The sequence below is a fragment of the Salvia splendens genome, chromosome 7 (assembly GCF_004379255.2).
Source record: "Salvia splendens isolate huo1 chromosome 7, SspV2, whole genome shotgun sequence".
Classification (NCBI taxonomy): domain Eukaryota; kingdom Viridiplantae; phylum Streptophyta; class Magnoliopsida; order Lamiales; family Lamiaceae; genus Salvia; species Salvia splendens.
The window spans coordinates 32666414-32738145 of NC_056038.1; the positions used below are offsets into that span (position 1 = coordinate 32666414).

The 71732-nt window shown below is 38.2% G+C and overlaps 4 protein-coding genes, 2 long non-coding RNA genes, 2 other non-coding genes and 2 pseudogenes across 12 annotated transcripts; 5 read left to right on the plus strand and 5 right to left on the minus strand.

Annotated features, from left to right (window-relative positions):
• Positions 1-2011: 2011 nt before the first annotated feature.
• On the minus strand, positions 2012-7466 carry LOC121810753 (annotated as a pseudogene).
• A 3454-nt stretch (positions 7467-10920) lies between these two features.
• Positions 10921-11027, minus strand: LOC121742815. The gene has a single exon (XR_006038151.1). It is a non-coding gene; the product is annotated as a small nucleolar RNA R71 (small nucleolar RNA).
• A 3296-nt stretch (positions 11028-14323) lies between these two features.
• Positions 14324-15042, plus strand: LOC121810754. Its single transcript, XM_042211494.1, has 2 exons — positions 14324-14417; positions 14534-15042. The coding sequence occupies exons 1-2, from the start codon at positions 14324-14326 to the stop codon at positions 15040-15042; spliced, it is 603 nt and encodes a 200-aa protein (XP_042067428.1).
• Positions 15043-21723: 6681 nt separating this feature from the next.
• On the minus strand, positions 21724-22934 carry LOC121740773 (chaperonin-like RBCX protein 1, chloroplastic). 4 transcript variants are annotated; one of them, XM_042133392.1, is made up of 6 exons: positions 22623-22934; positions 22441-22535; positions 22245-22362; positions 22161-22177; positions 22013-22075; positions 21724-21939 (listed from the first exon to the last, which is right to left on the minus strand). In XM_042133392.1, exons 1-6 carry the CDS (start codon positions 22795-22797, stop codon positions 21868-21870), a joined length of 540 nt encoding a protein of 179 aa, XP_041989326.1. In that variant the 5' UTR covers positions 22798-22934; the 3' UTR covers positions 21724-21867. The 4 variants fall into 4 exon arrangements, with proteins under 4 accessions (XP_041989326.1, XP_041989330.1, XP_041989325.1 ...); XM_042133396.1 differs by having other exon boundaries at positions 22612-22929; XM_042133391.1 differs by having other exon boundaries at positions 22441-22933.
• Positions 22935-29383: 6449 nt separating this feature from the next.
• On the plus strand, positions 29384-38204 carry LOC121740753 (annotated as a pseudogene).
• An 869-nt stretch (positions 38205-39073) lies between these two features.
• Positions 39074-43066, plus strand: LOC121740764 (glycosyltransferase BC10-like). 2 transcript variants are annotated; one of them, XM_042133386.1, is made up of 11 exons: positions 39074-39264; positions 39347-39679; positions 39886-40002; positions 40291-40391; positions 41275-41346; positions 41472-41553; positions 41859-41936; positions 42013-42054; positions 42332-42391; positions 42531-42677; positions 42750-43066. In XM_042133386.1, exons 2-11 carry the CDS (start codon positions 39413-39415, stop codon positions 42795-42797), a joined length of 1014 nt encoding a protein of 337 aa, XP_041989320.1. In that variant the 5' UTR covers positions 39074-39264; positions 39347-39412; the 3' UTR covers positions 42798-43066. The 2 variants fall into 2 exon arrangements, with proteins under 2 accessions (XP_041989320.1, XP_041989318.1); XM_042133384.1 differs by having other exon boundaries at positions 39074-39258.
• A 13530-nt stretch (positions 43067-56596) lies between these two features.
• On the minus strand, positions 56597-57421 carry LOC121810755 (uncharacterized protein K02A2.6-like). The gene has a single exon (XM_042211495.1). It carries the CDS (start codon positions 57419-57421, stop codon positions 56597-56599), a length of 825 nt encoding a protein of 274 aa, XP_042067429.1.
• A 4087-nt stretch (positions 57422-61508) lies between these two features.
• Positions 61509-61615, plus strand: LOC121742804. Its single transcript, XR_006038140.1, has one exon. It is a non-coding gene; the product is annotated as a small nucleolar RNA R71 (small nucleolar RNA).
• Positions 61616-63178: 1563 nt separating this feature from the next.
• Positions 63179-64824, minus strand: LOC121740780. The gene is made up of 3 exons (XR_006037667.1): positions 64611-64824; positions 64137-64225; positions 63179-63487 (listed from the first exon to the last, which is right to left on the minus strand). It is a non-coding gene; the product is annotated as an uncharacterized LOC121740780 (long non-coding RNA).
• Positions 64825-65570: 746 nt separating this feature from the next.
• Positions 65571-66653, plus strand: LOC121740781. The gene is made up of 3 exons (XR_006037668.1): positions 65571-65762; positions 65847-65903; positions 66374-66653. It is a non-coding gene; the product is annotated as an uncharacterized LOC121740781 (long non-coding RNA).
• The last annotated feature ends 5079 nt before the right edge of the window (positions 66654-71732 follow it).

A 71732-nucleotide genomic window follows, 5' to 3' on the forward strand; every position in this document is an offset into this window, starting at 1 on the left:
TACTCGGCCTTGGACCCTGGACTCGTATTTTCTACTGGTAATTCACACAATAATGACCACACCAGAATTATGCGCTTCGACATTTTTTGATCTCTGACTGATGACTTGAGGCGGGGTTGAAGTTACCTTACTTTTTTGTGGCACCTTCCATACTGATCAGAGAGAAACAGAATTGGCACTGGAGGACATGTGCCAACCTTCATTGACAATAACTACACTTTCTTGAACACAGGTAACACACAAATAGTGAAGAATGTCGCAAGCAAACCAAGACTACCTGCAAACGGTGCCTGCCACCCAAGGGAGTGATAGTCAGTGTGAATCCACTCTGGTTCAACTTAGCTCCTGAAGCAACACAAATCTTGGAATTCAGACTTGCTGTAACAAATGCCCTCAACGACTTCAATTGTTCTGAGAGGGAGTCTGAGTCACATTATAAGGATGCCCTTGTCAGTCTTTGCACATTTTAGTCTAAGACAGAAATGAGCTTCTCCATCTTCATACAAGGTAAACAACGGCAAAAATCACAACTGAAGCAAAGTATGGAATTATAGTGACAAAGCCTCTGCTTTACATCAAATTTGCAACATCAACAGTTACAAGTGTTTCTTAGAATAGAAAATTACATCTAACAGGTCCAGCTAATAGCCTGTTCCTAACAACAGTATAACAGAAATCATCATTGATCTACTGAGGCAAAGTGTATTCAATTGGTCAAAAATCATCTTGAGCATATACATTTACAACTATAGGAGTTCTCATATCTGATGTCTAGCAAGTCAGGTCTAAGAAACCAAAAAAGGGAACTTTTTAAGTGTGGTGAAAAGTACATTAATGCAACCAAGGAACTATGTGAACAAGGATTTTTGATCGGAAAGTGAACTTAAAAGTCAAGATGGTTAACATACAGAAGTAAAATGGGTGGATGATGCTGGTATTCACAGAAAGCTTAATCATTATAGCACATACAATCCTTGCATCGTGGATATCTATATACGCTCCTTCCAACAGGCCGTGAAAATACTCTTTTGTTTTGTCTTACTGCCTTCCTCACTCTTGTCTCAAAAACCTCCCATTCTATGGTGTTGTTTTTTTACAAAGATGTCAGCAAGCCGCCGTTTGTTTGGCCGTATTGTTGCCATTTTTGCCTCCGCCATAATAGATTCGGTAGCCAGCTACTAAAGAAAAAATTGACTTCCTGAGTCAGTCATAGCAAATACATCAGCAGCAGTGCATGCTATGAAGTCAAGTGCCGCCAACTGCAAAAAATATAACTCGTAATGTACACTGTTCAATCTAGCCTAACTTAAAACTGGATGGAATAACTGGAATATTTACTTCTGCACTTGAAACAGCACAAACCTTCATGTGAAAACAAAAGCAAAACATATAGTACATGCAAAAGATATGTTGATTCGCTTTGTAAATAGAGCATGATTACCCGAGAAGAGAATCCCTAAATGGATCGATTTCAGTTGAAGAAAGCAATTTTCTTTGGTAACTAAATTAGGAAACAAGGTAGTCAAGGCTGACAGTCTTGAGTTCCCCCCATAAATATGTGCACCAGCTAGGTATATATGGGTTCGCCGGTTGAAACCAAGACCAGCAAGCATAAGCACTGTCTCCTCTGGCATCAATGGACATAATCCTTCAGATTTTAGTTCTGTTGGGGAGGGAAACCTGCACAAGATTCATTTACTAAGAAAATTTGTGATTTGCAATGATGGTCAAATCTTCCGATACAGCAACTATTCCATGAATCAGAAAACAGACTCATGTCTATGACCATAAAATCAGATCCTAGAATAGTCAGGAAAGATCCATGTTTGAGGCAGGGAGAAGGATACAGTTCTATCTGCGACGGGATATAGAAGAACAAACCAAATATTGTATGATTAAACTCAGAGAGCAATTAGGAAAAATGTAACTTTTCATATAAAAGTTTTATTCTTATCATCAAATAATGATACTGTGTCAAAGAATTACGCAGAGCCAAATAACAATTTCCCCTTTATCCCGTAAAACCACGATTGCCTAAAGACAAACCCATCATTGCATTAAAAGAATCCAACCCTGGCCAGCACAAAATTAAATAATGATGCTTTGAAACTACAAGAATACTGCAGAAACTTACTTTCCCTTTTTTCCAGTTCCACCAATGCAGGGAAATGTATTCCTCGGTAAGCCTCCAATTCACGTTTTTCCTCTTCACCTCCACCAAATTCACATAAAGAATGAGCTACCATGTCAATTTCAAACCTCAGATGTAAGGCTAGATATCTTGATTTTTTAGCAGCAGCAGTTTTTTGCCCCTTTCACCGTTGTCTGTGCAAATGGACCTACAAGATAATGGTCCAAATGCCCCAAACCTGTATCATTTTGACGCATCCTCTGAAGAAGCAAAGCGCCAGCTTCTTGTATTTTAGGGACAAATCTTAGAGCATGAAAGTTGCATCTGCATCGAAGGCTCTAGATGAAGTTCTTTAATTAGGAAGCAAAGTGGGGAAATTTTTATATGAACATTCAAGAATGAGGTCTTTGAAGAACTTGAAGTAAAGACAATCATAACTGAACTGTTTAACAAACCAAAGCCTGAAGTTACCTGTAACTTATGAGGGACTGGATCAGATGCCAATCTGTTCCCAAATCCGACAAAATGAACTACTCTGTTGAGATGCAAAATGGGCAAATGTACTTCATGTAAAAACTTGGCTTAGCCTCTTTCGTAATATCTGAGTCAGTAACCTGATAGGAAAGTCCAGGAAACACCCTAACGATTAGCAGGTCTCATAGAAAATGCAGTGGAGTTGGGTATCCGTAGTAGATAGTATCAATCTCACCATGCTACCCATTGCCTCCAGATCTAATGACTGTAACTCCAATGGAAGTTCCTTGACAACCCGAATATCAGGCCTTCAAGTAGTCGATGAAATAATCCTCCTGGTAAATATCGCTGAACTGGCTACGAAATAACAGAGTTTGACCATAGTTTTCAATCAGAACATGTTAGATATTTCTTAATGTAGAACAGTAAATTATAGATATATTGCAGAGAAGTATATAGACATAGTAGAGAATAGTCGTAGGTGTAGGTGTAGGTGTAGGTGTAGGTGTTTTTCATAGTCAACATAGGCCACATATATATAGTACAAGAGACTAAGTTAGGCTATCTCACATCTCCGATGTGGGACAGAAATAGAATACATAATATACTTAACACTACTAATATTCTTAACACTCCCCCTCAAGCTGGAACGTCTATATCAATCATGTCCAGTTTGGTACAAAGTTCTCAAATGTTTTCCCTCAACAATTTAATGTAGACATCAACAACAATAGTAGTAGTAGTTGAAACTATAGCAGAAGTCACAACTATATGCAGTAGTAGCAGCCGTAGCAAAAGTAGAGCTGCAGGGCAGCGTATAAGTAGTTGTAGCAAAGTAGCAGCTATAAGGCAGTAGTAGCATCTGTAGCAGAAGTAGCAGATGCACGGGAGTAGCAACTGTAGAGCAGTGTAGCAACTGTAGAGCAGTAGTAGCAACTGTAGCAGAAGTAGCAGATGCAGGGTAGTAGTAGTAGTAACAGATGTAGCAGAGTAGCAACTGTAGAGCAGTAGTAGCAACTGTAGCAGAAGTGGCAGATGCAGGGTTGTAGTAACAGATGTAGCAGAGTAGCAACTGTAGGACAACAATAGCAACTGTAGCAGAAGTGGCAGATACAGGGTAGTAGTTACAGCTGTAGCAGAGTAGCAGCTGCAGGGCAGTAGTAGTAGACATGATAAAATATCATGGAGCAAACTCTAAACTAATCAGTCAGAGTTGCCGTAAACCTAATTTGGGCAGAGCGTCGGTTGGACAAAGTAAAGCAGCAGTAGCAGAAACCCTAATTTTGGCAGAGAAGAAGAGCAGCTGTGCAATAAAGCAGAGTAGTAGTAGAAACCCAAATTTGGGCAGAGTAGAGCAGCAACAACAGAGTAGTAGTAGAAACCCAAATTTGGGCAGAGTAGAGCAGCAACACCGTAAACCCCAGTTTGGGCAGAGTAGCGCGGTAGAGAAGAACAAAAAATAATTTGGGTAGAGTAGAGCAATGACGGAAGAGCAGAGTGGGGATAGTAGAGCGGGCAGCAGCAGAAACCCTAATTTCTTTAAACCCTAATTTTCTAGAGACGGATTCGAATCCGCTCTGATACCATGTAGAACAGTAAATTATAGATATATGCAGAGAAGTATATAGACATAGTAGAGAATAGTCGTAGGTGTAGGTGTAGGTGTAGGTGTAGGTGTTTTTCATTAGTCAACATAGGCCACATATATATAGTACAAGAGACTAAGCTAGGCTATCTCACATCTCCGATGTGGGACAGAATACATAATATACTTAACACTACTAATATTCTTAACACTTAAGATGGAAAAAGATATCGACAACCATAGAAATGAATATTAGATAGTTAAGATGCAAACTAGGTTAAAAATAATAACATGACAGAGGTTAAGTAATCATCAAGTTCACCCAATCATCCCAAGATCCCATCGATAACAGATAATCTTATTTTTGATAATCTTAATAAGTACCTTGCTAGAAATTTTATGCTTTCGTCTTTATATCCACTGGCAATATGTCTACTTTAAATAAAAAATAAACAATGCAAAACCTAGCTGGATATGTATTACTTGTAAAGTTGTAATCTGTTATTGGAATGGACTTCTCTACATGATGAGATGAAAGAATAAGGACATGTTACAGGAAACACACATTACATGCATTAAGAAGCTAGAAATCGTCAAAATTAAAATGTATTTCACCTAGCATCTCTCCAAACGCTGCTAAACATAAATCTCGGAAGAACAAGTGTTGCATTAAGCATTCTAGCAATAGCAACGGCATTGCATACCTGTTAGAAACACCCAAATAATCTAGTCATTGCCAAAATAAAATCAAATTCAGAATATTCTAAAAACTGAAGTTTCCTATCACGATATAAAAAATAGACATACAGCTACTCGCTGCTGATTTATTCCACCATTAGCTGTGACCATTATAAAACCACTTTGCACCCTCTGACATAAACATGACGACATTAGTCTTGGAAGCATAGTCAGCCTATACTTACGCACATCATCTGAGCATGCATAGGCACGAATATGCAAACACTAATTATAAAACACACTGAGCTTTCTCAGACACACACAAACACACATATATAGAGAGAGATGTCAGACCACTAGGTTCCCAATTGCGTGTTTGAGAACAAGGGATCCATGAAGAAGCGCGAGTGTAAGGTTCCATCCACAAGTCCTTAGGCTCCTTGGTCTCTCCCTGATGTGGAAGCATCAGTGGAAGAAAGAAAAAATGGACGGAATCCAAACAGAAAATCAATAGTTCCCTAGAAGATGACAAATAACAATTTTTTTACTTGAGAAAGTGAACAAACCTCAGCTAGTGCATGAGCAGCCTTAGCCAAAAGCCTTGCGTATATGGTTTTCTGAGGTTTCTCCCCTCTGCCAAGTTTTTGCAGTTCTTCCTGCATTAAGATAAAGAAGCATACACATTTAGCAGTTTGTTGTGGGACTTAGAAGATAGTAAGAGATAGTCAGTATGTACTCTTTTTCCACCTAATAATTGTCAGCCACTCTAATGAACATACTGATTTTCGCAGATTAAAATGCATCTAATATCATTGCATGGGAGAGCACAAGCATTAACATCCACGCTTAAATATTCAAATGATAAAAGTCTGGGAAATATCGAATCAACCCAGCCAGCAGAGGAGTAAAGCTGTTATTTTATGACTGATATATGCATCCTTTACATGAACCATACCCACTTTAAACTCTTCACCATATTTAGGTATAGACTGAAACCAAAACAATGATTGGTAGTAAACATACATCAAGGTCATTTTTTGTTAGACTAGTACAAATAAATTGATTAAATCCCTTAAACCAAAAGGAACCACGCAAAGTTAGAAAACGAACTCTTCCACTTGCCCTTTTCACTTCCCTGTCATACTTTTATACATAGCGTTAAGGAACCAATACATGTAAGTATGTAACCTCTTGATATAGCCAGCTGTGCAACCACAACATTTCTTTTTCAACAGAATTCCCAATGATAAATGCATCCTTTGCAGACCTGATACTGTTTTCATTTAAGTGACAGATAAATCTCCAGCATCTATTAAACTCTTCACTATTCACTAATCATAGCATATACTTATAATGAACAGCTAACATAATAAGTGTCCTAAATGACTACAGACATCCAACTTTAAAGAGTGTTAGTACATTATATCAATGTCATTTTCTTAGGTTCGTATTCAGCTACATCATAAGAAACTTTAACACGATGTGTATTTTGTCCAAAACAAACCACATTAACAATAAGATTTTGAACTCTTCTGCTTGCCCTTTTCAACTCCCCATGTCGTATCTCAGAACATACAGTTAAAGGAACCAAAACACGGAACCGCTGAAAGTTACGACTCACGAGCAAGCAACAGATTTATATTTCCACAAAAATTCCTAATGATAATCTTTTACAGACATGACTACTATTTCAATTTAAGTAACATGGAAAATCTCCAGTATAAGTCCAACTTTTAACTAATCTCGAGTATCCATCAAACTTTTTATTAATCATTTCATAATGTGCAACTAAAATAAGGAAATGTCTCAAACACCTGTGAACATCCAACTCTATGGATTGAAGGTGCCTAATTCAAACACACACAGAGGAAATAATAAATGAAGAAACAGACATGGGGAAAGATTATTAAGTCCTACCCGGATAAACACAGTGGTAGCGTTCGATTTCAAAGGCTTAAGCTTGATGTTCCCACGTACCCGACCCGGTTCTTGGATCCGTCTAAGCATCCAAAATTCATCAAGAAGAAGAGACCGACCAATATCCCCAATCCAATCGTCGTCCTATTCAAGTACCACGCCTTTCTCTTGGATACCTTGGTTTTCTTAAAATCGAAATAGCCGTTCGCCGAAGAAGATGGCGATCCCGACGAATCTCTGGGCGAAGATTGGCTCATCCTCGAGCTGATCGAATTTCGGTCGAAAATCCATTGGCCGAATCCGAAATCATTTCCTCTATCTTCGTCGCCGCCGTCAACTATGTTGATTTCGGTGGAATTGGAATAAGACATGATGTAGATCGAAATTCAGAAAATTGGTTGTGCGGGAGCTCGACAAACTAGAATGTAGACGTCCAACAGTTTTATGTCATTCTGATAAGAGCTCTACATCATCAACCGAGACACAGCCACGATCTATGGGTGACAAGGGGTCCAACAATAGAAAGCTTGCTGATACATTAACAGATGCTCATGCGACGGAGAAGGTTCGAGACCTCAGCCAAGGCGACTCGCGAGCTCGCCGCATCAGAAAAGTACCAGCTCGTTTCCAAGATTATGTTAGTCGTTAGTTATGTATTGTTGTCGTTGGTTATTTTATATAATGTAATAGTGTAGGAGTCGAGCATGTTATAAGCTCTATCTCGGGTTTTCTTTGTGGTTCTTTCCCGAGAGATAGGAGGTCGAACCGCCCTAGGGTCCTAGATATAAAAAGGGGAACTTGTCAACTATCCATAATGAATGAAAAGATATTTCCCAAATTTGCTTTCTCTTTATTTTCTTTCATAAGAACTGACGATCTGTCCGACGGAGAAGACCTCCGCGTGCAGCCTGAATTTGATCGCCGAGCTCCCACGCCGTCGATCCTTATCTCGATACGATCAATATCGTATCACATTCCATTCAATCAAACGCACATTGAAAATCAACCAGGATTTCAGATGCAGAGTGAAAGAATGGATGAATTTCTTAATTCTCTTCTCTTTGTCTTAGCTCCTAATTTCCACCTAAGTCTACGTCGAGTCCAGTAATTCTAAGATATTAATTTTATTCTTTATCTAATTGGTAATTTCAATTTTAAACTTTTTTATAGTGACATTTAATCATTTTTTTACACTATAGGCGGCATCCTAATCCTGCTCAATCGGAATTGCGGATTAAGGAATAAAGTCTCCCAACTGATGGCGGATTTGAACCGGTGACTTAATCTTCTAACTCTCTCTATATTTTTTTATGTAATGGATTGCTTGCTTAACTTTTCTCAACTAAAAGTTTTTTTTAACCGTGTGAATTATCAAACATTATTTATAATACTTCTCTCGTCGTTAAAAATTAGACTAGTTTATTAATTTGAATCTTCTCCCAAAATTAAATAGTATAAATATGGAAAGTTTTTAACCAATTAAATATCGCACCACTTTTAATATGCACCATATAATTCACTAACACTATTTTCACTACATTTTCCCTCTCTCTATTATTTAATTTTTTCCATTTCTTTCGTATTTAACCAATTATATATTAACATTTGTGTCATTTACAACTTTGGATAAAAAAAATTGCACGCATGTGGTTGAACTAGATCTTTGATTTGTTTAGGTTAAGAATTTCATTATTTTTATTTCCTTTGTATGGATAAATGGTACTACTAGTAGTATTTGTGATTTTAAATTGTGGCTAAACAAAACACTCACTTTTCAGAATTCTCAAACCTCTTATAAATGTGTAGCAACAATTGGATTCGTTAACCCTGTTTCAGCTATAGGAAAATGAAACAAAAATGTTCAGGAGAGTAAATGATGTGAATCAAATGATGTTAATTATACTCTAAGTTTTCTCCTTTTTTTATATTTAAATCATCTATCAATTGATCATTAAGGTTTGATTATTATATATTAGTTGATAGATGTACATATGGAGTGTCTACAATGAGCCAAAGCGGTGGGGTCTGATTCAAAGTGTTCTTTGCCTATCAAGATGATGTCCAAATTCTTGTATGTTACCACCGTTATCTTTTTCTTTGAAATAGCTTCGCGTGGGTACCTTGTACGCCTCAATCGGAGCTCGGATGAAGAAGTTATAACCATTTGATGAAGGCTGCGCGGAGAAGTGCAAAAACGCCCGGGGTTGGCATAAAAAACGCCCGAGTCGGGCGTTTTCAGCATGAAAAACGCCCAGGGCAGTGGAAACGCCCGGTTTGGGCCCATTTTGCCCAGTTGGGCGTTTTTCTCGAAAACTGTCGAATTTTAGGTTTCAAATTGGTTTCTAGAGTGGTTTTGGGAGGTATTCAGACATATTCAAATACGAGAAAAGGGAGAGGAAAAGAGAGAAGGAAGAAGAAAAGGAAGAAATTTAGGCCAACATTCCGACGATCAGTCTCCAAATCCTAATTCCACTCAACGAGGGCATGTTTCTTATGGTTTTTGTTGCAAATTCCACCATGTGTTTAGGCTAAACTCTCTATGTTGCTCCAAGTTGTAATCTAGGCTTTGTGGATGTTTCTACACCATTGAACTCATGTGTTTGTTACCAACAATGTGCTCAATGTTTATACACTATGTTTTTGGCTAGTAATGTAGTGTTGTTCTTTCCTTTGCTATTGTCTCTTTAACATAGTTTAGGAATGTTTGATTGTTGGTATGCTATTGAATTAGAATTGTTCAGAGGATAATTTGATAGTGGATTAAGTAGGTGTTTTATAGTAGATGTTTATTTCTCCAGCGCTTCCGCAGGAGTTTATAAACATTGAAGATTGGTTCATAGGTTATGTGTTCAGCTAATTGTGAACTACTCATTGTGTACATGTTCAGTGTATGTGATTAGGTTGATGTTTTAATCCCTTCATATGTTTCGTTGTTAAAGGTGTAGAACAATACAAGCCTAGTGAGCAATTTGGAGTGGCATATTTTCTCATTTGTATAGTCTTTCTTTTGTTAACTTGTTGCTTTATTTTGTCATTAACTTTCACAAATCAAAAATCAAATCTTTGTATGTTTTTATATGCTCTTAAGTGTAAACAATCTTTGCCTCCCTGTGGATCGACACTTGAAATACTACTACGACACTGTAATCTTGCAGTATTGTAGTATAATTAGAGTTAATTAATTAAACTTGATAATTTGTGTGAACTGGTTTAGATACTCTAAAATACGCATCAAGTTTTTGGCGACGTTGCCGGGGAGACAATAGGTTGTTTAATACATAGTAGTTTTATTTTGTTTGATCTTTCTTTTTATTTTGTTTAGGTACATACTTCGTGTTGTTGGGGGTGATAGTCATCTACCATGTCCGGACTTGAAGACGAAGTAGTGTATATTTTAGGTGATATTTTTCTAACCCTTAGTTTAGTAATTAGGTATTTTTAGTTTACACTCAAGCACACACTTTTTATAGGTCTTACCCCGATGTTGTCGAGAGGTCTCGCTTTCGATAGTAGTGTAACATACTTTGTGTTTGTGCTTGGTTTCTTTTCTGTTGTGCAGGTTTGTGTAATCTTAAAAAAAAAGAAAAAAAGAATAGTGAATGCACACTAGATCAAAGGGTACATCGCCGTTTAATCAGCTTACATATCATAGAAGAGTACCAAGAGGTCTTGAAGTAGAGAACTATCCGGGTTATCAAAGTCCAATCAGAGAGAACCCCATTTTTAGTTCATGTTCAGAAATTTTGAGTGAGACAGAATCAGAAGCAGAATCGATGGCTGGGAATGAGTACAATGATGCCCCACCACCTGTGGGAGGTTTGGAGATATCCTCAGATCGGGAGTTGACCACCCGGGGGAGTTTGCCTATGCGAATGACAATGTCAACATCCCACCTCACTATATTAGTTTGGTGAATGGAGGAAATCTTTTCCATGGCCGTGATGATGAAGATCCGATGAGCCATTTGAATGCCTTCTATGAATTGACTAATTCTGATTAAGAGGGCCTTATTTCCTTTCTCATTGAGAGAGAAAGCAAGAGAATGGTACGACTCACTACTGGCTACAACATAGCAACATTTGAGGAGTTGAAGTCGAAATTCCTTTTGGAATATAACTCTCCAATGAAAATCGAGAAGTTGAGAGAGTAGATCACTTCGTTCTGGCAAAAGTATGATGAGTCATTTGCCGAAGCTTGGAAGAGATTTACAGACTTGCTAAGGAAATGCCCAAGTCATGGTCTAGCTACGGGGCATGATCTTTTGAAATTCTACAAAGGACTCAATCATGAAGGAACAGGGCTGGTGACCGCAGGGTCAAGTGAGAACTTGGACGATTTGACCCATGATGAAGTGAGAGCGCTATTCCAAAGATTAGCGAACAATCAGAGGAATTGGAAATCCAAGGAAGGTGGCCGCGGGAGATACATTTGGTGCTACTAAAGAAGCAGAAAGATTGACAGCAATAGAGGCTCAGATGGCTGACTTTAGTACCCAAATTTCTTCAATGACGAATGCTATCAAATCCTTGCAATTGACTCCACAACCACAAGTTGCACCTGTGATGAAGTGTGGAGTGTGCCAAGTAGGACATTATACAGATCAATGTCCAAGTTTGCAAGGAGCTCATGTGGAAGATGTGAATTATATTGGGGATAATCGTCAAGGCTACAATCAAGGACCTCAATACAATCAGCAGAATTGGAGGCCTCAGAAAGGAAATTGGAATCAAGCCGGTTCTAGCAACATTGTAGGAAATCAATGGAGGAGCAATACCCAACCTCCGGGGTTTGAGAAGAAGCCATCCAGTGATGATCAAGTTGCGCAGATCTATTCCTTTATGACAAAGAATCAAAAGGAGAATGATCAGTTTAAGGAAAAAGTGAATGAGAAGTTTGGCCACATTGATGCTACAATGAAGAACTTAGAGAGAATGATAGGCCAAATTGCATCAGCTGCGCAAAAAAGGACTCAAGGATCTATCCCGAGCACCACAGTCACAAATCCAAATGTTAATGGGCAATGTAAAGCGGTTACTCTTAGAAGTGGAAAGAATTTAGATTATATGCCAATAATGGACGGCTAAGGGTCTTCCGGCATCTCACACGCAGGGGCGGATGAGGTGTTAGGCTTGCACTCCTCGCACGCAGGGGCGGACGAGGTGTGTAAGAGAAGTCTCGAGTTAGTGCCGAAGGCACAACATGGTCAAGAAGGGGCTGCATCCGGCGGCAAGATAATTGGTATGGAATCTGAATCTTATGGAAGATTGTCAGCTGAAGAAAAAGGTAAGAAGATAGAAGAGGCAGACATGAATTCAGAAAAGAAGGTTACTTTAAGCCCAGCACAAGATCCCAAGAGCATGTTCAATTTTCCCGATCACATTCCACCTCCACCGTATCCACCAAAGAGGAGGAAGAGAGTTCCCAAAGAGAAGAGCCTCGAATAGATGATGAATGTGATTAGGAAAGTAAGGCCATCCACAACGCTGTCTCTATACCGTCTCTTAAACCGTCTCTTAACTACTATTTGAGCACTATTTGAGGGCCCCACTGTCCTTTTTTCCTCCATCTCTTAACTAAGAGACGGAGGCTGCAACGCTCCGTCTCTTAACCGTCTCTATACCGTCTCTTAATTACTATTCATTCAATTTAATTTATAATTTTTTTTAAAACCCAATTCAATTTAAACAAACACACTTTATTAAAATTAAAACAAAATTAAAAAACACACAAAATAAAAAAACACACAAAATAAAAAAAAACACAAAATAAAAAAACACACAAAATAAAAAAACACACAAAATAAAAAAAAAATTAATCGGAAGGGCTAATCATCCTCCGGAGGCGGTCGAGGTTGAGGGGGAGTCGGAAGGCCAAGTTGTGCTGCCATATGCACAATTCCGTTCCACCAGGCCGCGTATTGGGAGTGCGAGAAGCGGGAAGTGTCCGCCATTGTGGCGGTCATGTACGCCACCATAAGTGTGTCCGAGCCTCCTCGCGAGCCCGATCCTGAGGCCGGCTGGCTTGATTCGCCTCGGCCCTTCCTTGCTCTAGCCGCTTTCGCCGCCTTCGTCCCTTGCGGCCGACGGCGCGTACTCGCGGATCCTCCTGCATCGCCGACCGTACCCGCAAACTCCTGGGATTCAGCATCATGTTGGCTGATGCCTTCAGCAGTGTCACCACCAGACGCACCAGCACTAGACGAGTATTGGCCACTCGCCGTATGCTTCGTGCGCTTCGAGTTTGAGCCCGAGCTGGAGCGGAAACCGCCGGCCCATCGTTCCTCGTCCTTGACGGCGCGCCAAACATCAACAAATCTGAATTGATGTCCCTCGTCCTGGTAGTAGGCGCGCAAAGCGGACGTCAAAATGTCGGTGGCCGTGGCGCCGCTTTGGTAGCGCGCCTCTTCCGCCGAGTAGATGCCGCAGAATTTTTTGACCTGTCGGTCGACTCGGTCAAAGTGACAGCGGATCATTTTAACTGTGCGCTTGCGGGAGCGGTTCGGCTTTATTTGGTGGTAGACCTCGACAACCTTTTCCCAGAAACACTTCCGGGTTTGTTGATTCCCGACGATGGGATCGTACGAGACCGTGATCCAGGCGTTGTACACCGCCATCGTTTCGAGGTTGTTGTACGGATGTCGGCCAAGATCCTCTTCCTCTTCTTCCTCCTCGTCCTCGCCCGTCTGGGGTTGTACACTGCCTCGGCCACCTCCACCGCCTCGGCCACCTCCACCGCCTCGGCCTACTCCCGGCGTGGGATCAACTGGAAAATCCTCCCGGATCTGGGATAATCCCTGCGAAAACCGCGGGACGTTGGGACGAACATATGCATCAAGGTCAAAATTGGGTGGTTGGTACCCCCCCGGCGTCGCCGAACCCTGGGTCCCCCGGCGTTGACGAACCTCCACCGCCCAATGTGTTGATCATGTTCTCCCAATCGCCGAATGAGTTGAGATCCCACCCGCCGGAGCCGGAGCCGCCATAGTTGCCCTCGCCGTCGCCGGACATCTTGAGTTGGGTTATGAAAATTTCAGCGAAAATTTGAGAGAAAATTTAGATGATATGAAGAATAGATGTGTAGTTGTGTGTAAATGAGGATGGGTTTAGGAGTATTTATAGAGTAAAAAATTTAATAAAAAACAAAAAAAATATAAAAAAAAACAAAAAAAACGGTAATAATACCGTTACAAAATTTTTTTTTTTTATTTAAATTCGATTTTTTTAAAAAAAAAATATTTATTGCGTCAGCACGTGACGACGCCCACTCGCGGGCCGGCGAGTGGGCGTCACGCACGACGCCGGGCTGCGCCACGTCGCCGAGGCGCGTGGCGAGCCAGCTCGGCGAGACGAGTCGCGCGACGAGACGCGCGACGAGACGGGACGAGATGGAGGCTGCAACGCGTCTCGCCGGGGTCTCGTCTCGCTGAGACGAGACGCGAGACGCCGGCGAGTCCCGTTGTGGATGGTCTAAATGTGGATATCTCTTTGGTTGATCTCTTTACCAACTTCCCTAAATTCTCCAAATTTTTCAAAGATATGATGGCAAACAAGGAGAAGCTTCAAGATGAGGGAATTGTCCCGTTGAGTATGAATTGCTCACAGCTGATCTCGGGAATGATGCCAAGAAAGAAGAGTGATCCGGGGGATGTGTGATTCCTTGTGAGATTGGGGATACCATCTTCACAAAATGCCTTTTAGATCAAGGATCGGGAATTTCTCTCATGACATTAAAAACTGCTCGTGCCATAGGATTGGAGAAGAGGATTGAGCCTATAGATATTGCTCTTCAATTGACTGATCACTCAATTGTAAAGCCAACTGGGATTGTAGAGGATGTGCTAGTGAAAGTGGACAAGTTCATCATTCCCGTCGACTTCATTGTCTTAGACATGCCGGAAGATAAGGAAGTGCCTATTCTCTTTGGGCGGCCTTTTCTAGCCACTGGAGATGTGCTTCATGGCACAAAAGATAACTCTGCCACTTTTAGAATCAATGGTGAACAAGTGACTATAAATGTGGATAAAGTGATGATGCACCCAAGTGATGCTAAGGCATGCTTTAGAGTTGATGTTCTTGATCGATGCATCTTCGAGAAGAGTTGTTGTTTGATGCAAAAGGAAGATAGTGTGTTTGATGAAGGGAGTTTGGAACAAGATTTTTGTTTCCCAATACAAGTTGACTTCAAAGAAGGCGAAGAGCCGCCTATTGGAGTTTGGATAGGAAAGTTTCAAAGAAGAATGTCGAGGCAACGACTATAAACAAAGGCGCTGATTGGGAGGCAACCCAAGTTTTTATTTATTTTCTTTTATTTTTATTTTCATATGTTGGAGGTTTTGTTTGCTCAGTTCTTTCCTCTAGCATTTATTTTGAATTGAGTGTTTCTTTATGTTTTGTTTTGTGTTGTTTTGTTTTGTTTTGTAGGAGCACATTGGAGCCTATGAGAGAGCACACCTACAATTGAAGATACACCCACCCTCCCACCCATATGCTACGGATTTCATGCCAAGTTTAGGGGAGTCTTCTATCCCTTTACTTTCTATGCTCTTCTTTGTTTGCATTGAGGACAATGAAGCATTCAAGTTTGGGGGGGTTGTTTCAGTTTGAATGATTTTTATGCATGATGCATGTTTCTTGGGTGTATTGTATGCTAAGGGTGTTTTGAAATCAATGTAATTGACGGGTGCATGCTTTGTCTTCGGCTTTTTGGTTGGGAAATCTTGCTTGATTTTACTTGATCTTTGAAGCTTAGGATGAATGGAATTTGTGCATTGATTTATTTGAAAGAGCATTTTGTGACTACAACCGATTTCTTGAGTTGAGGAGAGTATGAAAGTCATATGTCTTGTGGAAATTATCTTGGATCGTTTTGCTTTATTGAGTTGCGTGTTTGCATTCATTTGTGTTAATGATAAGGGATGATAAGGCACTAGGATGAACTCCATAGCCAAATATTCACATGCCTAGTCCAACAAATGATCCCCTAGAAGCCACTTTGAGCTTATTCCCTATTTTTTTGTACAAATACTTAGCCAATCACTTAGCTACTTAAATAAGCCTCATTTTAGCCCCTTCAATAAACCTTACTACTATTTGGGTGCTAAATACGAGTTTGAGCTTTGTTGTTTGTGTTGTAAGTGTTGGGTGGTGTTCTATCAAAGTTTAGAGATTTTTCAGATTCGATGTAATGTATAAGTGTGGAGAATGAAGTTCTTTGTAAGGAAAAAGACTGCCCTCAAATTTTAAAAGTCGAGGCCTTTGAAAAAAAAAGAAAAAAAAGTGAAATAAAGTAGAACTTCTATTGTTTCATAATGATGTAATCTTGTCTAGAAAATATCTCAAGTTTGGGGAAGTGGAAGTATGGGTTATAAAATGTATTTTGTTTGGTTCTTTGGAAGGAAGTTGTAATAGTGAAAAATTTGGCACTCAAATATGTAGTTTTTGAGCTACTATCCATATTTATCCTACATCATCCCTAGCCCCATTACAACCTTTGAATAAAGACCTTGGACTTTATTATTGAGCATTATGGGTGTTTTGTAAATGACTTGGTAGAGTTAAAGAAGTTTGATTTGAAATCCACGGGTCTATGTAATAAGTATTGCTTGACGAGTCAATGATGACGGTTTGAGTTGTAGGATCTTATGTTTGAATTTACTTTGAAGTGCACTTTGACTTGAAGTTCTAGGTGGATTAGTGATTGTTCTTGAGAGTGGGAAATCTTGATTGGAAATGTTGGGGGTTTAGATTTTGTCATTCACGTCCTCACTTGATTATTTGTGATGAAAACTTTTGTGAGTTGAACTTTGAAATATTTTGCTTTGAGTGGTCTTGCTCGAGGGCGAGCAAGTAAATAAGTTTGGGGGTATTTGATGTAAATCAAATGATGCTAATTATACTCCAAGTTTTCTCCTTTTTTGTATATTTAAATCGTCTATCAATTGATCATTAAGGTTTGATTATTATATATTAGCTGATAGATGTACATATGGAGTGTCTACAATGAGCCAAAGCGGTGGGGCCTGATTCAAAGTGTTCTTTCCCTATAAAGATCATGTCCAAAATATTTTATCTTACCACCGTTATCTTCGTCTTTGAAATAGCTTCACGTGGGTACCTTGTACGCCTCAATCCGAGCTCGGATGAAGAAGTTATGACCATTTGATGAAGACTGCGTGGAGCAGTGCAAAAACGCCCGGGATGGCATAAAAAACGTCCGGGTCGGGCGTTTTCAGCATGAAAAACGCCCGGGGACAGTGGAAACGCCCGGGTTGGCATAAAAATGCCCGGTTTGGGCCCATTTTGCCCAGTTGGGCGTTTTTCTCAAAAACTGCCGAATTTTAAGTTTCAAATTAGTTTCTAGAGCGGTTTTGGGAGGTATTCAGACATATTCAGACACGAGAAAATGGAGAGGAAAAGAGAGAAAGAGAGAAGGAAGAAGAAAATGAAGAAATTTCGGCCAACATTCCGACGATCCGTCTCCAAATCCTAATTCCACTCAACGAGAGCATGTTTCTTATGGTGTTTGTTGCAAATTCCACCATGTGTTTAGGCTAAACTCTCTATGTTGCTCCAAGTTGTAATCTAGGCTTTGAGGATGTTTCTACACCATTGAACTCATGTGTTTGTTACCAACAATGTGCTCAATGTTTATACACTATGTTTTTGGCTAGTAATGTAGTGTTGTTCTTTCCTTTGCTATTGTCTCTTTAACATAGTTTAGGAATGTTTGATTGTTGGTATGCTATTGAATTAGAATTGTTCAGAGGATAATTTGATAGTGGATTAAGTAGGTGCTTTATAGTAGATGTTTATTTCTCCAGCGCTTCCGCAGGAGTTTATAAACCTTGAAGATTGGTCCATAGGTTATGTGTTCAGCCATTTGTGAACTACTCATTGTGTACATGTTCAGTGTATGTGATTAGGTTGATGTTTTAATCCCTTCATATGTTTCGTTGTTAAAGGTGTAGAACAATACAAGCCTAGGGAACAATTTGGAGTGGCATATTTTCTCATTTGAATAGTCTTTCTTTAGTTAACTTGTTGCTTTATTTTGTCATTAACTTTCAGAAATCAAAAATCAAATCTTTGTATGTTTTTATATGCTCTTAAGTGTAAACAATCTTTGCATCCCTGTAGATCAACACTTGAAATACTACTACGACAATGTAATCTTGCAGTATTGTAGTATAATTAGAGTTAATTAATTAAACTTGATAATTTGTGTGAACTGGTTTAGATACTCTAAAATACGCATCAGTAAAGCCAAGGACAGCAATGAATCATTAATGGGCCCTGCAGGCAATCCCTATAATACTCGTATAAATGTTTTTGTTAATAATTAATTATAGTTCTAAAAAAGAGGGAACTAATCTCCTTTCTTGCAGATTTTAAGAAGCTCAGTAGACAAGCCAATCTCAATAACATCTCCCAACCAAACTTGAAGAATGTTGCAAACCAAATGCAGCAACAGTATGAAATAGTAATCACACAATAACTTCATACATGCTTTGAATGATCATTTTTATTTCCTAGCAGTAGCTAATCTGCATCTTAATAACAATTTATACATTTTGAGACACAGATCAGTCTTCAGCAGAGCACGAGTTCACTTTATTCTTTTCCTTTCTTGCTAAAGACAGGAATATTTTGCCAATCTTGTTAGCACATTTCCATGTAGACAGCTCCACTATTAGAGATCGGCAACAACAACGACAACGTCCAAGTTCGAGTCATTTCATGGTGAACATAATGCCGTCATTTATATGCCAGAGTACAGACCGAATAGCTCTAGTTCCTGGGATCAGGAAATAACCAACATATTCTATTACAACAGTTACATGAACTATATATAGAGTCAAAAAACCACAGAAACTGAATGCAGCAGGCCTGCTTAATGAGTTGGAAACAAAGAACAAGTGTTAGCAAAAAAAATATTTTCAGCAACATGAGTGAGTGCAACATAATCTTAAAGGAATTTCATGAGAACTATGACGAGCGAGGACTAGTAGATCCTTAGGCCAAAAATGATCATCGTCGCAAGGGATCTCATTCACGATATTAACATGTAACTTAATTCAATCAATAACGAAGCATGGTGGAAGAAGCAAATGCTCGAGTGGAGTGAAAAGGCATAAGACAAGACTGACTGAAGGATAGGTATATGCAGTTTAATGGAATTGTGAGATTGCACACAAAACAATTAAGAACTTTTGCAGCTAAGAACATTAGGGGTGAATTTACTAAGATAAACTACCGCTGACGCTAAATGTCATATGTTTAAATCTCACTCACCTGGTTTTCCAAGTAATGTTTATCAATCCTACGTAATTCGCAGGCTATTGCACGCGAATGTGAGTTTTTCACGAGCACAGCTACAGGTTTATGAACTAAAATAACATGCAAATCTTGCAAGTTTCAATCAGGTCCACCGCGATCAAGCATGTCGACTAACGTCATCCTTCTGGGGAACCTTGGTGGCAACCTCAAAACCATGGGATCCTCCATTGCAATAGGAAGATGTGTGGCGCAAATGACAATCCCCCCTTTCTTCCTATGTTCGTGGATGATATACTCGAGCAACTTCACGCCCAATGTTGTCAAATAGCGGCTATAGCGGTGATATGGCGCTATAGCATATCATTTTTTAATGAAAACGCCATCGCCACAACGATACATGGCATTTTTCTGTGGCGGCTGCCACGGTCGTGGCGCTATGGCGCCACCATATCCCGCTATAGCGGTTTTTTAGGCCAATTTTGACTTTATTGGTGTTAATTTTAACTTTTTAATGGGGCTTTTTAATTTTTAATTTAATTTTGCATAGGCCCAAAACTAAATCAGCCCACCCCAACAATTCTAACCCATTTAATATTTAATTAAAATGAAAAACTAAACCCTAATTCAATTCCTTCCACAAACCACCGTTTCTTCAATCTCTACTCCTTTCACAATCTGCCGCCCAGCCACTCGCCGCCGCCACCGTCGCGCCGCCGCTGCCTCCAGCAGCCCAGCACCATACAACCCCTCCTATTCACAGTCTGCACCCTACAGCCCCTCCTATTCACAATCATCCCCACTCAGTGACTCAGTCACCGCCCAGCCACTTGACGCCGCCACCCCCGCGCCGCCGCCTACAGCAGCCCTGCACCTTCCAACAACAGTCCAGCGACCAGCAGTCAGCTTTCCGGCAAGGATGAAGCAATGGAGGATGAAGATGAAATGGATGCCGATGATAGTGATGATGATGAGCTAGAAGACTATGTTGAGCTTGATGATTGATGTCTATTGAGCTTATCATGGTTTTATGTTTTGTTGAACACTTGAACTAAAGACTTTAATTGCTAGACTTTTATATAATTGTTTTCTATTTTATGCTTTATTACATATTTTTAGAGTTTTTAATGTTATATTTTTATTATTTTCTAATTTTTTGAATTATATATGAATATATAAATATTATTTTATATATTTATTTAATGACCGCTATATCCCGCCATACCGATACGCTATATCCCTGTGGCATTTTTCGGGCGAACCGCCATGGACCGCCATACTGCTTTGACAACATTGTTCACGCCTTCACCATCCAGCGCAACTGAAGGTTCATCAAGCAACCATATTGGCATGTCCATAGCTAGTAACCTCGCAAGTTGCAGCCGGTCCCGCGTCTGGCTCGGTCTCGTCCCGCCGAGACGAGACAGCGACGGGACGCCGTTGCAACACATAACTCGTCCCTTCGGGACGAGACGGCTCGTCGCGCTTCGCGCGCGGAAGGGGCACGGGACGGGCTGTCTCGCCACGCGCCAGCACCACGTGGCGCGCGCTGGCGCTAGGCATGACGCCCACTCGCCGGCCCGCGAGTGGGCGTCGTATTTATGACGTCATAATTTTTTTTTAAAATCCGATTTTTTTAAAAAAAATTAAATTAAAAAAAAACAGTCATATGACCGTTTGAGAAAGAAACGGTAATTTTTTTTTTAATTTTTTTATTTTCCTATTATTATTCTATAAATACTCCCTTCCTCTTCCATTCTCCATTCTACTCACAAACACTACACTCATCTACTATTCTCTCAAATATCTTCTATTTCTTTCCTCTCCAATCACTTAAATCATTCACACAAATTTTTCATCTTCCAAATTTAATCCATTCATGTATCCATTTGAACAAATGCGTCGAATAATGGAAGAATCGCTAGAAGAATATCGACGTAGGGAGGAGGAAGCCGCCGCGCTCGTACGTGGTTTATGGATAATATGGTCGACATCATGTATACGTGCATAATCTTGCACAACATGATTGTCGCCGACGAAGGACCTGAGGCGGGAAATTGGTTCGACCCTGAAACCCCGGGAAGCTCAACCGCAAGTAGTCCGCCTCGAAGTGGAGTGCATCCGTCTTTGCAAGAGCGGTTGTCTATTCGGGCAAGGACACGTGATTCTACCGCCCATGCCCAACTCCAGGAGGATCTAATGGAGCACATTTGGGCAAAATTTGGCAACCGTTAGATGATCGTCACTAGAGAACTCCTTCTTCTGCTTCTTTGCCTCCGTTTTTTTGTGATTTGAATTTATGGTTGCAATTTGTAATTTTTAGTTTTTAAATTATGTCTTTTTTATTTTTTTATTTTTTTAGGATTTTAAATTATAATTTTAGTTTATTTAATGAAGTGTGTTTTTATTAATTGAATTTGTTGGAAATAAAAATAAAAAATGAAATTGAATGAATAGTTAAGGGATGAGATGGTTAAGAGATGGAGGGTTGCAGATGCTGTCTCTTAGTTAATAGATGAGCTGAAAAGTATAGTGGGGCCCATGAATAGTTAAGGGATGAAACGGTTAAGGGACGGATAATCCATTTGTTTTGAGCTAATCTTTCATTTCAGTAATTATACTTAACATGCATTCTTTATTCTACACGAGAAGGTCAAATCGGCAACTTGAAGAACAATTATTATGTTACATTTTTCATCACGATTATACAAGTCATGTCATGAACTTAATATTTCCATTCACACATTGAAGCACATCACAGAAACAAACACAAAAAATATACACAAACATTGTGTCCAATGGGATCTCACTTAGTTCTCACTTTTCATTGTCGTCTCCGATAAATAATCCCTCATCACTTTTGTATTACGATCTTCCACCATCTGCACCCACACACAATCAGATTTGCTATTTTTACGCTAAAAAATATTAGCTAATTAAGCATTTTTTGTTAACCTTTTGTGACAATCGTTGTAAATTGTCCCATTCGAAATCAGTTTTGCAATACGCAGATCGAACCTTTACAAACACAGGCGCAATCATAATTAGTTGACAAAATCACAGAAAACTATAATCTCAATTAAGTTTGAGATTTGTGAGTGACCTCTAATATGCGCAAAGCTGCAAAGTAGAAAAGAACAGAAATTAGATTGAGTGGTTAATTAAGCATAGATAATTGCATTTGTACCTAGAGCTTTGTGATTTGATGATTCCCGCATCAAATCAGCGCAAAACTTGTCCCCGTCGTCGACCGAGTGATTTTCCATGAATTTCATCATATCTGCATACGCCTCTTCGTTATAGCTCTGTGATTTAATAATGTCAATATAAATCTCGCCCAAATCCTACTACTAATTATATATAGATAGAGAGATCGAGAAAACCTCAAGCTGCCCAATCACAATTCTAACGGCGACGTAGGTGAAGAAGTCGTGAAGGTGTTTTGCTGCTTTGGCTTCCGGCGAGGCTTCCCCAAACCCTAGGGCGTTAACGGAGGAATTTGAAATACGAAATTGAAACACAATTTCATCGGAGATTGATGAATATTCACCGACCTGGGACGTACATCTTATGACATTGGAGAGTTGTGGAGGCGGAGCGAGTAGTTGGGGTCCACCATGGCCGAAGGGAAAGAGGCCTGTTTGCGCCGCCGGTTTTGGGCTAGATTCGATTTTGGGCATGCCATCTTTCCGGTTTTGGGCATGCCATCTTTCCGGTTTTGGGATTGTGTGGGATGCCATCTTTCCGGTTTTGGGCTAGATTCGATTTTCGATCTAATTTTATTTAATTTTTTTATATATTTGAATTTGTATTATTATTGTGATGCAAGTGAGGGGAATGGGGATGCAACTCTATCGTACACTTAGCAATTAGCAATAGATCATGAAATAAAATATCTGTCCGAAATATCTTCGGCTGGTCGAGTGACCCACTGCATTATCTTTTCTGTGTAAGGAATGTAATCAATTTATCTTTCTTAGAATCAGATATTTTGCTTGCAAAGTCGCCAATTAGGAATTTCTCATTGATCCACTCGTGAAATATAGGAGCAATTTGTTTCATATGCATGTCATGTCGTATTCGTTTTTCCTGCTAAAGGGATGACCGTAGTGGCCTAGTGTGTGCATAACAATTTATTAAAATTTTCTAAAGGAATTATCCAGACTTCCATTATGGAGTACATCTATACATTTTTTGGATTCGAAATGACTTTATTAAAATAATACTCCTACTATAAGAACCATGGGTGATTTTTTGATAAATAGAGAGTATTTTGTAAAATTAAACTGTAAGGATATAATGTTTTTATACAAAAATAACTATCAAAAGAATGAAAGCATAACTAGTACTCTAGTACTATTATGAGTAGCATGATTCACTTTTAGACTAATGAAAGAACACGGCAGGAGCTGTGGTGACCTTGAGGTCACGGGTTCAAACTCCGCCACCCGCTGGGAGACTTTCGGCCTTAATCCGCAAGTCCGGTTGAGCAAGATTAGTCGGATTCCGCCAAAAGGCGGATTCGGTACACTTGTGGTTAAACCAAAAAAAAAGAACACGGCAGGATTACTGTTGAAACGTGGTGGGACTGTATTAAAATTGATATTGCCACAGCCCTTCACGGGCAAGGACTTTAAAATACAAATCAAACTTAATCGTGTTTATTTAATTGATTATTGTTATTCCATAATTTTCCCCTTACTATATTTTCGGCAGTATCTAATCATATATAATATAAGAAAATAAATTATAGGTTTGATTTCTTGAAAATTCCTATATTCAAACTTTCTAAATTTTCCCCTTGTTTCAAAATATTTTGTTTTCTTCAAATTCTCTAATTATATTTTTTGTATATAATTGTTTTATTTTATTAAGTTTCGTGTCTATTTTTGTGCCATCATAAAAGTAGTGGTACTAATATTTTCACAAGAATAACAACTAAGAGTATATTCAACAAAATTGTGAAAGCAAAAGTTAAATCAAATAAAATTAATTTCACATGCGAAAAATAGGCCAAAATAAAATACTTTGACCTATATGAAATTATTTATAGAGTAGTAATTAATTTCATAATTATCTTTCACAACGTGTAAATCACAAGAATCTCTCATCTCAACCAAACGGTTACTGCTTGTATGAATTTATTGAGGCCAACAACTCAATGATCTTTGATATTGAAAAGGAAATGCATGCGAGTGGTTTGCCACCACAATCACCAGCTTTCATCCTATTGCCACATTCATCATAATTCACAATTATGCCACATAAACAGATAAACTAATTCACTTTGGCTGTATTTGTTGTCACTTGTCCGTCCCACTAGCATAATATTTTGCAATAAAGTTTCAATAATAATTCCAAAAAAACAAGAAAATAAAAGTTCTCATTGTGGGGGCCGATATATGTGTCGGGTTCTGCTATTATATATCCTATTATTACGTTTTAAGACTAATTAATTATTATATAGGTCAGTTATTGACGCCCCTACATACGACACTTCAAATTAAAGTATAAATGTATGTTTGTAATAATAAATTATAATATTAGAAAATTTTATATATATGTTGGATTTGGTAGGTTGTACTAGTATGCATTTTGTGTAATAAGTATTAGGGGTAATTAATAATTTCGTAGATTATTTTCTGACTTGTCATGTCATGATTCAAATGTTAATTGTGGGTGTTAAGCAACGAAGGAATATAAATTTAAGAATAGAGTAAGGGAAAAGAAATCTATCTCTCTTGATTTAAGATGCAAAGCGCAAACACTAGAATATTCACTGAAATTAAGATGCCTTTCAGGAGAAGATTGCACATAACACTTTTTAAGGGATAATAATGGCTTCTCCAAAATCTGTCCATCAACTAAGAAAAACAAAAATATTGGTCAAGTTGTAATTTATTTTCCGACATATGCATTTATAAGTTTTAGTGAGCTTTCATTGCCGATTCAAAATTGGAATTCAAATGTATATTAACTAGCTTTAAAGAATGGGTAAAATTAGATGAGTCCAAAAGCTCCGGTTGAATTTACGTTTGTCTGAAACGGGGTCTTCATGCCTGCTGCCAGCTAAGTTGACTTTGTTTTTCTACTAATCCAGAATTTGGAACAAACAATTCTGTTTATTCATTGTTTAAATTTAATTAGTCAGGCGAAATAGATTCTTTTAACTGATCGTTTCAATTCGATCAGAGCACCAGAAAACAAACTTATATGCTGACATATTATGTTAGTATTAGTATATTAAATAGAAGTACTAGCTATCAGAAGTTTTATGAGCTATCCAAATGGGAAAATTAAGAATACATACAAATTAAATTACTAAATAAGATTTACATTCATTAATTGATAAGTAATACGCACGTTGCATGCATGATGCATCTTTTTGAACGGGGGACGAGTACAGAGTATGCTTTGAGGAAATTATTTATAATTACCTATGCTCTACACTTAATAACAACATGATCCACATATACCATAATTTATTATAGATCAGTCCAATATTAATAGTTTTGGTAATAGAATATACAAATTTTAGTATAAAAATTGATAAAGTAGGAGAGGTTATTTGGGTAATAGAATACATAAATTCCAATATAAAAATTTGATAAAGAAGGAGGGAGAAAAAAAATTGTTAAAATATTATTAGTAGAGAATGAAATTCACTTGATGAGAAATTAAAACTTCACCAAAAATATTAAGGTAATTTGACTAAAAGATGCATTTTATATTATGGCATTCATCTCATAAGTTCAGTGTGGGGGCCGCCAAGACGACGGAATTGCCTTTTTTGCTGCAATGATCCAGAGAAGTTCCATAGAAAATGGTGTGATTAAGGGAATTGAAATAGCACATTCAATATGTGCTGATGTAGATTGAATAAATAATAGCTATAGTTCTCTAAGCCGTAAGTGTGAACTCTCTATCGTGGATATATCGAAAATCTTCATTCCCGAAGATCTCATAAGATGATCTCTGAAAATTTATAAGTATATCACGAAATTAAATCTAATCTAGAATGCAATTAAACGAACAACAAATCAGATCAAAGGAGATCCTAAAAGTAACACTTTTTTTTCCAATTTGGGACGTTCCATCATAAAAGAGGCATTTTCCTATTTAGCAAAAAGTAGTAACATTTTTTCCCTCCCTTTTTCTCTCTTTCGTACTTTATTATCTATTCACTTAATATATTTAATATCTATTTTTTAATTTCCATGTCGAAAAGAAGTACTAACTCTGCTACTATGGAACAGAGAGAGTAGTAATTTCTTAATAAATTTTGTTATCATAAAATTGTGAAAAAAATAAGATTTTACAAATACAAGCAACATAAAATATATTTTTATATATACAACCTAACACTCTTGTCATTACCATAGAATGAAATAAAAAAATGAAAACTGGATAAAACAACAAATGAAATTACATCGAATTATCTTATGGTAAAAGGTGAATGTAACCACAAGACGAAATACACTCCACTTAATAATGCTCACTGATTGATGTATCATCCCCAAGATAAGAATGACATTCTTCATAATAAGTAGAATCATCCAAATACATTAAACATCGACAAGCTTGATTGAGTTTAGAGAACCAACATTATTATATATTATGTCTCTATCACATAACTTTATCACATCATTTCTCAATTACCAAAATTTATTTTTGAGAAAAATGTTGCATAAATCCATGATGTACGATAATATCTACTGATATATTAATTCACATAGAATAAAATACGGAGTATATATAAAAACCAATTAGTCAAAATCATATAAATTGGAAACACAACTTTTCAACACACAGATAAGACTCACTTCATGTATGGAAGCTATAATTCAAAATTAATTGTATTAGTGAAAAACTTGTACTAGTACTTCATTTGTTTGCCCATAGAAGCATGCGTAGTGTGTGGTGTAATCACGTTTTGGAGTAGGCAAAAAGTTGCATAATGGCATGAGTATATAGGTAGGTAGATAAACCCCCTTGGACCAAAAAATTGACATTAAATGTGCTAGTCTTTTTACATAAACTTTAGCATCTAGACAAAGTATTTTTCCACTTCGAGGGACGAATATCTGAGATGCCAAACCCAATTTGATAGAATTTCAACCCAAGACTTCTTATCTGTCACAAATGATTGAAATAATAAAAATTATTATCATTCCTTGTAAACAAGGACAAGCTCATGTGAATAAATTCCCATGTGAATTCCACACAAAGATAATCATATTCCAATTTGATAGTATCCATAACTATATTTTCTGACATCCTCTATGCGTGCATTAAACATGATTGGAGCATTTGCAAATATTTTAAGTAAAACCTCAAAAACAATTTAAATAGTAATACTAAGTATAAACTTCAAAAAAATACCTATAGCTTTACTTCGTGTTGAATATACACAAGGCCTTATCCGCTGGCAAAGAAAATAGCCGTTGCTGAACAGCACTAAGAGCATCCGCAGCGGTGCGTAAACGCACCGTCCGTCCGTCCGTGCCGCTGGCAAGGACGAGCACCGCGCCGCTGCAGCTCGTCCGTCCGTGCCAGCGGCACGGCGCTGCTCTTAGCTAAGAGCACGTCCGTGCCGCTGAGCAGCACACGTGGCGGAAGCTGGTTGGCCAACGGTATATCCGTTGGCTTTATTATTTTTTTAAAAAAAATTCGAAAAATAATTAAAAAAATAATTTTAAATAAAAAAAAATATTTTCCCACTTCCCAAAAAAAATATATCCGTTTTCTACCCACTTTTAATTTATTTTTCATTTCCCCCCCCCCAAAATTCACATTTTTCATCTATAAATACCCCCACTACAAAAAAAAAATCACACTATCATCTATTCTATCATCCATATTCTCATCTTTTTTCTCATCTTCTCTCAACTACATCCTCACTACTCTACACAATGTCCGGCTCCAGCGATCATCCCTCCGGCAATCGCGGTTGGAACCACGAGTGGTTCGACGACGATGAGTCAATCCGCAGTCCGGAGATGGAATTTTCGCCGCCTCCTCAAACCCAAGCTTCGCAAATTCCGGGTGGCTACCGGCCTTACCCGGTGCACGACCAAGATGCCTCCGGGTTCGGATGGGCACCCGAACCTAGTCCGGGTCGGAGCGGCAGCTCTACTCGTACTCCTACTTCTACTCCTCCTCTTCCTACGCGTGGCACTCGCACCCCGTACACTCCGGGTGAGATGATGGCCATGTTCAAGGCCTACTTGGCTGTGTCCGAAGATCCGGAGGTTGACACCAACCAAACCGGGGAGACATATTGGTGGCGCATCGCTCGCCTCTACAACGAAACCCGGCCGGAGGGCACCATCCTTCGCAACGACAGCATTGTGCGCAACTGCATCTTCCGATGCAACGAGGCGATCGGCAAGTTCCAGTGGTATTACCTCCAGGAAGAGAGGTCGTTGGGGAGTGGCACGAACGAGCTCGACGTCATCAGTGCCGCGTTGGCGACCTACCAACGCATGGAGCTCAAGCCGTTCAAGTACCTCAGTTGTTGGCAAGAGGAGCGCCAACATCCGAGGTTTAGGGGCGGCATACCCGCATCCTCCTCTAGCTCCTCTAGCAAGAGGTCAAGGTCGGCGGTCCCATCCGACGGCGCCTCAGACGATGTGGCTAACCAACTTGCCGATACTAGCTTGGGTAGCCCCGACGCTGGCCCGAGCAGCTCCCGCCGGCCGCAAGGAATGAAGAAGGCGGCGGTCACCCGCGGTCGCGCCTCGGCTGCCACCCCCGCTCCCGCTCCCTTTGTGCCTCCTCCACCCCCGAACCACACGTTGTGGACCCTCTTGGGTCAACTATATATGAATGATACGTCCAAGATGACTCCGGAGCAACTTACAACGCACGAGCAAATGATCCGGGGTCTCAAGAGAACGTTGGGGCTCGAGGATTAGTATTTTTTAGTTTTTAAGCTTTTAATTATGTAATTTTTATTTTTTAGGATTTTAATTATATATTTTTTCTTTTTTAGGAATTTATTAATGTAATTTTTATTTTTTAGGATTTTATTAATGTAATTTTTATTTTTAATGAATTTTTACGTTGTAGAAATGTTTTTAGTAATTGAAGTATTTAAATTGAATAATAGAATGTTGTTGTGCTCTTAGCTTAGAGCACGGATGTGGGTGTTGTGTTCTTAGCTAAGAGCAGGGGAAAAAAGTGGATCCGGGCCTACTTCCGTGCTCTTATTTAAGAGCACGGATGTGGATGGTCTGATGCGACTTGCCGACACTTCACCTAAACTATACAATTAATTATGAAAGAAATTAATTTAAGTAGCAATTTACTCATTATGGCAAATGGGGAAACTGAAAACGCAGCAATCAGGCAAACAAAACACAGTAGGATTCATAAAAAAATCAGTGAGAGAAAAAAAGTCGCAGTAGCCAACAAATCCCACTCCAAATCAGAAGAAGAATCTCCATTGTCGCTTTACTCTATTGGATTTTGTTATTTCTACCTCTTTTGACACACACAACTACTCTCTCTCTCTCTCTCTCTCTCTCTCTCTCTCTCTCTCATTCCGTAGGTGTGTGTATTGTGTATGTATAGGCGCTTGTTTTGTGGTTTACTGTAATACATATCTTCACGGAGGAGATTGCGGTGGATGTTCTTTACCTTTTGTTCAACTTCGAATCAATTCTATTCACTCTCCGATCCGCAACTCTCCACCTTCTGAATTGATTTCTTTTGGCTTTTCATCATGGTTTTTGGAGCTACTACATCACAAGTATGTTTTTCTTCCCGTTTAATTAACTTTTCTCGTTTGTTTCTACTGTTTGTTCTCTTATCTCTGATGCAATTTGATTTGACGAATTCGGATGAAGATGTTCTGTTTTTGAATTCCGGTTAGTGGTGAGGTTTAGGTAACAGAATGTAAAATTCCTCTGCTTTGCACCGGCTACTGTCTGCTTTCCCCCAATTTTTGGTGCCAAACATGATTTTGATGTAGAGGATTCAGTAAATTGCTTATGGAAGTTATAGGATATATATTTCTTTGTATTATTTGAAAATCATGTTCAGCATCTGGGACTATTATCAGCTTTAAGTTGTGCCTATGGATTTACAAGATATTTGGCGTTTGGGGTAATTTTGCCAACATCCTGTCTTAAATTAATTTTAGTCAACTTTTTTCTCCAATTCTATAACTATACACGATTCAGGAATGTGTATCTGATTGTACAACCCTGAACTTTATGTTTGAATTGTAGAAATGTTTTACATATCCATAGCAGAATTGACTGCATTATGTGGCATGTTATATATGGTTTATGTGAAATTGACATATTCTGGTTTGGAAACAGGTGGTTTAAGTAATTAGCTAGAGGCAAGACATGGCGACATTTGGAGATATAGGGGTTGCGGCAGCATTTAATATTCTCAGTGCCTTGATTTTTCTTATAGCATTTGCCTTCCTGCGGCTTCAGCCATTTAATGATCGAGTATATTTTCCGAAATGGTACCTCAAAGGATTGAGAAGTAGTCCCAGTCACTCAGGCACATTCGTTACCAAAATCGTCAATTTAGACTGGAGAGCTTACATTAGATTTCTGAATTGGGTACCTGAGGCACTGAAGATGCCTGAGCCGGAGCTTATTGATCATGCAGGGCTGGATTCAGCTGCCTATCTGCGGATTTACTTGCTTGGGTATAATTGCACATTATATTTCCTTGACTTGCCGTTGTATGCTTTATCATATAATGTTCAAAGCTGCTAAATAAGGGGAAATTGTGGAACTGATTCTGCATTTTGGTATATGCAGACTAAAGATTTTTGTTCCAGTGACGTTGCTTTCGTGGGCCATCCTTGTGCCTGTCAACTGGACGAACAACACCTTGGCTGTGTTAGCTCAAGGAGATGAAAAGATAACATTCAGTAATATTGACAAGCTCTCTATTTCAAATGTTCCGCATGGATCACCTAGGTCAGGAATTAATTCAAACCATCTTCAATTTGTTACTTGCTATTCCAGAGTTCCCGGCATCTAATTTATTAATGGGATGTTGTGAAAACACCGCCTATTTTGAGAAATTCAAAAGTTGGGTTACATTTGTATATAAGCTGTTTTTCTATGTTGGCTCTGTATCGGTGTTTGTTCTAGTGTTTTGCAATAGCCTTTTATTGAGACATAAAAAGTTCTAACCTAGTTGTGAGGTGGAGACAAACTTTCTCAGAGCATTTTTTTTGTTGCTAATGGGCAACAGGAAAACAATATTTCCTCATTTATCTCAGATGATTTGCAGGCCATCGTCTTCAATTTGATAATTGAATCAATCTAATTAACTCAACTGCAATGGAGATCTTTTACATATGCAAGAGATTTTCTTCTTGGACATGCACACCTCCAGTTTTTGGTCTTCTTCGATGTACACATGATATTGTTCATGTTCTAGACGCCTTCTAATTATAATTTTTCATGTGCAGTAGTTAATGTATAGTTTTTGCTTTACATGAATATACGACTCTGATTGAAATGTAAATTACACTTATGCGTCTATTCACAGGTTTTGCACTCATGTAGTAATGGCCTATGTCTTTACTTTCTGGACATGCTATACATTGATGAAGGAGTATGAAATAATTGCTGCAATGCGCTTACACTTTCTTGCTTCAGAAAAGCGTCGTCCTGTTCAATTCACGGTAAGAAGTAATATCTTGTTCACACTGTAAAAGGGCTGTCTGCTAAACTAAATTCAGACAAGTTTTAAGATTCTCTAAAAAAGAGTAAGTTCACGGTCCTATAAGCTCGTGGATATTATATTATTATTCAATAGTTAATATTGGAATCAGTAAACAGGTTATTTTTGTTTTGTGCTATTGAGAAATATACTAAGACGAACATGATGTGATGATAGTAAGGCTTTGTTGAGCATAAATGTAGTGAAATGCTATTTCAAATAAAAAAATTGCTTTACGCGCCCTTCTGTACCTTTTGGTTACCAATGTTTGATCAGCATGGTGGAAACGCTAGTGTGATAGATGGTGATTAATGATTTAGATTATGGATTGTTACCAATGTTTGAACACTCAAGTTTGGACTTTGGTGAAACTTTTCTACGCAGGTTCTTGTCAGAAATGTGCCTCCAGATCCTGATGAATCAGTGTCTGAATGTGTGGAGCACTTTTTTTTGGTCAACCATCCAGATCACTATCTAACTCATCAGGTTTGTTACTGCAAGATTTACTGCAAATTAGTATTTAGATGTATATATGTTTTCAGAATAGTTGAGATTTCTGCTGGGACTTGTTGTCTGCTGTCTTCTTTATTCAGATATGTCACATAGAATAACCCTCTGCCATTCCCCCTCCGTGAATTTGATCGAATATTGTTCTTTTCTTACCAAAGTATATGCCAATCAGAAAATGATTATCCTTCCATTTGAAAAGAGGCTCATTATTTATACTCTCTCTCTTTGACGTCTCAAATATGATTTTGGGATTCGTTCTCAATCTCATTTATGACTACTTGTAACTTTAATAATTGAAAGAGATTCTTTATGATTGCGGAAATAAGATGTGTCTTTTAATAGCCTCCTTCAGTTATTTTCATTGTATAATTGTAGGAATATGCCTCTACATTTGTTATTTTTGATATAGCCCTGCAGGAGGCAAAGCAAATGGCCTGCCTCTAGGCCCTCTACATTTCTTATGTGATCCTGCACGCTTCTTAAATTCTTCAGTTATTGTTCATTAATGGATCAGATTTCACTTTAATAAACTGAAAAGATTCACGATTCTGTGATATTTACCACTATTGAGACTATGTTGAACTCTTGGACTGTACAAAATAGAAGAAATAGATTGCTGTGGAAAAAAGACATACTCCCTCCATCCCATAAGAGTATGCACTTTTGGTTGTGCACGGGTTGTAACGCACAATTGGTAAAGTAAGAGAGAGGTAGGAAGAAAAAGTAATTAAAGTATTGTTAGCGGAGAATGAGACCCACCTTATTAAAGAGAAAAGAGTTTCCAAAATTATAAAGTGCATACTCCTGTGGGACGGAGGGAGTATTTGTATTTGTCTTTTCTTGTCAACATGCTCACTTTCTATTGAACTACCTGTACGGTGGACCTCTTCATATCATGTCCTCATATTATAGTAGTTCATAAGTGTAGTCTACTACAAAAGTTTAAATATCTGTCTGATTCCAAATACATACAGGTTGTAATCAATGCCAATAAACTTGCAAAACTGGTTGAGGAGAAGAAGAAAAAGGAAAACTGGCTTGACTATTACCAATTAAAATATTCAAGGAATCAAGCGAAACGACCTATGACTAAGGTACTGTTTCTTTGTTGCGTTGTGTCATCTCATTTCTGTTTCAATTGTTAGGAACTTTATCTTCATTTTAGTATAATTATTCAATCATTAGTTAACGAGTGCTATTTACTTATTTCTAACTTGCAGACTGGTTTTCTTGGCCTTTGTGGAGATAAAGTGGATGGAATTGATTATCAGACAGCTGAAATAGAGAGACTGACCCAAGAAGTGAGTACAATAGAATTTTACTTGAAAAGTAACTAGAAAAAAGTCTTCCTTGCTATATGACTATTGTATTTGAAATGCAACATTATTATAATTATTTAGAGCACTTCACAATCTGTCATTTAAAGCTCCAGCTTCCAAAACAAATAAGAAAATTCGTATTGCACGTGCCACGTATAAATCCACCATCCAAAAAACCAATTCTATCCTATTACTGTGGGGCTGTTTATAACTGCATTTCGCTTGTTTCTCTCGACTGCAGAGTGCAGACAAACAAAAAAGAGAGAATGCATCCACAATTAGATCTTTTAGGGTTTATGTAACAGTAGTTATCACACAAAGAGTATTCATTTTCATAGTTGCCTCTTGTGATCTCCAGCTTTCCTTTACTACCAGGCTAAGGACCATCTTGGCTCATCTTTAGTTGCTCAACAAACTAATAACTCCTTTTAACTTGGTAACAACTAATGGCTCAGTTAATAGATTCATTGTTTATGTCGATGCTACTGAAAGATAATTAACCATTTTACGTAGAATATGTTTAATACCTGATACTAATTTTTAGAAGATGTTTAATAACCATTTTTACGTAGAAGATGTTTAATTTCACAGTAGTTTCAGGCATTATTAGCATACACAAAACGTGATCTGCAGAATTTGGTTAGTCAAACAACTGTTTGTTCATCTAAGATTTAAAGATTATTCCTTTATTGGCAATTTCTATCTTTTTAATAGTATAACCTATTTCAAATGATTTAAGAGTTACTTTCTGTCACTTTCTGTCACCTAAATGTTTCATGAATTTACTTAATGTTCTGCTGCTAACTAGATAACTGATCTTGCTAGGTCTTACTACACTACAAAATACAAATTGATGATTCTTAAACTTACTTATAATTTTATCATATTATTCACATGTAGATTGAAGCAGAGCGGGAAAGGGTGAAAACTGATCCGAATTGTATCATGCCAACAGCTTTTGTCTCATTCAAAACTAGGTGGGGTGCTGCTGTGTGTGCACAAACTCAGCAGTCCAGAAACCCAACTTTGTGGTTGACTGAATGGGCTGCAGAGCCACGTGATGTATTCTGGGCTAACCTGGCAATTCCTTATGTTTCAATAACTATTAGGAAGCTTATTGCTGCAGTAGCTTTCTTCTTCCTTACATTCTTCTTCATGATCCCTGTTTCTGCCGTTCAGTCTCTTGCAAATATTGAGAGTATTGAGAAGAGGTTGCCTTTTTCTCGAGCCAATTGTTGAACAGTGAGTATTTCTTCTAAAGCTGTTTACGTTCATCGTAAACTATGTCTATTTTTGGTAGACGGAGGTAGTAGATTATATAATGAGCAGTAGTTAGCATCATTTGTTAAACTTATGTCGAGTTATTCCTAGATTAGTTACTCATTCCATTTTTTCACCTTTTGAATCTTTTGAACAAGTCAGTGACCGACATTTGGAAGGTTAAGTTTCAACAATCACTTAGAGCATCCACAGTGGTTAGGCCAGCCAGGTAGGCCAGCAGGTAGGCCAGCACCCCTGCCACGCCACGTCAGATTTAGGCCAGCAGGTAGGCTAGCAGCTCCTGCCACGTCATCCAGCACTCCCTGCCACGTCATCCAGCACTGAACGAAATGCGAAATAAAATACGGAACAACAATTGGAAAAAAATACGGAACAACAATTGGAATAAAATACGGAACAAAAATACGGAAAAAAACACCAACAATTTCATTAATATTTACATTACAAAATTTATACAAAACATTTGTAAATTATATCAATAATAGTGTCGGCTAGAGGGTCGGCGAGCTCGTTCGGCGAACGCGCGCCTTCGGCGAGCCCACGCTGATTCGCTCGCCGAAAAATCGCTCGCCGACCGTAGTGGTTCGGCGAGCGCGTTCGGCGAGCGACGAGGGCGGCTAGCCGACCCGCTAGCCGCCACTGTGGATGCTCTTAGAACTAGTGAAACTTAAGAGAAGGGGGGACTGCTCCAATTTGCTGAATAGATTGTGGATATTTTTGGGGACTTAGATGTTGGGTATATCTAGATTGTTTAGGATTAGGAAATCCTTATAGAATGACTTGGATAACTTAGAATCGTATGAATACTTTCAGATCAAGTATTTTGAGTGTATCAAAATCTATAATCGGATATGACTAAGTTCTTGGATAGTTGTTTCTCATTTCTGTCATGTATTTAACCAAAACAACAGCCAAAGCAGTTGCCACTCAACTGCCAAAGCAGTTAACTGATCATAACTGATCCAAAAAACAGTTGATAACTGTTTTAAAACTGTCAAAACATTTGCCACCAAAATCTGATTAGGATAAGAAATGATTCAACTGAATCAACCGAGTTAATTCTCCAAAATTAAAGTGTTAATACACTAAAATTCCAACATTAGATCCACGTAGTGCACTTTTCAATACTAGATATTTTCGCACAAAAAACAGTGAAGTTTCAAAATAGTTGATCCTCCTAGAGAAAGCTATGCTTACTCTTCTCGTATTAGCCTCAATTCTAGAGGGCGTTTAATAATGACAAAGGTTAAAGTATGGAAAATTGAACACATTGCGAGTTGCGACAAGTATCTTGAAAAGAAGTAGTAGCATACTAATTTCAATTTTCACAATGATCCTTTTGCAAAGCCTTAGCTTCTAGTAGTTCTATGTGAATAGTGTAGTCATGCGTACCTTATCCCCAATAATCAATTTGGCAAAACAGATGTTTGGCTGTATTGTTGTTTATCTTGTGTACAATGATCAATTTGGAAACAAATATTGCTACTTTTAGTTGTGGTATATGTTACCAAAGTAATAATAATGCAATATTCGTGGTGCAGGAAATTTATTAAGTCTTTCATCCAAGGTGTTCTTCCGGGGCTTGCTTTGAAGATTTTTCTTATAGTGCTACTACCAACAATATTGATGATGATGTCCAAATTTGAAGGCTTTCTGTCGATATCAGCTCTGGAGAGGAGAGCTGCCTTAAGATATTATCTATTCAACTTTGTTAATGTTTTCCTTGTGAGCATAATAGCAGGAAGTGCACTTTCACAACTTGATAGTTTTCTTCGTCAGTCACCAAAAGAGTACGTTATCTGAACATAAACCATCTTGACTTGTTTCTCTTATACCTTTGATAATGAAAATGAAAATACTGTTATTCATTGGTTAAACTCTTAGTACTAATATGTAGTCATTTATCAGTGGGTGGATTGGTAATTTGTTTGGTTATTTTTTGTACAACATTAAAATCATTTTGTATAGGCTTCTCTTATTATCACCTGGTAGAATGATATGGTTATATTCCCATCTTCTAACTCAGAAATGTATGGATCTTCTCTGGTATAAAATATGCTAAGAGAATGGTATCCTATTTTTAATGAATCTGCCAGTATACATTAGTTGCATCTATTTCGCTTATACGTGATTGTGCAATGCAGAATCCCTGAGACACTTGGTGTTGCAATCCCTATGAAAGCAACTTTCTTTATTACTTATGTAATGGTTGATGGATGGGCTGGTATAGCTGGCGAAATCTTAAGATTGAAACCACTCATATTCTTCCATCTGAAAAACTTCTTCCTGGTGAAGACTGAAAAGGACAGAGAAGAGGCGATGGATCCAGGAAGCATTGGTTTTAACACTGGCGAACCTCAAATACAGTTATATTTCCTTTTAGGTCTTGTCTATGCTGTGGTGACACCAATTTTCCTTCCTTTTATTCTGGTTTTCTTTGCTCTGGCATACATGGTATTTCGCCACGCCACCAGGTACAATCCTCCTCCTCTCTCTCTCTCATTACATTCAATGCATCTCTCGTGCGTGGACGACTTTCCAATACAGATACAACTGACATTGTATTCCCTTTCCTTGGTGCAGATCATAAATGTATACAATCAAGAATATGAAAGTGCTGCAGCATTCTGGCCAGACGTACACGGACTTATTATCTATGCCCTGATCTTCTCGCAGATAGTCCTGATGGGATTAATGGGTAGGAAAGGTATATATGAGGCCCCACTGGTCCTTATTGTGCTTCCGGTGTTGACAATCTTCTTTCATCTCTACTGCAAGGCCGTTATCAACCAGCTTTTGTTAAATTTCCTTAACAGGTTTGTAGCATTTCTAAATTCATGGATTATCCTATTCATATCAGATATTTATAGTAATTCAATACACATCTTGGTTTCAGGAAGCAATGATGAAAGACACACTCGAACGAGCAAGAGAACCTAACCTGAATTTGAAAGGCTTATCTCCAGCATGCATACATCCACCCAGTTTTCAAAGATGATGAGGATGATGAAGATGAAGGATTCAACACGAAACTTGATGACAGCGTGATTGTACCCACGAAAAGACAACAGTCGCGGAAAAATACACCAGTTCCCAGCAAACTTAGTGGTGGATCCTCACCATCGCTGCCAGATCACGAAGGCTCTTTGTCTTAGCAGGTATACTGATCCTGTTGTAAATTAATGAAAGAGTAGTTAAAGTTCCATCAAGTATATAAGCTGTAACAAGTGATTCCAACTTTAACATCAGCTTCAATGAGGTTCCATCGAAAAGTTTGTGTGGTTATATTGGTTAATATTTTTATTGAAATGAGAGTTTTACGGCCTTCCGTTTTATCTTCCTAAATATTCACTCTATTTCTTTTCATTTTCAAGGCTTTATGACCTTTTCTTTTCTGAAAATTTCTTTTTTTAAATGGGGCTTCTTGTAGTATAGAGATTTCAATATAACTTGTGGCTCTGGTATTGGTAGACAAAATTGATTTTAACCAACTTAGCAATGTTGGCGTGTTACCATTTTTTCTATTTTGATTATTCTACACCATTTTATCTCATCATACTATAACAACATATCTGTGATTCAAATTTAAGCAAAACCCTTTCACTTGTTTGAGTTGAAGTTTGCAACTATTGAAATACTATCAATTTGTAAGTTTATCTATGAAAAAATAACAAAATGAATTTGTGATGCTCTTTCAACTAAGAAGTTATAAATAAACTACTGAATGCACTACTGTTTCAAATTACTTCATAATTTAATAATTTTATTTGCTTCATAATTTATTTATCCGGCAGTGACTAGTCAAGGTGATTGGAGATCTATTAATACTCCACTTGTTAATAATGCACAATATAAAAATACACTCCCCCGTCCCATAAAAATATGGGCAATGAGTATGACACGAAAATTAAGACAAAATTGGTAAAGTAAGTGAAATGAGAAGAATCATATGGTAAAATAAGAGAAAAGAGTACAATAGTAATTAAAGTAGGGTTAGTGGGCCATGAGACCTATATTATTTAATTGATATGACTTTTCGAAAATGGAATGCACATATTTTTGTGGGACGGACAAAAATAGAAAGTGCACGTATTTTTAGGGGAGGGTGATAGTATTTATAATTATATAATTAATTAATTATTCATCCAAGAAGTACTAGTATACTATAATGTGGTGATTGGAACACAGTGCAGATAGAAGTATAAGGGGCAAAAATGGAAAACGTGACACGACGTCGTTGGACTTGTCCCCTCCACTTAGCAAAGAAGCACCTCCCAACCAACTGAATCACCGCCAGAAACCTTCCGTTTCAAACCGAACTTCAATTATTTTATTATTTCAACAAAATTGCTTTGCTTAACGCCATCGATCGCGCTCTCCACTTACAATGTACATGTACTCCTCTTTCACCCCCTCTTTCCGTTAATTCACTGCTTACTTGTTGATTTAGTTACTGTTTTTTTTCTATTTTGGACAGAGGAGAAAGCAGAGGAAGCATTAGGATTGAGATTCAGCGATTTTTGTGTGTATGTGAGCAGTGGCGATGACGAAGAAGGCACAGGCATCGATTAAGCCGGGGCTGTCGATGCGCCACGTGTTGTGTCTCGGATGGAAGCTGGTGATCCTACTTTCCGTCGCTCTTTGCGTCTTCGCGTTTCTCAGAATCCAGCAGTATTCTCACTCCACGGCTGCTCTGCCCCAGAAATTTCGCTCTCTCACCTATGACTTCAACAGCAATCCTAAGGTCGCGTTTTTGTTTCTCGTTCGGAGAAATTTACCCCTTAATTTCCTTTGGGAGAGCTTTTTCGAGGTTCGTGCAATTTTTAATCTGTTGTTTTTGTGCTTCTCGATTCAGTTGGTATTTTACTTCTGACTTTGGTTATCTAAGTAGAATAGGGAGTAGGAGGAGATTTGGTCTTGCTCGTTGTAACATGTTGTTGTAGCCTTTAATTTTGCTCGGAGATGATTATATTTCCTTCTGATTTGAGTTTTTAATCGCACTTTGGCTCTTTGCAGAATGTTGATAGGGTAAAATTTTCAATATATGTACATTCTGAGCCGGGTTTTGTGTTTGATGAATCGACTACAAGGTCGACAGTCTTTTTCGACCGGCAACTGAGAAACAGCATTAAGGTAATATCACCACTTTATTCATTGTTTGGATAAGCCGATTTGGAGATGTAGCATGTAGTTGAATGTGAAAAATAAGTTTAGAATATAGATTGCAAGTGTATGAAATTCTGCCAATCCAAATCCATATCCTATAGGGTTCGTGCACTATTATTCCGTGTGTTTAACATTTGTCTTGAGTATCCTTGATTACTATAGAATGTGTGACCTGAAGGACACATAACCTACTGCAGCTGTTTGGAATTCTTCTTCCTTAGCCACAGTAGATTGATATTAAGAGTGATGGTGTAGGTAGCCTGGGGAGAAGCAAGTATGATTCAAGCTGAGAGAATCCTTTTTGAGGAAGCCCTTCAGGATCCTGCAAATCAAAGATTTGTACTTCTATCAGACAGGTCATTTTCATTACAGCCCAAGAACAGTGTTTTTGTCGAATAAAGTTGTATGCAAATTCTTTTGGTTCGATCTAATATGGTGCAGTTAGCAACTAAGCATACGAACAAAATCTTAATTAGACAAAGCTGGTAAACGTTCCAATGTCGATTGAAGTTCTGGATATATGAGTGTCATATTGAGGTATTTGTGCCCTTACAGTGTAATTGAATTTCATCCATAGCTTTGTGTTACTAAAACATAGAACAAGTAGGAGTGCCATGATACAGCATCCATGTTATTAAACAGTATTTTCCATGGCAGTATTTTTTAAAAACGCCATCACCACTACGATTTGTGGCAGATTTTGATGGTGTCCGCCATAGCGCCCGATTATTTATGGCGTTTAAGTATCTTGGTTAGGCTTTTTACGCTTCTTCCATTCCTACAGGAAAAAAAACATTTTTCTGAGTTTACTTTCACTATTTTTGTACGTTGTAAATCTTGTCTGGTGTCTTTATTTTGTATATTTGCTTTTGTTGTAAATATCTCCCGATATAATTTTCTTTATCAACCCCTTCACACTCTTGTGGCTACAAAAGGGGAGAAGTCAAGGACTTAAAGGGAAATATGAAAGTATATGGGGCTTAACTTGGCATATTGAAGTATAGGAAACAAAAATCAGAAAATGTTGCAGGATACACTGAGAAAACTGCATTTATCATATCATAGTGTATTTGGGATGTCATTTCATGGGTATCAACACCTAATTTTCATAATTACTGTTTCCATCTCATTTTTTTCATACTAACCATATTGCGTAATACATTTGTGTATCCATTAATGTTTCCTGCATAGATGCAACTTGAACATTGATCTTTTCTGACTATAGATGTTTGCAAACAGTTGTGTCCCTTTGTACAACTTCAGCTATATTTACAACTATCTGATGGGTTCTCCGAGAAGTTTTGTGGACAGGTAGTCAATAAAAGTTAAAATAGGTTTCACTTCTTATCTACTTGTTTTTTAAATACTACTATTTTATTATGGCTATTTATAAGCATTTGTTATATAGGATAGCTAATATGAGTTTCCTTTGCCAGCTTTCTTGACAAAAAAGATGTTCGCTACAATCCACAGATGTCACCAGCTATATCTAAGCAGAAATGGCGGAAAGGATCGAAGGTTAATATCTTGTTTCATGGTAGTAATGCTCTTGCCTCATTGTCTGATAAACTGATTGCTCTTAACTTAAACCAGATAATCATATTATCCTTGAGCAATTTGGTGCCCCCTTTTCCGCACGCTTGAGTAAACTTATTCAACAGTCATCAAAATATGCTGTGCTTGTTTTCTCAAATCTCAATGTAAAAATATCCATAAAATCCATCTATTAGATAATTGAGCCTTCTTATGAAGGGGTGCTAAACTCATTCAACAGTTATCAAAACATATTGCTCTATATGAATCTAATTGGTTATTTACTTCAGTGGGTCACCTTGATTCGAAGACATGCAGAAGAAGTTGATGATGAAACTGTTTTTCCCATCTTCGAGAAGTTCTGTAAGGTACTTTTATTTTGTGAGTAAATATTTGTTTGGATAGTTAAATTTGGTAAACATAAAAAAATGTGTTTTGTTGCAGAGACGTCCACCAGTTGATGCAAGTAAGGGCAGGAAGAATCTTGTAAGTTACCTTTTTTCTGCGTGATCCAATTTGAATATAATCATAAACCTAGAATATACCAAATTTTATAAGGGGGTGTTTATTTGAGGGATAGGATTGAATGATAAAACATACTAGGATTCAGGCTTTGAAGGATATGATGGTCAAACATGCTCAAGATTAATCAATCCATCAAAGTAAATAGGATTAGTAGTAGCTCTTCAGTGTATGCTGCATTTTCAATTTCTATCATTGGCGTAATATATTGGTTGACCATCTAATATTGAATTGGATGCAGAAGCTTCAGAAACAGCACAACTGTATACCAGATGAACACTACTTCCAGACATTACTCTCAGTAAGCAAAACACTCTTATAATGCATATACCACCACAACCATGCCTGGTCAAACTACATCACTTCTCTTTCTCCAACAATTGCTTGTGATTTCAAATCACTTGACTTATACTCTCCTCTCTTATGTTTTGGGTTTGTAGATGAAAGATCTTGAAAATGAACTAGAAAGAAGAACAGTTACCTACACTGTATGGAACCAGTCCACAACAAACATGGATAATGGTGGTTGGCATCCTTTCACATTTAGCTATGCAGATGCAGGATCAGAACAAATAAAAAAAATAAAGGTTTGTTTAATTTATCTCAGGCTGTCCCAGATACAAGTTGTTCTTCTGTATTTATGGCCTGTGTATTTTCAGGATATCAACCACGTATACTATGAAACGGAATACAGGACAGAGTGGTGAAGTAACAATTCTACATCTGTTCCCTGTTTTTTATTCGCAAGAAAATTTTCTCAAGGAGCTGCAATGCGCCTTTTGAGTCAAGGAGTAGTTGGTAACTTCGATGTGTCTACATTACTGGAGGCACCACCCTAAATTTTGGCCAGGATGTGTGATAACTAACTTCTACATAATTCACATAAAGTTTATGCCCTCCAGGATGATATGCGCCAGCCATGTTAAAATGTCTCAAAAAGTTTTGCTTACATTAGTCATTACATTCAGGTGGAGGAACAGATACATATATGTAAAATATATATATATATATATATATATATATATATATATATATATATATATATATATATATATATATATATATACAGGGATGTATTCATGTCATTTTTCCATCTTTTGTTCTTTTTCCTTCTCAATCTTGTCCATCCATTTTCATGATCCTATGGCCGAAAATAAAGCCTCATGTATTTAACTTTATTCATTTTTAGAAACGAAAAGGGTTGAATTGGTATATACATTGGAGTTGGTTATGGTAAGTCCTTGATTTTCTCCATCAAGAGATCACAACGTTTTTTTTCAGAAACTGATTTTCTGATTTGGCTAATCTTTTCTCATGTTTTCTCCGTTGAAGTCATTGAATCGCGTTTTTTTTTTTCTCGTCGGAAACTGATTTTTGGAGCACTCACGTTGATTGATTTCGTTTTCTACAACAATGGAAGAAGGTTATTACATTTTTAGTCTTTGATCTCGTCGAAAACTCATTTGTTCTCACTTGAATACCGATTAGTTGGAGTAAATGTTTATTGCAAATATTTACTATTATTTTCTGGAGTTTTCGTTAATTCTTCACAACTCCACCGTTTTGGTGGAGTTTTCGTTAATTGGAATAAGGTTTTATGATTTGTTTTTGTTTTTACGTGTTTGTATGTTCGGCGCAAGTGTCATATATTCCCAAGGGTTTAGCAATCCTTGGGGGCTAAGGGTGTCGTTCCTAGTAAGTACCACATCTTCTCTTCAAAGTGAACGTGTTTCAGCGAATCCTCTAGGGTTTACATTTCGTCTGGGTTAGGCAGTACTTTTAACCTATAAACATAATGTACATGTAGCATTGTGTAATGGTTATTATCGACTCTGTAATGGACGTTTTCTGATATGTAATGCATATGTTTGCTGAGTCGTTTTTTCTTTCATTTTATACAGTGGTGGTTGTACCTGAATGTTCTCCACAATTGAAGTCTGTCGTTGGTCAGAAGTTCCAATCACTAGATTTTGCTGAGCCTTGCATTATTAAACAATTAATGTACATTATCATTCACAAATATGTACATTATTGCACGCAATGACTTAACTTGGTGTAGATTATATTTCCGGATCATTTCATTAATAAGCACATTCTGTTCATTATTCGATTTATTTCTTCCATTATTCCATAGCAGGCCAAGCAACAAGTCATCTTGACTTGGTTCAGTACATTATTCCATAACAGGCCAAGCAACAGTTCATAAAAAAAGCAATGCATTACATGTTCAATAGTAATGCATTATTGTTTTTTATGCATTATATTCTACAATAACAATGTTTTACGCATTATACTATCTATAGTACATTATTTACTGTCATTATTCCTAACATATATTACATTATTATTATGATTTTGTCCATTATTATTATTACAGTTGTACATTATATTAACGAAACACATAATTTAGTGAAAGCGATTATTACTGTACTTTGCATTATTCATTATATTATATACATTACTATTTGCATTTCATCCATTATTAGTTCATTTATAGTCATTATGTTGGTTATTAGTCGGCCAAATGATTAATATAAACACTAGATAAAATTATAAACATTATGTTATTCGTCTACTCCATTATTAGCCATTATATGGGGTACGATATTGATATAATCAGGTAATACGAAAATATACATCAGTTTTCCACGACTTCATGATGCGTATTTTAGAGTATCTAAACCAGTTCACACAAATTATCAAATTTAATTAATTAACTCTAATAATACTACAATACTGCATGATTACAGTGTCGTCGTAGAATTTCAACTGTCGATCCACAGGGATGTAAAGTTTGTTTACACTTAAGAGCATATAAAAGCATACAAAGATTTGATTTTTGATTTCTGAAAGTTAATGACAAAATAAAGCTACAGTTAAACTAAAGAAAGACTATTCAAATGAGAAAATATGTCACTCCAAGTTGCTCACTAGGTTTGTATTGTTTTACACCCATAACAACGAAACATATGAAGGGATTAAAACATCAACCTTATCACATACACTGAACATGTACATGATGAGTAGTTCACAATTAGCTGAACACATAACCTATGGAACAATCTTCAATGTCTACAAACTCCTGCGGAAGCGCTGGAGAAATAAACATCTACTATAATCACCTACTTAATCCACTCTCAAATTATCCTCTGAGCAATTCTAATTCGATAGCATACCAACAATCAATCACTCCTAAACTACGTTAAAGAGACAATAGCAAAGGAAAGAACAACACTACATTATTAGCAAAAAACATAGTGTAAAAACATTGAGCACATTGTTGGTAACAAACACATGAGTTCAATGGTGTAGAAACATCCATACAAAGCCTAGATTACAACTTGGAGCAACATAGAGAGTTTAGCCTAAACACATGGTGGAATTTGCAACAAAAACCATAGAGAAACATGCTCTCGGTGAGTGGAATTGGGATTTGGTGACGGATCGTCGGAATGTTGGCCGGAATTTCTTCTTTTTCTTCTTCCTCCTCTCTTTCTCTCTTTCCCTCTCTCTTTTCCCGTGTCTGAATATGTCTGAATGTCCCCCAAAACCGCTCCAGAAACCAATTTGAAACCTAAAATTCAGCAGTTTCCAAGAAAAACACCCGACCCGGGCAAAATGGGGCCAACCCGGGCGTTTCCACCGTCCCCGGGCGTTTTTTTATGCCAACCCGGGCGTTTTTGCACTGCTCCGCGCAGCTTTCATCAAATGGCCATAACTTCTTCATCCGAGCTCCAATTGAGGCGTACAAGGTACCCACGCGAAGATATTTCAAAGACAAAGATAACGGTGGTAAGATACAAGAATTTGGACGTCATATTGATAGACAAAGAACACTTTGAATCAGACCCCACCGCTTTGGCTCATTGTAGTCACTCCACATGTACATCTATCAACTAACATATAATAATCAAACCTTAATGATCAATTTATAGATGATTTAAATATACAAAATAGGAGAAAACTTGGAGTATAATTTGCATCATTTGATTCACATCAAATACCCCCAAACTTATTTACTTGCTCGCCCTCGAGCAAGACCACTCAAAGGACAATGTTTCACAATTCAACTCACAAAAGTTTTCAAAAGTTTTCATCACAAAGAATCAAGTAAGAACGTGAATGACAAAATCTAAACCCCCAACATTTCCAATCAAGATTTCCCACTCTCAAGAACAATCACTCATCCACCTAGAACTTCAAGTCAAGGTGCACTTCAAAGTAAGTCCAAGCATAAGATCCTACAACTCAAACCGTCGTCATTGACTCGTCAAGCAATACTTATCACATAGACCCGTGGATTTCAAATCAAACTTCTTTAACTCTACCAAGCCATTTACAAACACTCATAATGTAGCAACAATAAAGTCCAAGGTCTTTATTCAAAGGTTGTAATGGGGCTAGGGATGAGGTAGGATAAATATGGATAGTAGCTCAAAAACTAAATATTTGAGTGCCAAATTTTTCACTCCTACAACTTCCTTCCAAAGAACTAAACAAAATACATTTTACAACCCATACTTTCACTCCCCCAAACTTGAGATCTTTTCTAGACAAGATTACATCTTTATGAAACAATAGAAGTTCTACTTTATTTCACTTTTTTTTCCTTCTCTTTTCTTTTTTTTTGTTTTTTTTTCTCGACTTTTAAAATTTGAAGGCCGTCTTTTTCCTTACAAAGAACTTCATTCTCCACAATTATACATTACATCAAATCTGAAAAATCTCTAAACTTTGATAGAACACCACCCAACACTCACAACATAATCAACAAAGCTCAAACTTTTTTTTTTGATGGGGCTAAAATGAGGCTTATTTTAGTAGATGTGTGATTGGCTAAGTGTTTGCACGAAACAATAGGGATTAATCTCAAAGTGGCTTCTAGGGGATCATTTGTTGGACTAGGCATGTGATCATTTGGCCATGGAGTTCATCCTAGTGTCTTATCTTCCCCTATCATTGACACACATGAATGCAAGAACGTAACTCAATAAAGCAAATCGATCGAAGATAATTTCCACAAAACATGTGACTTTCATACTCTCCTCAACTCAAGAAATCGGTTGTAATCATAAAATGCTCTTTCAAATAAATCAATGCACAAATTCCATCCATCCTAAGCTTCAAAGATCAAGTAAAATCAAGCAAGATTTCCCAACCAGAAAGCCGAAGATAAAGCATGCACCCGTCAATTGCATTGATTCAAAAACACATTTGGCATAGAATACACCCCACAAACATGCATCATCATGCATAGAAACTCATTCAACCCCCCCCCCCCCAAACTTGAATGCTTCATTGTCCTCAATGCAAGCAAAAAGAACATAAAAAGTAAAGGGAAAAGAAGACTCCCCCAAACTTGGCATGATGTCCATAGTGTTAGAGTTTGTATACTAGAAATCACGTTTCGAGTGATTAAATACTGTAAAACTCTTATTTTATTTTCCAAGGAATAAAACAGATTATTTTTGTCATAATGTTGTTATGTTTTACATTTAATGGATGTTAATGCATGTTTAAATGTATAAGTTAACTTAACAAAGTCTAAGGTAACACGGCGTCCACTTTAAGGTAACACGGTCACTATAAGTCTTTGTTTTAGTAGACCGGTTGTGGGAGGCGTCCACTTTAAGGTAACACGGTCAGTCCTAAACAAAGAAAAAGAAGAATTTCATAACCTAGATGAAATTAGACTATCCATCGTGAAAGGTTGCAATATCAGTCCGCATATTTCTAAGCCTTACTGAAATAAGATGACATTGGTGTGGTAAAGCACTGAACGGATCTAACAGCAAGACTTGTCTTTGTGCTATCAACTGAAAGACGAGGTCTTGATAAATATTTGTTTCGTAATCAATGTAGGTTAGCATTGAGCATACGGTATTGATTATGCATTACTTTGACTTATCAAATGGTGCGGGTTTTTCGTAACCCAATAATCCTGATATATTGGGTAGTGGTGATCAATATCTAGCGGTGCTAGGATTGCTATTATATTGAATCGTACGCGAGGTGAGTCTCGTTTGATAATGTCCTCAAGAGGAGCGCGAAACAAGGTTTTATTATTCGGAATCTAGCTAGTTGGAGTTTGATTACTCTAAGAATAATAAATAAGCATTTCATGCTAAGTCCACTCTTGGAATTAATAAGAAGTTAATTAATTAAGTCCAAAGTAGGCATTAATTAATTAATGGACATTTTTATCTTAAGCACGGGAAATGAAAGTTAAAACGGAAACCCGGATTACTTATAATTTCGGATTTGGATGGGGAGAGTTCAATATTACTTCTGTAGTGGCTACTCGTAATATTCCAATTAAAGCTTATATTAAATTGTGGGTTCAATTTAATTAGTAAAAAGTAAATTGGATGAGCCCATATCCAAAACCTTCCATAGATCTCTGTCTGGGCCCAAAAGGAACTTAATATAATTAGGAGAATAAAGGAGACAGAAAATAACACAATTTATTTCTAAATTTTCGCCCCCCCATTTTTGTGTTGGGCGATTTTTCCTCTCCTCCGTGGAGTAGAATTTCTGTCTTCTTTATTTAAGTCCTAGTTTTCCGGTGAGATCAGCCCACACTGATATTGGAGTACAGTTCGGGAACCAGAGAGAAGATATGTGGTCTAGTATTCAAAGCGTCACGTGGAGAAGTCGCTAGCCATCATTAATTCTTTGGAGAATTAATAAGGTATTATTTCTGCTCCGTAGAACAGCATGTTTTAGGTTTCAATTATACTTAAAGCATGATCAATTCAAGTTGTAAGCATGATACATGTGAAAATTTCACGAATAGATTTTGTCTAAATAATCTCCTAAATAGATCTGATTTTATGTGATTCATTTGTTCTATTTAAATTCATGATCGCTTCCGCTGCCAGTTCCTTCACATAGTGCATTCGGGTGGGAAGGTGGGTGTATATTCCTTTGTAAGTGTGCTTCCTCATAAGCTCTAATGTGAGTCCTATCTCCATGTTGCTCCTACACAGAACAAACAAAAACAAAACACACAAAAAAAAACACTCAATTCAAAATAAATGTTAGAGGAAAGAATTGAGCAAACAAAACCTCCAACATATGAAAATAAAAATAAAAAACTTGGGTTGCCTCCCAATCAACGCCTTTGTTTATAGTCGTTGGCTCGACTTTCCTCATCCTCGGTCTACACTTGCAAATCATCTAGTGTGACCATCTCCTTTGGTTCCATTTTGCTTTCTCCTCCTATGTAAGACTTCAACCTTTGGCCATTAACCTTCCACACAACATTCTTGGGATTCGAGATGTCAACAGCACCATAGGGATACACCTTGTGCACCACGATAACCCTAACCCTAAACCAAACCCTAGCCAAACCCTAAACCGCGCGACGCCGGACCAGAGCTGCTGGTTCATGACAGGTTGACGACGGAGGAGCGACATCTGTCGGAGCATCGCAGCGACCGCTGCGGGATGGTTGATGTCGGCGGAGGGAGTCGCGGCGTTTTCACGCCGGAAAGGGAAGAGGAAGCGGCGCGCCTAGAGCGTGGGATACCGGAGATAGCTGGACGACGCTCTCGTTGTTCCGGCGAAAGAATCTCCGGGGAATCTTCGTCGTCGATGGACGATGATCATGCGAACCTTGGTCTCGAGATAACGATGAATTAATATTTTAATGATTATTTAATTCCTAAATTAAAAGATATCATTAAAAATAATATTATTTAATAAAATAAAATATTTTGGGAAAATTTTCCTAGATTTTTGGAATATTTTGATTATTTTCTATATCTATGGAATATTTTATATCCTAGATGATATAGATAAGAATAATTTAATAGTTTCCTAAATATTATATATCTAGAATCCTAATTAGGATAGATATGTAAGATTACATTAAATAATATAATTATTTTCTTCATAATCTTGAACATGGATATATTTTGAATTTAATTTTTCATGTCTTATTAAGATTTAAATAATGTACTTTATTTTAGATATATCTTATAGTATGACATGAATAAGAATTAACTTCAAGATTAATTAATTCCTAAACTAAGATTCTTAAAGACAATAAAAGATTTAATTATCCAGTCAATTAAATGCCAATAGAATTTAATTAGTCTTAATCTGCCTTAAGGCTAAAGGATAATTAATTAAAAACCATAACCCAAATATCTAAGCGATAATTATGAACTTAAAGTTTATATATGGTCTCCATCGGTTGGACTGCCAAATTACTGTGAAGCTAGTTTCTAATATTATCGCCACCCACTCTGTGGGGACAATAATCCTACGAAATAGTAAGTTCATAAGGACGGACTTCTCACATAATAAATAGAATGAACTAGAAAGTGGTTCCTAATATTATCGCCACCTGCTCTGTGGGGACTATAATCCTAAGGAACTACGAGTTTCAGGGTTCAATCAAAATTTATGAGATAGCTTGATTTTGTTATCAGCACATGAACATTGTCATGGGAGTGTGTTGTAGAAATAAAATTCTGTAATGCTAAATCTGATGGTCGTGCTTAGGCAACATTAGGCGACCATTCCATTTTGTGGTCTCTGGACTATTCGTCGGTGTTGTGACCAGTAAAATTGCCAAAGTTTTAATGCGTATTAACCTCCTCTGGAGGGTACAATTTTTAATTTTTACTGTTGTAAGATTTTGAAAAGTTTTATGGTTAATCAACTCAATTTCCTTACATAAATTTATGACAAATAGTAAATTTTTCTGTTTGCAGTGCAATAAAATCCGTCAAGATGTCTTTTAATCATCTATCTGCAATACTTAAAGAAAACAAACTCGAGGGCCAAAATTACATAGAATGGAAACAAAATTTGGATATCGTTCTCACATCAGAAGAGTACAAGTTTGTGCTCACTACTCCACGACCTCCCGTTCCCGCGGCTAATGCCTCGGTGGGAGTTCAGAATGCGCATAAGCGGTGGCATAAGGCGAATGAGATGGCTAAGTGCTATATATTGGCATCTATGTCTTCAGTGCTCAAGCATCAGCATTCTGCCATGGCGACTGCCACTGAGATCATGCAAAATCTTGCAAATCTTTTTGGTACTCAGAATCGAACAGCTAAGTCTCAAGCTTTTCGAAGTATCATGACGAAGACGATGAAGGAAGACACATCTGTGAGGGAACATGTCCTCGAGATGATGAGCCACCTCAACTAGATTGAGGTTTTGGGAGGGACGATTGATCCTGAGTCCCAAGTTACTATAATCCTTCAGATTCTTCCCCCTAGCTTCCAGCAGTTCAAGCTCAACTTTGAGATGAACAAGCGGACCTACACTTTGGCAGAGCTGCTGACCTCATGGTTCAGGCTAAGGTAGCTATGCTGAGTTTGGCACCTAATTCCTCTGGCTCTAAGCCTCGCGCAGGAAAAAAAAAGACGTCGAACCCAGTTGCAGCAAGAATGCTAAGGGAAAGAAGAAGAAGAAGAAGGCTAACAAGAAGCCTACTGGAAAATGCTTCAAGTGTGGAGAGAAAGGTCATTGGAAGCCAGATTGTCCTAAAAAGGGCAAGGCTACAGGTATGCACCATGCTCTAGTAGTCGAGTCATGTTTGGTTTCGACATCTACTCATACGTGGGTTATTGATACTGGAGCAACTGATCATATATGTTTTGATCCTGACTTAATGCAGGTGACAAGATGGTTAAATGATCGTGAGATCGAAGTCCAACTGGACGAAGCTACTAAATTGGCGGCCATTGCAGTGGGAGACGTTTATTTACGTTTTAGTAGTGATAGATTTTTTATTTTGAAGAATGTTTTGTTGATACCTTCTTTTAGAAGAAATTTAATTTCAGTTTCTAATTTGTCTTTTGATGGATATTCGATTTCTTTTAATGACAATTGCGTTATTAAGAAAGATGGTTCTTATATCTATCCTGGTATCATGGAAAACAATCTGTACACAATCACTTCTACACAGTTTAATCAACGTAAATCAGAACTCAATGCTACATCGAAAGTTTCAAAGAAAAGAAAAGAACCTTCAATTTCAATGAACGAAACGTACTTATGGCACCTTAGACTTGGTCATGCCAACGAAAGAAGGATTCATGCTATGGTTGATCAAGATCTTATTAAAGGTCTTGAGAAGGAACCGTTTTCAAAATGAGAATCCTGTTTAGAAGGCAAGATGACTAAGAGGCCTTTTAGGTCAAAGAGGAATAGGGCCAAGGAAGTACTTGAGCTCGTTCATACTGATGTGTGTGGACCAATATCAACCGAGGCAATGAGCGGTTTTCGATACTTCATCACCTTCATTGATGACTTCTCAAAAATTGGATACGTCTATTTGATGCACTACAAGTCTGAAGCTTTTGACAAGTTCAAGGAGTTTAAGGCTAATGTAGAGACGCGTCATGTCAAGAGTATCAAATGCATGCGATCTGATCGCGGAGGCGAGTACCTAAGTGCCGAGTTTTTGGACCACTTATTAGCGTCGGGAATTTAATCCCATCTGACTCCGCCGGGCACACCCCAACAGAGTGGCGTAGCTGAAAGAAGGAATAGGACCTTGTTAAACATGGTCCGATCGATGATGAGTTATGCACGGTTACCAACTTCGTTTTGGGGAAAGGCCTTGCTATCAGCAAGCCATATATTAGACAATTTACCTTGTAAATCAGTTCCTACTACCCTATATGAGTTGTGGACTGGGCGCAAACCCAATCTGGAACATCTCAAAGTGTGGGGTTGTCCGGCTCATGTATTGGAAAAGGATCCAACTAAGCTGGAATCTAGGACGGAGGTATGTGTGTTTATAGGTTACCCCAGAAGAACGAAAACTTATGAATTCTATAGTCTCCGAGATAAGAAAGTCATTGTGAGCACGCATGCCACATTCTTAGAGGAAGACTTTGTAATGAATCATAAGTCCAGTAGTGAGATAGCTCTTGAAGAGCTAACTCCAGTCACAAGTTCCATTAACCAAGAACAAGTACCTAGTGTAACAACAATTCTAGAAACTTCAACTACTACTTCAAATGTTGTAGTGCCGCGTCGCAGTGGGAGGGTCTCTCACGAGCCCGAAAGATACATTGGTTTGGGAGAGTGCATGGATCACTCCTCGGACAGCAATGTACTTGATCCCTGGAATCTTGCAGAGGCGCATGCAGATGTCGATCATTGCGAATGGGTGAAGGCAATGGATTCGGAACTACAATCAATGGTAGACAAAGACATCTATGATTTGTCTGTCATACCCGAAGGCTGTACTGCCATTGGGATCAAGTGGATATACAAACATAAATGCGGACCCGATAGACGAGTTAAAGTCTTCAAGGCAAGACTAGTGGCTAAGGGGTACACCCAAAGGGAAGGAATTGATTACGATGAGACATTCTCCCCAGTGGCCATGCTCAAATCGATCAGTATACTTTTGTCTATAGCAGCTTGCATGGATTGGGAAGTATGGCAGATGGACGTTAAGACTGCGTTTTTGAACGGGAGTCTTGAGGAGACCATCTACATGGAACAACCCGAAGGCAATGTGGTAAAGGGCAAGATGGAACCAATGTTTTGATCAAACTGTTCAAAAGTTTGGATTCGAAAAGTGCCCTAATGAAAGCTGCGTGTATAAGAATGTTGAAAAGGGAAATGTTGTGTTCTTAGTTTTATATATAGATGTCATTCTTCTAATTGGAAACAATAAAAATATGTTGTCATCAGTACGAACTTGGTTGTCAAGCCAGTTCGAGATGAAAGATATGGGTGATGCGGGACACATTCTCAGTATCAAGGTTCTTCGGAACCGTGCAAAGAGAACGTTATGCTTATCCCAAGAATCTTACATCGACACAGTACTTAAACGCTTTAGCATGCAAGATGCCAAGAAAGGTTTCTTACCTTTCAGACACGACATCCATTTATCTCAAGAGATGTGTCCAAAAACAGCATCTGAGATAGCAGAGATGAGAAGGATACCATATGCATCGGCTGTTGGTAGTCTCATGTATGTTATGCTTTGTACTAGACCTGATATTTGCTTTGCTGTTAGCATGGTAGCAAGATATCAATCAAATCCCGGCCAAGGACATTGGACTGCCGTAAAGAACATACTCAAGTACCTTAATCGGACTAAGGACTATGTTCTAGTTTACAATGCAGCCGAGCTCTGTCCTTTAGGATATACAGATTTAGATTTTCAAGCTGATGTAGATTCGAGAAAATCTACTTCCGGATATGTGTTTACCTTAGGAGGTGGAGCTGTAATTTGGAAGAGAGTAAAGCAGAAATGCATTGCAGACTCTACCATGGAAGCCGAATATGTGGCCGCTTCAGAGGCTGCAAAGGAGGCTGTATGGCTTAAGAACTTCCTTTTGGACTTAGGTGTGGTTCCGAATCTACCCAAGAGCATCACCATTTATTGTGACAATTCTGGTGTTGTGGCAAGTTCGAGGGAACCGCGGGCTCATAAAACGAGCAAACACATAGAGAGTAAGTATCATATCATTAGAGATATAGTGCAGAGATGAGACATACAAGTGGTCAAGATTGAGTTAGAAAACAACCTGACAGATCCTTTCACGAAGGCATTAGCGGTCAAACCGTTTGAGAGCCATGTTGAAGGAATGGGAGTTCGACTAATACAAGACCTCAATCCGCTTTCAGTATAAGTGGGAGAATTAGATGTTAGCACATTTTTTTTATATACTCGAAAGTGTTTTGAGTATAAGTGGGAGATTGTTAGAGTTTGTATACTAGAAATCACGTTTCGAGTGATTGAATACTGTAAAACTCTTATTTTATTTTCCAAGGAATAAAACAGATTATTTTTGTCATAATGTTGTTATGTTTTACATTTAATGGATGTTAATGCATGTTTAAATGTATAGATTAACTTAACAAAGTCTAAGTCTTTGTTTTAGTAGACCGGTTGTGGGCAGCGTCCACTTTAAGGTAACACGGTCAGTCCTAAACAAAGAAAAAGAAGAATTTCACAACCTAGATGGAATTAGACTATCCATTGTGAAAGGTTGCAATGTCAGTCCGCATATTTCTAAGCCTTACTGAAATAAGATGACATTGGTGTGGTAAAGCACTGAACGGATCTAACAGCAAGACTTGTCTTTGTGCTATCTACTGAAAGGCGAGGTCTTGATAAATATTTGTTTCTTAATCAATGTAGGTTAGCATTGAGCATACGGTATTGATTATGCATTACTTTGACTTATCAAATTGTGCGGGTTTTTCGTAACCCAATAATCCTGATATATTGGGTAGTGGTGATCAATATCTAGCGGTGTTAGGATTGCTATTATATTGAATCGTGCGCGAGGTGAGTCTCGTTTGATAATGTCCTCAAGAGGAGCGCGAAACAAGGTTTTATTATTCGGAATCTAGCTAGTTGGAGTTTGATTACTCTAAGAATAATAAATAAGTGTTTCATGCTAAGTCCACTCTTGGAATTAATAAGAAGTTAATTATATAAGTCCAAAACAGGCATTAATTAATTAATGGACATTTTTATCTTAAGCACATGAAATGAAAGTTAAAACAGAAACCCGGATTACTTATAATTTCGGATTTGGATGGGGAGAGTTCAATATTACTTCTGTAGTGGTTGCTCGTAATATTCCAATTAAAGCTTATATTAAATTATGGGTTCAATCTAATTAGTAAAAAGTAAATTGGATGAGCCCATATCCAAAACCTTCCATAGATCCCTGTCTGGGCCCAAAAGGAACTTAATATAAATAGGAGAATAAAGGAGACAGAAAATAACACAATTTATTTCTAAATTTTCGCCCCCCCCCCATTTTTGTGTTGGGCGATTTTTCCTCTCCTCCGTGGAGTAGAATTTCTGTCTTCTTTATTTAAGTCCTAGTATTCCGGTGAGATCAGCCCACACTGATATTGGAGTACAGTTCGGGAACCAGAGAGAAGATCTGTGGTCTAGTATTCAAAGTGTCACGTGGAGAAGTCGCTAGCCATCATTAATTCTTTGGAGAATTAATAAGGTATTATTTCTGCTCCGTAGAACAGCATGTTTTAGGTTTCAATTATACTTAAAGCATGATCAATTCAAGTTGTAAGCATGATACATGTGTAAATTTCACGAATAGATTTTGTCTAAATAATCTCCTAAATAGATCTGATTTTTTTGTGATTCATTTGTTCGATTTAAATTCATGATCGTTTCCGCTGCCAGTTCCTTCACATAGTGCATTCGGGTGGGAAGGTGGGTGTATATTTCTTTGTAAGTGTGCTTCCTCATAAGCTCTAATGTGAGTCCTATCTCCATGTTGCTCCTACACAGAACAAACAAAAACAAAACACACAAAAAGAAACACTCAATTCAAAATAAATGTTAGAGGAAAGAATTGAGCAAACAAAACCTCCAACATATGAAAATAAAAATAAAAGAAAATAAAAAACTTGGGTTGCCTCCCAATCAGCGCCTTTGTTTATAGTCGTTGGCTCGACTTTCCTCATCCTCGGTCTACACTTGCAAATCATCTAGTGTGATCACCTCCTTTGGTTTCATTTTGCTTTCTCCTCATATGTAAGACTTCAACCTTTGGCCATTAACCTTCCACACAACATCATTCTTGGGATCCCGGATGTCAACAACACCATAGGGATACACCTTGTGCACCACATAAGGACCCCACCATCTTGACTTAAGCTTGCCCGGAAACAGTTTCAGCCGAGAGTTGTATAAAAGGACCAGCTGTCCTTCATGGAAATGACGAGGCTTAACGGCTGCATCATGTATCCTCTTAGCACGCTCCTTGTAGAGATCAACACTCTCATATGCATGAAGCCTAAACTCATCCATTTCATTCATGTCAAACATTCTCTTCTCGGTTTGCAGCATCATAGTCCAAATTGAGCTTTGCAAGGCCCAATAAGCTTTATGCTCAAGCTCAACCGGCAAATGACATGCCTTTCCAAATACCATCTTGTAAGGGGAAGTCCCAATAGGAGTTTTATAAGCCGTTCGATACGCCCACAAGGCATCATCTAGCTTTTGAGACCAATCTTTTTGCGATGGCTTCACCACCTTTTCAAGAACTCTTTTAATCTCACGATTAGAGACTTCCACTTGACCACTTGTTTGGGGATGATAAGGGGTAGCAACTTTATGTTGAACACCATATTTTCCAATGAGGTTTGCAAACAACTTATTGCAAAAATGAGTACCTCCCTCACTAATGATAGATCGGGGTGTTCCAAAGCAGTTGAAGATGTGCGACTTGATGAATATCAACACCACTTTAGAATCATTGGTAGGCAATGCCTCAACCTCTACCCACTTAGAAACGTAGTCCACCGCGACTAAGATATATTGCTTCCCATTAGACTTGGGAAAAGGCCACATGAAATCTAATCCCCAAACATCAAAGAGCTCCACCTCAGGATATTGTTCATCGGTATTTCATTCCTCCAAGAGATATTCCCGGTTCTTTGACAACTGTCACATCTCTCTACATAGGCTTTAGCATCCTTGAAGATAGATGGCCAAAAGAATCCGGATTAGAGCACTTTAAATGCAGTTCTACGTGCTCCAAAGTGGCCGCCATACTCAGAATCATGGCAAGCAGATAAAATCTGAAGATGCTCATGCTCTCCAACGCACCTTCGAATCACTCCATCACTACAAATACGGAAGAGAAATGGATCTTCCCAAACATACATGCGGGTATCACTAAAAAATTTCTTCTTTTGGTTAGACGACAACCCTTCTAGCACAATACCCGCGACAATATAGTTTGCCAAGCTAGCAAACCATGGCACATATGTTTCCCGAGCTTCCACTTGCAATACTTGCTCATCGGGAAATTTTTCATTGATCCTTTTTTTTCTCATCTTCCGTCTCTTCCAAGCCTTCTAGTCTAGAAAGATGATCAGCTACCAAATTCTCGGTCCTCTTTTTATCTTTGATTTCCACATCAAATTCTTGTAATAATAGGACCCATCTCGCCAAACGAGGTTTTGCATCTTTCTTGTTCATCAAATATTTGATAGCTGAATGGTCTGTGAACACTACCACTCTCGTGCCAAGTAAATATGCACGAAACTTCTCAAAAGCATACACAACTGCTAACATTTCTGTCTCCATCGTGGTGTAGTTCAATTGGGCATCATTAAGTACTTTGCTAGCATAGTAGATGGCATGTAGGACCTTCTCTTTTCTTTGGCCTAAAACGGCTCCCACGGCGTAGTCCGAAGCATCACACATCAACTCAAATGGTTTTGACCAATCAGGTGTGATAATAATAGGAGCTTCGACTAGCTTCTTCTTGAGCAAATCAAATGCCTCAAGGCATTTATCATCAAAGATGAACTTGGCATCCTTCTCAAGTAGATTGCAAAGAGGTTTTGCAATCTTTGAAAAATCTTTTATGAATCTTCGGTAGAATCCCGCATGACCAAGGAAACTACGGATGCCCTTCACATTCGTTGGAGGAGGTAACTTAGAGATCACTTCAATCTTAGCTTTATCCATCTCCAATCCCAACTCCGACACCTTGTGTCCCAAAACAATACCTTCATTCACCATAAATTGGCATTTATCCCAATTAAGCACTAGGTTCGACTCTTCACATCTTTGTAGCACACGACCCAAGTTGTGTAAACAACATTCAAAAGATGAGCCAAACACGGAGAAATCATCCATGAAGATCTCCATAATATCCTCATTCATGTCGGAGAATATTGCCATCATACAACGTTGAAATGTAGGCGGGGCATTGTACAAACCAAATGGCATCCGGCGGAACGCATATGTACCAATAGGACATGTGAATGTCGTCTTTTCTTGATCTTCCGGGGCAATAGCAATCTGATTATACCCCGAGTATCCATCCAAGAAGCAGTAATGAGAATAACCAGCTATCCTATCAAGCAATTGATCCAGAAATGGCAACGGAAAATGATCTTTTCTCGTCGCCTTGTTCAATCTTCTGTATTCCATACAAACTCTCCATGAGTTCACCAATCGAGTTGCTAAGACTTCATTCTTTTCATTGACTGTCATGGTTATTCCTCCTTTCTTGGGTACACATTGCACCGGGCTAACCCACTCACTATCGGATATTGGATAGATCATCCCAAATTTCAACAATTTATTCACTTCTTTTTCCACCACTTCTTGCATAAGTGGGTTCAGCCTTCTTTGTCTCTCTCTTACCGGCTTAGCTCCATCTTCCATCAAAATTTTATGCATGCATATTGCCGGGCTAATTCCTTTGATATCAGCTATAGACCATCCTAGAGCTTGCTTGTGCAACTTAAGTATCTCTATTAACTTGGATTCTTCTTCATTATTCAACTCAGCCGATACCACAACTGGTAAAGTTTCATCATCACCAAGGAAGGCATATTTCAAATTTTTCGGGAGAGGCTTCAATTCTAGCTTTGGTGGTACTTCAATTGAAGGTTTCACATCTGTCATAAAAGTATCCACCACACATTCATTTTCTAGATGTGGTTGATCGACTTGATAATCTTCTGTTTCATCAAATTTTACTTTGATTGTCGAACTAAAATCTCTCTCCAAGCTCCCTTTCTCAAATACACTTCCTTCAATTCTTGATGAGAAACACATCTTGTCAAATATGCATTTATCGAGGACATCAACTCTAAAACACGCATTGGCATCGCTAGGGTGCTTCATTGCCTTCTCTACATTAATGGTCACTTGCTCACCATTAATTCTAAATGTAACAGAGTTGTCTTTTGCTCCAAGCAACACATCTCCCGTGGCAAGAAATGGTCTACCAAATAGAATTGGTACCTCTTTGTCCTCAGGCATATCCAAGACTATGAAGCCAACAGGGATGATGAATTTGTCGACTTTGACCAAGACATCCTCTACTATTCCAGTGGGCTTCACTATCGAGTGATCGGCCAATTGTAGATCAATGTCGATAGGCTCCATCCTATCCTCTAGTCCAATGGCACGTGCAGTTTTCAATGCCATAAGTGAGATCCCTGATCCTTGATCCAATAAGCATTTTGTGAAGATAGTATTGCCGATCTCACAAGGAATCACACAACTTCCAGGGTCCCTCTTCTTCATTGGCATCATTCCTGAAATCAATTGTGAGCAATTCATGCTCAATGCAACTATCCCCTCATCTTGTAGTTTCTCCTTATTTGCCATCATATCCTTGAAAAACTTGGAGAACTTGGGAAAATTAGTGAAGAGGTCCACCAACGATACATCCACATTCACTTTTCGAATCACGTTCATCATCCACTCAAAACTTTTCTCTTTTGAGATTATTTTCTTCCTCTTGGGTGGATATGGTGGAGGAGGAACATGATCTGGGAAGTTAAACTTGCTCTTAGGATCTTGTGTTGGACTTGTCATCATCTTTCTCTTTGATTCCATATCTACCATCTTCTTTCATTTCTCTTCTGCTGAAAACTTTCCATTAGAATCGGATTCTTCACCATGTTCCTTGCTACCGGATGCAGCCTGTTCTTGACCATGTTGGGCCCCATGCACCAACTCGGGACTTCCCTTACATGCCTCGTCTGCCCCTGCGTGCGAGGAATGCAAGCCTAACATCTCATCCGCCCCTGCGTGTGAGATGCCGGAAGTACCTTGGCCGTCCATTAATGGTGTCGAATCCAACTCACGACCACTTCTCAATGTAACTACCTTGCATTGTTCGTTGCCTTTGGGATTGGGCACAATATCACTCGGAATGGTAGCGGGAATTCTTGTATGAGAAGTTGTAGCAAGCTGCCCAATTTGAGTCACAAGAGTCCTCATAGTAGCCTCGAGCTGTCCAAACTTCTCCACGGTTTTATCTCTGAAATTCTCATTCTCCTTTTGACTCTTAGTCATAAAAGAGAAAATCTGTCCCAATTGATCTTCATGTGATAACTTCTTCTCAAAACCCGGAGGTTGAGTGTTGTTCCTCCATTGAGTACCAGCATTGTTGCTTGAACTTGATTGGTTCCAATTCCCTTGTTGTTGTTGAGGCTTCCAGTTCTGATGATTGTTATTGTATTGACCTCCTTGGCTAAAACCTTGGCGGTTACCAATATAATTTACATCTTCCACTGGTGCTCCTTGCAAACTAAGACATTGATCTGTATAATGTCCTCCTTGGCACACTCCACACTTCATCACAGGCGTAGCTTTAGGTTTGGGAGTCAATTGCAAGGATTTGACAGCTTTCGTCATTGAAGATATTTGAGTACTAAAATCAGCCATTTGAGCATCTATAGCTGATACTCTCTCCGACTCCTTAGTAGCACCAAATGTATCTCATGCGCCCACCTTTCTTGGATTATGTCAATTCCTTTGATTGTTTTCCAATCTCTGAAATAGTGTCCTCGTCTCATCATGGGTCAAATCGTCCAAGTTTCCACTTGAACCTGCAGTAACCAAGCTTGTGCCTTCATGATTGAGTCCCTTGTAGAACTTCAAAAGATCATGCCCCGGGGCTAGACCATGACTTGGGCATTTCCTTAGCAAGTCTATAAATCTCTTCCAAGCTTCGGCAAATGACTCATCATATTTCTTCCTGAATGAAGTGATCTCATCTCTCAACTTTTCTATCTTCATTGGAGAATTATACTCCAAGAGAAACTTCGACTTCAATTCTCCAAAGGTTGCAATGTTGTAGCCTGGTAGTGAGTCGTACCATTCTCTTGCTTTCTCTCTCAATGAGAAAGGAAATAAGGCTCTTTTAATCCGATGATGCTCTACATTTGGCGGTCGGTGAGAATTTATCAACTCATAGAAGGCATTCAAATGGCTCATTGGGTCTTCATCTTCACGACCATGAAAGAGATTTCCTCCATTCACCAAACTGATATAGTGTGGTGGAATGTTGAAATTGTAATTTGCATATGCAAACTCCCCCGGGTGTTCAACTCCCGATCTAAGGATATCTCCAAACCTTCCCATAGGAGGAGCATTGTTATTGCAAGATTATCAAATTTAATTAATTAACTCTAATTAACTCTAATAATACTACAATACTGCAAGATTATAGTGTCGTAGTAGTATTTCAAGTGTCGATCCACAGGGAGGTAAAGTTTGTTTACACTTAAGAGCATATAAAAGAATACAAAGATTTGATTTTTGATTTCTGAAAGTTAATGACAAAATAAAGCTACAGTTAAACTAAAGAAAGACTATTCAAATGAGAAAATATGCCACTCCAAGTTGCTCACTAGGTTTGTATTGTTTTACACCCATAACAACGAAACATATGAAGGGATTAAAACATCAACCTTATCACATACATTGAACATGTACACGATGCGTAGTTCACAATTAGCTGAACACATAACCTATGAACCAATCTTCAAGGTTTATAAACTCCTGCGGAAGCGCTGGAGAAATAAACATCTACTATAAAGCACCTACTTAATCCACTATCAAATTATCCTCTAAACAATTCTAATTCAATAGCATACCAACAATCAAACATTCCTAAACTATGTTAAAGAGACAATAGCAAAGGAAAGAACAGCACTACATTACTAGCCAAAAACATAGTGTATAAACATTGAGCACATTGTTGGTAACAAACACATGAATTCAATGGTGTAGAAACATCCACAAAGCCTAGATTACAACTTGGAGTAACATAGAGTAGCCTAAACACATGGTGGAATTTGCAACAAAAACCATAGGAAACATGCTCTCGGTGAGTAGAATTGGGATTTGGAGATGGATCGTTGGAATGTTGGCCGGAATTTCTTCTTTTTCTTCTTCCTCCTCTCTTTCTCTCTTTCCCTCTTTCTTTTCTCGTGTCTGAATATGTCTGAATGTCCCCAAAACCGCTCCAGAAACCAATTTGAAACCTAAAATTCAGCAGTTTCCGAGAAAAACACCCGACCCGGGCAAAATGGGGCTAACCCAGGCGTTTCCACTGTCCCCGGATGTTTTTTATGGTGAAAACGCCCGACTCGGGCGTTTTTTATGCCACCCCGGGCGTTTTTGCACTGCTCCGCGCAGCTTTCATCAAATTATCATAACTTCTTCATCCAAGCTCCAATTGAGGCGTACAAGGTACCCACGCGAAGCTATTTCAAAGACAAAGATAAAGGTGGTAAGATACACGAATTTGGACGTCATCTTGATAGACAAAAAACACTTTGAATCAGACCCCACCGCTTTGGCTCATTGTAGTCACTCCACATGTACATCTATCAACTAATATATAATAATCAAACCTTAATGATCAATTTATAGATGATTTAAATATACAAAATAGGAGAAAACTTGGAGTATAATTTGTATCATTTGATTCACATCACTTCATAACACTTAATATTGTTCCAAAACGAGCAAGCCAACAAGTCGGCTAATCTGGTTTGTCCTCGGCTAATCTGTGCCGAAGCTTCTGTGCTAATGCAATTGGAATTACATCATCTACTGCTTCATCGAAATCAACGAGACGTTGCTTAATTGCTGACCAAAACAAAAAAAATAAAAACAGACATGTATTCCATTAGTATTCTATAATGCTTAAAATCTTGCATATTCATGTTAACACATGAGGGGCTAATGAATAAAAACATATTTACCCGATGCATTGATATACACATATTCTCAATAATGTAAAATTTGTACTTTGTAATGCATAATATCATCATAATAATGCATGTTAAGCGAATAATAATGTAAAAATATAATGATAAAAATTTGGTAAATAATGCAAAGATTCAAACTTAAAACCAGTACAGATTAGGTTTTACTTCAAAACATAACATCCATTACTCAATAATGTACATTTTAAACTGAATAATGCACAGTATTATCCAAATAATGTAAATACTTGATGTTGTCTATTTCCTACTGTACTAATCCGTATATAGAATGAAGAAATAATGCATCAATTCAATTGAAATCATCCATTTAGATTACACACAGCCAACAAATAATGTTTCCTCTCATTGTGCACCAATCGTTTCATATGCACACCAATTCATGAAACACACAACAATGACAATAATGCATCCTTTATCCATGGATACAAAGTTACAATGCACGTTTTCTCATCAATAATGTAGCAAACACAACGAAAAATGCATCAGAACATGGGAAACAATTATGAAACCTTTTGACTGTGTTGGTTGACTCTTGAATGGTCTTCCTCACTTCGTCATTGATGTTTTGTAGTACACAGCAACGAAATCAGTTCAATTCCTACATCCAGTTAGACCAAAATCAGAGATATTACACAATAATCAACCAAATCGTCAATAATGGAAAGAATCGATCACACACTGAACACAAATTCGAAAATTGCCAGAAACCAATCTAAACCGAACAAACTCGACAATATCCAGAAACCAAAACAAACATAATCAGACATTTACCACATACAAATCAACAATAAACTATAAAATTAACTAATTGACCGAACCCTAGTTCACACGCATACGATTTCATTTTTTTCCAGAAAAATTGATCCATAAAATTCGTGCATTATTGAAGAACGAAGTAAATCGATGACTATGCGGTTCAGAAATTGTCAAAAAACGACCCTTACAAGTGTTTTTACCCAAAAATCGGAACTTCAAAAACCCACCTTCAAAAACGAAAATCGGAACTTCAGACAATCAATTGTCGCGCGCGAAACTAGAAATCGGTACTTCAAACCTGTGAATCGGCGACCTACGATGCTTTTTGCAGTGAGAAAGGGTGAAAATCGGGGGTTAGAGCGACGGCTAGGGTTTTTGGCAGTTTAGAAACGGTGGAGAATGGTGTTGATTGTGGGGTTGATGGGATGGAATGAGAGGGTAGACGAAAGGTTTCAGAAAATCCCGCTTAATTATAGGACCTTCTGTTTTGAAACGCGTTACAGCCAATACGTTTTTACTCTTATACCCTTATAATGCACATATTAGTACAAATAATGCAACACGGATCAGTTTACCCAATTTAATCTAATCCATCCATTCCCTCAATCTAGTGGATGAGATTAAGAAGGAAATAGACACTTAGGGGCAAAAGTATATATATATATATATATATATATATATATATATATATATATATATATATATATATAGGGTCTTCATCTACCAAAATCAGTCCTTAAGTATAGAAATACAGACCATATCTAGACCGTCAGATCTGGAGATTAATGGCTAAGATCTGGAGTGACTCCTCGTTTTATATGGGTCATAATAAGGCCGATCTATGTCATGTTAGGGGTAATTTAGGAAACAAAAATATTAATAACTGTCGTTCCGTTTTTAGGCCCTGATTAATTGGGATTGGGAGTAATTACTGCACACGTTCCATTCTATTTCACTCTCTTTCAACAAAAACTCTCCAATCTCCCTCAAATCTTCTTCTTCTACCACCAAATCAACAAAAAATCATTCAACAAAAAATCGTCTCGGCCCCTCAAAATCGTCGTCTCCTCCACAGATTCGTCTTCTCCTCCACAAAAATGTCGCCTCCTCAAAAACCCTATTCTTACTCCAGAAAATCGACGGAGAAAGGGAACCAAAACCTACTTTACCACCAAATCAACAAAAACCCTTCTCCAAATCAACAAAAACCCTTCTCCAAATCAAAGCGTCTCCACCTCAAAACCGTCGTCTCCTCCACAAAATCGTTGTCTCCACCAGAAAATCGAATCCTCCACGATTTTGGAAGACGGTGAACCAAAAGCCTACTTCAACAATGGTGGACACTCGAGCATCTGGATCTGCTAGTCATGACGGAAAAAGTTAGTAAGATTTTGTTCAACGCTTGACTTAAATTTGACTAAATCAGGCAAAATTGTCACTTTAATTGGTTGTTCGGCACGTAGTGTATCAGAGAACGAACGTGAAGAAGAAGATTTTGCGGATCCCTAAAGCACCGAAATGTATGTCGATTTCATTTTCTGGGATTTGGATGCATGTAGTTTTGTTTCGATTTTGGAACTTTGGTATTTAATTGTGGTTTTTTGTTCCATAAGCAAAAGGTCAAACCTCTTCAATGGCTCAAGTTTTCGTTTAGTATGACCCAAAAATCGTAGTTGACGATTTTGGTTATTATTAGTGTATTCGTCGGTCGTATGACCCAGTGCCAGCTTATTATGCCCCAATTTAACCAAATGTTTCTATGACTGAAATCCCCGTTTAGTATGACCCAAAAATATATCTAATGTTTTTGGTTATTGGTAGCGTATACTTTGGTCGTATAACCTAGTTCCAGCTTATTATTACCCAATTTAACCATATGTTTCCATGACTAAAATATATTATTAGTATGACCCAATAGCATAGTTGATGTTTTTGGTTATTGTTAATGTATTGTTTGGTCGTACTAATATTTGCAACCCATGTTTTGCAGAGGACGTTCTTTTGTAAGTATTTAACAATGATTGGTTGTCACAATCAATGCAAATCAGTGATCAACGCACCTATTCAGAGGTTGAAAATGAGTTGGACAACGACAGACAATGTTGATGACAACAGGGTTTATTTGCTTAGACACCTTGAAGTCTACATGGGTGAAAGAGAGGGTCAATGACTTTTGAATGCTTTCCTCTTGTTTTTTGTAGACGATAGCCCATGCGATGAATATTACTCGATACATTGGGTCACAATAAATCAATATTTGAGTTATAGAATTGTTAGGTTAATTTGTGTCATAATATACCAACATTGGAGGCATGACGTAAAACTACTCAGTACCAGCATGCCTCATACAATTTGATCGAAATGTTCGCATGAAACAAACTTATTGGAAGTACGACCGAAGAATATTCTCGTGTTCTGAACATATTTAAAAACCAAATACGCGATTGTAATCATGTTTTAAACATATTAAAAAAGCTAGCAAGACAGAAGAATGCAAACACAATAACTAAAAACAATAGTTATGCTTTTGGGTCATGCTAAACGACGTTTTGAGTCATGAAAATATGTGGGTATATTGGGTCATAATAATCCAATATTCAAGTCATGCCATAAAACTACTGTTTTGTATGCCAACAACTTAATGACGATGATACAGAATTGGAAATGGAACTGATTAATCTGGAACACGATTGGAGTTGGAATCTGCTAACGACGATGATATATAAAATTGAGAATGGAACGGATTAATCTGGAACACGACATCGACGAATATTAAATCACAAATAATAAATCTTCATGGAAAAAAGTATGATGGAAGTTTGATGGTAGATCGGTTGAAGAAGATGAAGATAGGAAGAAGAAGAAGAAGTTGAGGAAAATAAACTGTTAACTCATGCGTGTGATTTGTTGGCCGAAATAAATGTAGGCAAGATTATAGGAGATGGCATAACAATAGAGAAATAGCTAATGACTTTATTAACCTTAATGAATATTTAGTGAATAAAATAATAATATTTAGGGAATTAAATGGGCCATTAGATCTTTTAATCTCAAGATCATCTCGCCTAATCCTACGGCTGAAAATTGGCCTGTATTTCTTTGTTTAAATGGATTCTTGTTTGGATCAAAATCCTATATATATATATATATATATATATATATATATATATATATATATATATATATATAGGGTTGGACTAGGGTGCTAACTATTTACAGTAATAACTAATACCTATCAATACTATGTATTAAAATTATCAACACAAAGACATAATTATATCAATACAACATGTAAATTTAAATATCAATATAAAGACATAATTTATCAACACAATAAATATTGATAAATTTATATCTTTGTGTTGATATTTTTAACATACAATATTGATATGTAGGTATTAGTTATTACTATAAGAAGTTAGTATTTGATCACACACCTATATATATATATACTCTTAGTCGACGAATGAGATGTTTCTAAATAACTAAATTGAGGATACCTTTAGCAATTCAACCTTAATTGTTGAGTTTAATATAATCATCAACAATCATAGTAGAATTGTCAAAAGTCTCCCGGATTTAGTCTTATAGAGAAGTCTTCTTCACTAATTAGAGTATATACAAATACAATTATATAATTGTATTTGTATATTTTAAAGTTGAAACAATTGAAAAAAAAAGAAATAAAGGAAAATGACTTGAGCCCAACTTAAATTTAAAATTTAAGTTGGGTTGCCTACGTATTCTTAATGCTCAATTACATTATGGAATCAAAGTCCACGTAGTTCTCTTACCTTACTTACCTATTCGGCAATCGGCGGTAGACCTCCCACTCCACTTCATTCTTGTTGTTGTTGTTCTTCTTCGTCGGGGTAGTAGTCTTGATCGGTTTGTACTTGGGTGTTCCAATCTAGCTCTTGGTCTCTAATGTCAGCCGAACACAAATCGTCAAGTAACATGGTGGCTTCCATATTTTGGGCGGATAGTCTACTTCTTCTATCGTCCAAGACGTTGCCTCCAATACTAAAAGCGGACTCAACGGCTACAGTGGAAGCCGGAATTGAAAAAATCTCCTTGGCCATTGATGCAAGTATGAGAAAATCTTTCTCATGTGTTCCCCACCAATCGAGGACGTCGATTTGGTTGGGAGCGGGACCTTCATCTTCATTCAAAGAAAAGCGTGAGTCAAAATATAAATCTAACTCACTTACCGTCCTTGCCGACGAACTGCCGCTGGTGGTGTAACCGTATAGGTCGGCCAACAGGGATTGTGCGTCGGGGTCATCATCTTGAAAGAACCCAAAACTCTGTGGTTGTTGAGGGGTGGGTCGTTGTCTCACTTGGTGGGTACTGTTGTACTTGGCTTCGTATTCGGCAAAGAGAGTCCGCAAGTCGAACTCAAATGCATGTTTGATGACGGAGAGATTGGGGAGGTTTATTTGAAATGTTTCGGACAAACGTATGTTGTTGTCCTCATTGTCATTGGTGTCAAATTGCAAAGAACGAAGTGGTTGAAGATCAATAGAACTCAAATTGTTGTAATAAAATTCTAAAATCTTCAAGGTACCGACTAATTTTCATTTCGGATCCAAAACCTTTGCAATCAAAAACACCGTTGGAATCTCACTGAAATACTTAAGCCATTTGTCAATCATATAATATAAAACACACATCAACTAAGGATTTGCAACGGAATTTTCATAGTCGTCTTAAAACCAAGTGATATACACATGCAATGTTCTAAAACACGAACAGATGTGCAATAATACACACCTGATAACTCAACAGTCGCATTTTTGAAACCTTTAAACAATTTAAACAAACTCATGCTTTGCTCCCAACATGCATGCGATAGATATAAATCAGCAACAGGATAAGTCTTAAAAAATCAATCAAATAATCTATATGCTCCAAATAGAGTTCAAACAATCATATGTGGAACCGCCGGTTTCTGCACCCCTACGCCTGTCACCGCCCTGCCACCGCCTGCCGCCTGAAAAGCTGTCGGAACCGGCGGTTTCGAACCGCCGGTTACGGTTCTTCATTTCTTGACACCCTGAACCGGCCTGTCGGAACCGCCGAACCTTGTCCCGGTTCCGAACCGTCTCCGCGGTTCCGGTTCACGGTTCCGAACCGCCGGTGACGGTTCCAGGCCAGTTCAGCCGGGCCGGTTCGGTTTGGTGACCTCTAGAGATGATAGCGAGAAGGCAACAAGAATATGTCACTCAACTTGATAAAATTCCAACCAAGAAGGAGACGATATGGATTGGATGAAAATTGGGAACCAAAAGCATTGCAAATTTCTCAATCTGAACATTTATTAAAGAGAGGCATTAATTAAGGTAAGGCTACTGATATTAATTTACTTTGCAGATGAGGATGAAGTGCTACACCTACACAGGCCAAAAACAGAATTGATTGCTAAATCAAAAGCATCAACAAAATCAAACCAAGCTTTGAAATTAGTGTTTAAAAAAAAAAATTAACCCCAAATCCTCCATATCCTATCTCCAACAAAACTCACAAACCTCCTCACTGAACCCTTATCGAATTCCTCCTCCGTGATAACAATCTCCTCCTCCTCCTCTTCCTCCTGCTCGCCTCCACCACCGCTCTCCGCCGCCGTGTGTGAGTCAACGAAACAGAAATCAACATCGGTCAAACTCGGTTCCGAATGCTGGGTGATGGATCCGCGAATTTCTGATGTTAGTAAATGCTGGTAGAGAATAAAGACTACGACACAAAGAATTTACGTGGTTCGATTTACTGAAGTAAATCTACGTCCACGGGAAGAAGGGAGGGCAAGATTGTATTGCTTGATCTGGGATTACAGCTTACAACACAGACTTGCTATATGGTATTTTATCTCTAGAGAGCTTAACCCTGTCTATCTGATCTAAGTCCTATTTATACATCGAATTAAGATCGTGGTTTGCAGCCCCACTAACTAGATCGTGGAAGGGTAATAACTGCTTAATAACTGCTTAACACCACTAAATAGATCGTGGGTGTAACGGAAGTCGTGGAGATCCTGCATGGGTCCATTATCTCCCAGTTCGGTCGAATACTGAGACCGAACTGCTGAACTTTGCCGATCAGCTTTGCCGATCTAAGAAGTAGAGCTTGATTGGTCGGCTACCGAGCTGTAAGCTGGGACCGAACTCTTTGGTAATGCCGAACTGACACTCTTCCTGGGGCTTTGGGCTGATGGGCCGTCACTGCTATTGGGCTTGCCACTAGGGTTTAGTTCGTACCCCATCACTACCCCCCCCCCCGAAAAGCGAGTGAATCACTTCGGCGAAGCGAGACACTTCGGCATTTTGATAAAGGTACGGGGGAGGCTGACGTCAGGGGACGTGCCTTGCGCGTGGCCGCATTAAATGCGACAGTAAAATCCGGCCGTTGAATCCTGAAAAGGTGGGATTCGAAACGGTGCGACAATTTTGAAATCTTCGCCGAATCTGATAAATACCTCCTTTCTTCATCATTGAAGCACTTTTGCGACTGCTTCTTCTGCACTCTCTCTTTTTTGCGAAAATTCTCTCTCCGCTTTCAAGAATTTCTTCAGACTTTCTTCACCTTCAAAAAGTAAGAAAAATGTCTTCTTCTTCTTCTTCGGAGTCGGGTAGCGGTAGGAGAGGCGGTAAGGGGTCTTCTGGCCGGAAAGAGTCCGGGGAGAAGACCGTAGAGTATTTCCATAGTATTTTGAGTAAGGATACTGTAATATCCCTACCCGAAAAATACTTTTTTTCCTGGGGGGAAGGCGGTGGTACCTGACGGTGATCATAGGGCTGACTCCCCGCCGGAGGTTACGCCACCGTGTACGAGGCCAGCTTAGAATGCGGGCTTCGTTTCCCCCTCCCTTCTGCCTTTATAGATTTACTAGATTTTTTTTCAGCTTCCTTTAGGCCAGGTGACTCCGAACTCTTGGAGGCACTTGTCGGCCTTCGCTGCCGAACTCCGTAAGTTAGGAAGGGATTTGTCTTTGAAGGCGATCCTTAAATTCTTTCAATTTAAGAGGAAGGGGTCTTGGTTTTACTTGATCCCTGTACAGCCCTTTAGGGCCTTTTGTAAAACGAAGTGGCCGAAGTGGCAAAAACCGCTTCTTCTACTATGATAGGACCGCGGCTCCTAGTTTTCCCTGGAGAGGGCCGAAGTCCGTTATCCGTCATCCTCGGCCTGAACCGTTGGACGAGCTCGATGGCGAGCTCAACAAGATTCCCATAGTTAGGAAACAATACACGGAGTCTGAGCTCGTCAAGGGCGACGTCGTGTTCGACATCTCGTCTTCGGACGAAGAGGCCGAGGGTGAGGATTTCTCTTTATCTTTATGCTCTACTGCTTTAACG

What these genes read in the sequence shown, in the direction of transcription:
- LOC121740773 (XM_042133391.1), bottom strand. Translation starts at nt 22,797, where the DNA reads ATGGCATCCCACACAATCCCAAAACCGGAAAGATGGCATGCCCAAAAC. An exon ending in TTGTGATTGGGCAGCTTGAG is followed by an intron (nt 22,363 to 22,440) that starts GTTTTCTCGATC and finishes ATTAAATCACAG; the next exon opens with AGCTATAACGAAGAGGCGTA. An exon ending in TACAACGATTGTCACAAAAG is followed by an intron (nt 21,940 to 22,012) that starts GTTAACAAAAAA and finishes GTGTGGGTGCAG; the next exon opens with ATGGTGGAAGATCGTAATAC.
- LOC121810755 (XM_042211495.1), bottom strand. Translation starts at nt 57,421, where the DNA reads ATGTGGCCTTTTCCCAAGTCTAATGGGAAGCAATATATCTTAGTCGCG.
- LOC121810754 (XM_042211494.1), top strand. Translation starts at nt 14,324, where the DNA reads ATGGCAAACAAGGAGAAGCTTCAAGATGAGGGAATTGTCCCGTTGAGT. An exon ending in AATGATGCCAAGAAAGAAGA is followed by an intron (nt 14,418 to 14,533) that starts GTGATCCGGGGG and finishes CTCGTGCCATAG; the next exon opens with GATTGGAGAAGAGGATTGAG.
- LOC121740764 (XM_042133386.1), top strand. Translation starts at nt 39,413, where the DNA reads ATGACGAAGAAGGCACAGGCATCGATTAAGCCGGGGCTGTCGATGCGC. An exon ending in TTTGGGAGAGCTTTTTCGAG is followed by an intron (nt 39,680 to 39,885) that starts GTTCGTGCAATT and finishes GGCTCTTTGCAG; the next exon opens with AATGTTGATAGGGTAAAATT. An exon ending in AACAAATAAAAAAAATAAAG is followed by an intron (nt 42,678 to 42,749) that starts GTTTGTTTAATT and finishes GTGTATTTTCAG; the next exon opens with GATATCAACCACGTATACTA.